Source organism: Chroicocephalus ridibundus, chromosome 3 (genome assembly GCF_963924245.1).
Source record: "Chroicocephalus ridibundus chromosome 3, bChrRid1.1, whole genome shotgun sequence".
NCBI classification, from domain to species: Eukaryota; Metazoa; Chordata; class Aves; order Charadriiformes; family Laridae; genus Chroicocephalus; species Chroicocephalus ridibundus.
In genome coordinates, this window is record NC_086286.1 from 67732673 (window position 1) to 67804761 (window position 72089).

Here is a 72089-nt window from a genome sequence, read left to right on the forward strand (position 1 = left end):
ATGCAAAAACCTAAAAAGGAAGCATTACTAATTTCCCTTAGGTACTAGTTCGATTGGTTTTCATGGAATTAAAGTATAATTTCTGTTCAGTGCCAGGCTTTTTTTTTTGTTTGTTTGTTTTTTTGTTTTGGTTTGGTTTGGTTTTTTTTTTTTGTTTTGTTTTGTTTTAACATGAACAAAGCACAATTCAAACAGCAGAACTTCATCTTAAAACTGATTTCATATTGTTTGGGTCTTTCAAGGGCCAATATGACTTCTGGTGGTCCACGACCTTCCTTATCCTTTTGGGTGCTATGCTATTTTTTTCTTTCCCTCCAGATTTGCAGGGGGCTGGGGGAACATGGCTGCAAAAACACCTTTCAGATCTCAACTTTCCCGCCGAAATGGCGGTGGGGTTGGCGGTGCGCGGGTGGGAAGCGGGTGCAGCTTCCCTTAGGGGAGCGTCGGGGACCGCATGGCCAGGCTGGTGGCACCGGGGACGGGTGCGGGGGTGTCAAGGGACACGGGTGGGGTTTCGAGCTGTGCTTTTGGAGCCGCCTCGGTGCAAATGACTCGGGGGGAGGGGGGCGTTTTCCACTTAAGAGAGTAAAAATAACTCTCCCGACAGGGGACCTCCTGCTTAGCCATCCCTCCGCGGCACCGCGCTCGCTCCCACACGAAGCGAAGAAGCGGCGGAGAGCTGGAAAGCGCTCGTTTGCCTCCGGGCTCCCTCCCGCCGGCTTCTCCCAGTGGAGCTAAACCTCCCGTGGGGCCGGGGTGGTGGTGTGGGGGGGTGGTCCCCAGCGAGCAGCGGGGCAGCCCCGTCCGCCGCCTCCTCTCCGCTTCCCCCCATCAGGAGGAGGATTTTCCCTCCTTAACGCCAACACCCGGGAAGCCTCGGCGGGAGCCCGGCAGCGGCGGCGAGCGCGGGGCAGGTGCCGCCGGCTCGGCGGGGGCTCGGCCCGGCCCCGACGGGCGTCGCAAGGCGGGGGGGCACCGGGGGGTCGGCCGCCAACGGCGGGACGGGGCGGGGAGCGAACAAAGCGTCCCCGACGGGGCCGGCCGGCACGGTGCCGCCCGCAGCGGGGGCGGGGTGACCGGGCCACCCGGCCCCCCCTTCTCCACACACACACAGAGACACGCACACGCAGAGACACAAGCGGCCGCCGGTGCGCGGCGGGAGGATGCGGAGGCTGCGCCCCTGGGCGCTGGTGCTGGGCGGGCTGCTGTGTGCCGCCGCCGCCGCCGGTCCGCCGCCGCGGAGCTACCCGCACAGCGCGGTGCTGGACGGCGCGGCCGCGTACCGCCTGCTCTGGGGCCGGCGCGGCAGCTCCCTCGCCTTCCGCCTGGAGGTGCGCACCCGCGGCTACGTGGGCTTCGGGCTCTCGGCCAGCGGCGGCATGGCCTCGGCCGACATCGTGGTGGGGGGCGTGGAGAGGGGACAGCCCTACCTGCAGGTAAGGCCCGGCGCTGCCGGCACCCCCCTCCTGCCCCGCGTCCCGGGGCCTCTTTGCCCCCCACCTTCCCCCCCTGCCGTCTCCTTCTCGGGACGCCCCTCTTTCCCTGCCCCTCTTTCGTTTGCAGACTCTTCGCCCCCCATCTCCGTACCTCTTTGCTTCTTCCTCACAGCTTTTTGGTTATCCCTATTGTTGTGCGTCCCTCTCCCCCCCAGAGGAGCTACTCCTTTTCCTACTCCTTTTCGGTCCGCTCCCTGCCAACCTTCCCTCTAAACTTCTACGTGGGTTTCGTCAAAGGTGTCAGGTTTCCTTCCTCTTTATCCAGAAAATGCAACAGCCCCTTTTCTCTCTCTTTGGGCACTCTCTCCCTGCCGGACCTCTTTGCCTGGACCCGAGGAGGAGAGGGGAGGGATGGCAGAGTCTCTCCCGCCGAGATGCGGCACCTTTTCCCTCACTCAGCCGTAGCGCATCGGTGCAACCAACAAGTGACGGAGCGCGGCCGTCCTGGTGCCGCCTGAGGTTCCTCTCTGTAATCCCACTGGCATGAGGGCACAATCCCACCAGCTTCCCAGCCTGCTGATGTCCTCATCCGCTGGGGCACAACCGGTGCTGCTCCTGCCCTTGGTGTTCCTTCTCTCCTCACCTGGAGCTGTTTTGACCCAGATATTGAAAAGGACTTACAGAGAAACCACTGGGGCCCCTGGTACTTGTCCTTGGTCTGGTAAAGCAACCTCAGAGGAGCCCAACTTTATTGCCATAATTCCCTAGGTATGTTTCTGTAATTGTATAGATAGTGCCAGGGCTACGGCTGGGAACAGGAGTGTGGGACGTAGGCTCCGCTGGTGCTTCCAGTGAAGCATCCCCTTCAGGAGGCACCAGTGGCTGGGGGGGTAGGAGCCATGAGAGGGGGAGGGACCCATACCTTCGGTTCCCTCTCAGTGACCTGAGATCCATCCTGGATGAATTGTTCCGGGGCTGGGGGAGCAGGGACAACTTGTCCCATGGGTGAGTGAAAGGGGATCAGGCCCAACATGACACCTTGTCGCCCCCAGTTGCCTGAATAATAACTTTTAGAAAGGCAATTTAAGAGCAGAGTAACTCCCAGTTGTTAGAGTACGGTCTAGGAGGAGTTGTCTGTCTTTTCTTCATTGTGTTAGAGCTAGTTGATCTTTAAAGCTGCTGCTTAAATGTTGATAGCTTTTTCTTTCAGAATATGGATTTTTATTATCATTTCTTCATAAGAAAACTAAGTGCTTAATATGCTTTCCCTACTACTTGTCAAGATTTTATAAAACGAAAACCTTTACAGAAAAAGGGAGCTTTTAGCATAAATATTTCCTTTTGTTTCTATTAGTTTGCTACATGAAGTTTTGGCAAATGGTTGTCTTATCTCAGTTCAGACTGATGATTTTCAGAATATTCTTCTCTCCATATTTCAAAATGAAGATCATTTTTCCAAAAACCTCAGTGTAAATAAAAAACTACTAATAAAAACGCCCTATTTTGGTCATGGAGCAATGAGCTCTTAGCTCACAGAATGTAAAGCTTTCTGGAGCCTTACACTTCAGAAGATACACCTATTAATCATTAAAAGAAACCCACACTTTGTGCTTGGTTAGTTCATAGATACTGTTAAAGCAAGCCTTTTAGAAAGGCATCCAAACCTAGTGTAAAGACATCCAGGATCCATCACTTCCCTTGATAGTTTCTGGCAATGGCGAGTCTGTGCTTTTCCTGATTTCCAGTATTAGTTTGGGTTCAGATTCCTGCTATGTATTTTCTCTACTATATTAAAAACTACACCCCCCAACCCCCTTCCCCCACATCCCACCTCCATATAGTTATTTATACGCTGTAATCAAGTCACTCATTTTTCTTTTGCATAAAATGAATAAATCGAGCTCTTTAAGCATCCCACTGCAGGACATTTTCCCCAGCGCTAAAAGCACTTTGTGGCTCTTCTCAGCACCCCTCGCCGCTTTCCAGCATCCTTTAAAAATGGCCCCATAAAAATTCCATTCTTCTTCAAAGATTTTATTCACTCGCACACCATGACAAATACAACCGAGACAGAAGAGGGGAGGACTTTAGCAATTGCCTCCTGTTACAGAACACATTTTTAGCACATAATTTAGCACATTTAGCACATAAACATCTGCTAAGCTAAGTGCTATGAGTTATTTTGTTGCACTTTTGAGTAGGTAAAGCAGAGAAGAAGCACTTCTGTTAAGCTTGCTTGTAACGTGAGGTTTTCTCCATCCCCATTCCTTCTTCAGTTCTAGGCAGCAAAGTTTCCTTTTAAACTGGACTGAGGTCTTTTAAAAAGTTGCTCGGTTAAAATATTTCTGTACTTGCACCAACAAGGAAAGGCCAGAAACAAAGACGATGAAGAAACAAAATTTTTCCAAAGGCTTTTTCTGGCCAGCGAGCAGGGATTGCTACAAAATGAATAACTTGTTCTAGAATGCTATTTCAATAATATCTAATTCTTCCCTTTACTGGACACACAACTACAGTTAATATTTTAAAAACACGTTCTGTATGAAGTGTATATCATCATAATTTACATTATTTACTGCTGAAAAAGAATTTTTCATAGATAGTAACCTTGAAAGTATGTGGTTTTATGCCTAGCTGCACTCTATTAAATATGTACACCCTATAATGAAAGAACTTACTTTTCTTTTTGGTTTTAGAAATATGTTTTTATTCCATGATCATCAGTCGGAAAATGTGCATCGTGGTCTAAACCCTTAGAAGGGTCATTTTTTGGTTTCTTTGAAAGTTTTGAGATGCTTGTTAGTGGCCTGATTTTCAGAAGATGTTCTGAAACACCTTTATAGCCTTTCAAGTGGGCATTGAAATTGCTAGCCTCTTGGGAGAATTTAGCCTCTTTTTCCCCCCTAAATTCTCTCTTCTCCTTTAAAAATAGAAAGTGTTCCCGGAGAATAGAGTCCTCTTGTGGGAGCAAATATGTAAATGTAGTTAGACTACAGCTGGTAAAGGTAAAAGCAGATACTCCTTATTCAGTGGAAGATCCATGTATCAAGGTAAAGGAAAACTTCCAGACAGTTTTCAGAGAAGAGAGAAAACGCTTCCTCTGGCATTTATTCTTCATCTTCTCAGAGCAAGCAGATGCTGTTCCCACCGTCAGCAGGCAATACTTGTCTTCAAAAAATCTGGTGACCCGAAGTTCTGGATACCTGAGATTGTGTTTTACTTTCTCAGTTTTTGGATGTCTCCTGAACTTGGGTGTAACGCGTTATTTGTTTTGGTGTGCTTTTCCGTTGCTTGAGCTGTATTTAAGCTAAAAGAGTGTCTGGCATAAGTAAAGGCTAAATTGATTTGAAAGTCTGAGGTTTAGTTCTCTGTAAATATATCAAGGTGAAAAGTGTTGTGATGTCGTGAGTGAAGAAGAACAAACTTTCATGGTGTACCAGAGTAGTTTTTTGGCAAGCATTTGAATGATCGGAGAATTATACATTTACTATCACAGAGTCACAGAATGACAGAATGGTTTGGGTTGGAAGGGACCTTAAAGATCATCTAGTTTCAACCCCCCTGTCCTGGGCAGGGACACCTCCCACCAGACCAGGCTGCTCAAAGCCCCATCCAGCCTGGCCTTGACTATCCTAACGTTTCAGAAGTTCGGGACTTGGAATGGGAACCTAGACATATTTTGGGAGGATGTAGAGGACATGGCATGAGCGCATATATACATACATGCGTAGCTTTATGTTGTTGTGAGGGAGGCACCTCTACCAAGCGAAGAAAAACAGGGAGATTGGGAAACAAATTATTCTTGCATGTTCCTGAGAGCCCTGTGTTGACTGAGGAGCAGATTATGTGAGGTGTGGGTGAGCGTGTTTGAGAACAAGAAGATAGCAATGGAGGCTGGTGTTGGAAAGCTGGGAGCTGCCTTTGTCTCTACAGGGAGGGGGTGGACTTGGAAGGAGAGTTCATATTTAGCAAAACGTTACCTTGAAATATTGCCATGGTCACTTGCAGCATGTGTTACTCTTCATAAAAGTGCTTGGGGCAGCCTTAGCGTTTGCATCTAATTTTCTTTTGTGTCATCCCCCCCCCCCCCCGCTTTTGTTTTTTTTTTTAAACGCATCTCTTTTGTGCTTATGAATTGACACAGCATGCATTTTCATGCTAGACCCATGCCTTTTCCTTGGTCTCCACCCCTGTCTGGAATTGTGCATCCCCACCCACAGCACGTAGCTGCTGAGAGCCCCATTTTGGGGAGAGTAATCCTCCTTGATGAATGCCTATTTTGTGCAAGTTATACAAGAGGGTTGCATTGTTAGAATCTTCTGTTGAACTTGCACAAAAATAGTCCCTACTCAGGGTGAATAGGGACTGTGTGTCACTAAAAAGTACTTTATTATTCATTACAGCCTTGCTTGTTAACTGTCACCCAAACTAAAGAATATCTGTTATCAAATGTATCCCATAGAGTTAGCTTAATTGCTCATAGGGAAGTACTTGGAAGAGATTTTAAAGGACAGAAAACAGTGAGCATTCTCTGTACTTAACGATATGCTGCTTTTAAGTGCACTCATGCCAACAGCAACAAAAGAAGTGTTTAGAAAACAACTTGAAAGGCACCAAGAGGGAGATGCAAAGTGAGTGCCACACTGACATATCTCAGTTGGTGCTTTGTTGGAGGTATTTCGTGCCTTCGGGTGTTGGGGCAAAATCTCCAGATGACTAATGAGTCCCTCTTGGCTTCCATGTGGGGCATAAAGAGACACTCCAGTGTACATCTCCACCAGCTGGGTGCTTTGTTGTTCCCTTTCAGAGGTACAATAGTTAGGACAAGGAAGCAACAGTTGGTGAACAAAAGATGAGAAGAATTCCGTAGCTCTTGTATTTTGCAGGCTCTTGGGGGCTGTTTTGCAAGGGGTTTTTTGTTCTTTATGGTATTTTTCTTGTCTTTTTCTTGATTTTGGAAACACCAAGAAAATGAAACTTTCTTAAACCTCCCCAAAAATAAGTACCTGGGGCAGGATGGAAATGTAGCCACCATGAGTGATGCAAAGGCTTAAAATAATGGGGGAATGTTTCAATTCTCAGTATAAACAAGTATTTTAGAAGTAGGAGAGGGAAGAGGGGAGATTTTCTAAGGCGCACACAGAAATTTTGGGAGCAAGTATCACTAATAGTTGTGCTTGAAAAATCCCTTAAGTGTTTTTAAAACTTCCTCATAATTGAGGTAATTAAAGTAATTAAAACAAGAAAACTTGTACTCGTTAAATGTGGCTCCTGTGTAAGGAATGCTCCTTGTGATAAAGTACAGTTGTGAGATTGGATCATGCAGTATCTCCTACTTCCAGCTTTTCCTTCCCTTAAAACACTTTGCTACATGTTTTGTCTAGTCTGTTTGTGTTAGGACAGCCTTTAATCTAGCTTTATAGCTTCTGATATAACTGGAGCATAACCTCTTAAATCAACATTTACTCTCGATGTAAAGACTTGGATAAGTCATTGGGACTCTGATGCAAAGTCAAATTATCCATGCTGATAAGGGACGTCTTATTTCACCTTCTAACTGCTCGTGCTTCTTACACCTCTGTGTTGGTAAGTTAGAGAGCTCTCCACACCTCAGTGTTTTCCGTTTGTGTGTGGAGAAAGCGGTATTTTTATATCTGCCAGGACTGCCACGGAAACCAAGGGGTGTCACAGCTGGCTGTAGGCTACCGGGGAGCTGCAGCAGGCAGCATTTAACTAGATATAAGAAATACACCGAAGTGTTTTTAAATGACTTACAGTTTGATGGGGAAAGACACATCTCTAAGTAAATAGATGTGTTTCATGTGTAAAAATTACACACTCTCTTTTTGCAAATATATGTACATGTCCACACGCACACGCATGCATTATCTGTTTCTGTAAATGAACAAGAGGAAGATGTGTGCCTTTGTGTATACGTTTAAAATACAGACACACCCACAATTATTCGCTACAGATGAAAATTTTCTGTCATTGTCAAAGTTAGTAGTAGACCTGGAGTAAATAAGCCACATTTACTCCAGTGTAATTCAGCTTAATTGGAATTGTACCAGGAATTGCACAGCTTCTCGGAACTCCCTGTGGGCGTGAGGTCCAGGTTTCCTAGCAAGGACTGAATCACTTCATACTAATCTGCTGCGTAGGTAAAAAATAAAATAAATAAATCAGTAAATTAATTGTGAACAGGCTACTCGGAGGGCAGCAGCTGAACTTAGTGATCTCGGTTACTTTAGGAGCTTCTTGCGACTTGATTGCTGTCGCTATACCCTTTCTGTGGATATTTTTATAATTTGGGGCCAATCCTAAGGCTGGATCAGTCAACTGGAATGCTCTCAAGGTGTTCTTATACAGAGCAGTGATGCTTTCAGGCCCCTGCTTCGTGTTAGGTTTCTGTGGGTGGGCTCTGCTTTTGCCTAACATAAGAGCGTAGTAAGATCTTTGCCTGAAACTCAAGCTGAAATTTATTTGAGGTTGCAAAAAAGTTTGGTTTGCTTATTTGTAAACTCATGCTCTGTTTGCTTCTTGCCAAATACAATGTAAAACCAGCTTCTTTTTGGTGGTAACATCCAGTGTGTGCTGGAACCATGAGCAGCAGGATTCCATCTAAATTAAATGCAACAATAAAAAAGAGAAACGTTAACCACAGTTATTTTTCTGGAAACCCAGAAAGGCAGAGCTTGGTGCTTATTTCAAACAAATGTTTTGGTCAGTTCTTTTGCATCCTGTAGCAATTTATCCATCCTATTTATACTCAAGATAGGTCCTCTCCTGTGCCAGCTTTCATCTTGGTTACAGTTTCCCGATTCCTTTGCCAAATTTTTTTTCAGCCCTGGTCTTACACATCAGTTTGGGTAGTCTGGGGATGTTCGGGACTCCATGGGTTGGCTAAACACCGTAGGTGAGGACTAGTTGCAACACGGCTTGGTTTTCCCTCATTTCCCGTCCCTGGCTTGTCCCCTTTACTGGCTTGTAAGTGTTAAATCACTGCTGAAGTGGCAGCATCTCCTGCTTAGGGAAGGGCAGGGTGTATAAATCCTGGCGGCAGAGCTGCTCCCAAGCCGAGCCCACAGAGCCATGGCTGGATGGGGCCGCAGTTTGAGACTTATGTTACGCTCCTTGAGGTTGAAAGGTGCTGTATATTATTTGGGATGGGAAATGGATATCATAAACAAAACAATCTTGTATATTGTGAAGATCTGGGGAGGGAGTCCCATAAACACCTGTTCAGGCCTGCGACGACAGCTGGTGGTGCTTTTGGGGTCAGGCTTCCCTCTGCAGCTGTGCTTACATTCTCCAAGGATAAAACAGCCTCTTCTCACATCCTTAAGAAATTACTCTCCCCGACTGTTTGTAGAGCAGCAATCAGAAACCGTATACGCTGCAGAACATTTTTTTTTTTTTAAGAAAGAGAGAGGTTAATGGGACCTGAAAAACATATAACATGATCGGCTTCACATCTGGAAAAGAACATCTTTTGTGCTGTCAGGAGGATTTTTCATTTTCCATATGTTGTTTCAACTTCTAGTTAACGCGAGGAAGGAGATACCTAATTATTTGATGGATTGCATAATTTAGTCCGGAGTTTAAAATGCCAGTTTATGCAATATAATCAAAGGGAGTGCAGAAACTTTAAATGTTTTGAATGTAAACAGTTTACATAAGCAAATTTTGAAATAAAAATAACATCTTTGTTATTATGCAGCATGACCAATAACACTTGTGGAAATTTGTTTTAAACCCTTACTATTTAAATAACAAAAATAAGATGTTCTTACTAGAAAAAATATAGTCATTTCACCCTTATTTTCTCTTACTGTAACTGCTTACACTTCTGTGAAATTGATGTGAAACTGTAAGAAAGCAAAGAACCTGGACGCACGTGTCAAATCAATACACAAATCCATGCTTTCAGGTTTCTGCTGTGAGTGTTTCAGAAATTCAATTTTAAGGGCTTGATAGTTATTGCAGATCACTGCTGGGATTCCATGAAATGCTGGGGGAATTGTGTCAGTATAATCTATCCTACAAAAGACACACGTTTTCTAGATAACTGTACAGGATGGCAAAACCAAATCTGTGTAAGAGAGGTTGCCACATTAGAGCCTTTTCCTCCCTGGTGGGAGGGATAAGCTGTTCTAATATGAGGCACATCTCAGACCATCTGCGATGGATATTGAAGCACTGTAATTCTGTTGAAAATGTTACACTCCCTTCTCTACAGAAATGAATGTGCGAAACTTGTGAATTTAGATGAGTTCTGTGTTATGGTGGTCTGGCCCTGAGAGAGTTTTGAACTGTATTTAGATGTCCTCAGTTCAGCTAGAGCCCAGACGCCGAGCGTCCCTTCTCTGGCTGCTGGTGGATCCATCCTCTGTGCTGTCCTTTGGCCTTATAAGTCACTTTTCAAAGGCCTTCAGAAGTACGCAGCTTTCTCCTTTAACTAGACACAAGGACTTAAATGGAGAGTAGGCTGTTCAAATGTGGTGGTTTTGATTGCATCTGTGCCATAGGAGCAGGACTTTCATTTATTCTTATTTTTCTACTCTGCACGGAAGCACAGGAGATGTATAAAGATACAGACATATATCTATAACTAACTTTTTCTTACTTTTCCAAGATGCTGCTGAAAAGAATATGGCATCACAGTTTGCCAGTGTGTCTTCACTTTTGATAACTTCCTTTTGTTCTTTACGTTGTGTACAGAAGCAAGTGTCTTAAAGGCCTTTAAGCTCTGGTTGGTAAATCGAGCAGTGTCCACGGAGTTTGACTTAAATCTTTGTGAACAGAAAGACATCAGTATGTTTCCTTGGCAATGTGGTCTTATTTTGTTTTCAAAGTGGTAAACAATCCTTTTTCATGTGAGACGTTGAGCAATCAAATTCTGAGACGTTCAGAAATTTTTTGATGTATTATTTTTGTATTTCATTTTTGTGATGAACGTTTGGATAATTTTCAACAAAGGAAATAAAAATAGTAATAGAAGCAGTTGGTTAACTCCTAAATAGCTCCTGGCAAGCGTACTCACACTGGATTCCTCTAGGGCAGTCCCACTGCACTCAGTGGAGTTGCAGGATTTTGGGAATAAATGGACATCTCTCCGTCTTCCTGGGTACTACATAAATTTGCTTCCCAGGTATTCTCAGCACCCCGATATTCAAAGACTGTTTCGAGGTGGCGTGTATCAGGCAGAGAAAGTAAGCAGAGGCGAGGAATTCATTACTTCGCAGAAATTTTCACATGGGAAAGATTAACGTTCGTCGGTCAGATTAGCATCTGCCCACAAAATAATTTAAGGTGAGTCACGGAACGAGGTGCTGTTCAGCGTCGACTGCAGGGGCAGGCAGCGAGCACCCAACGCAGCGCTCCCAACCCAGGTCTGCTCCCACAGGGAGCAGCGTGGTCTTCTCCTGGGGGACCTTACCACCCTGCCCAAAGCGTTCCCTGGCAGCCACAAAACGAGCCCCTCGCAGTGAGCCAGAGCTGTGACCTGTCTTTGACTGTCTTCCAGGCGAGTGAAATAATTGCACTGACAAACACGTTATCAAGGCACATCTGAGCTAATACCGTAATTACGCAACTTCTTTGAGTTATTTTTGCGTACTCCCCGCAGGCTCATGGAAGTCAGGGCTATATCACAAGAGGTTTTTTTTTTGGTTACAGCTGTGTCCTCTGGACTTGCTAAGAAATGGTGAAGTTCTTTCAAACCAGCAAAATACACCCCTAAATCCGCTTCACATTTCTGAGCTTTCCTTCACAGCAGTTTCAGGTAAAGACTTTCAACCTGTTCACATGAGGAGAAGCTGTTCTTGAATTTCTGTTCCTCAACAATTCAGTGCGTGAGTGCTTATTCTAATCCCCCAATTTAAAGTAACATTTCAGCAGAGATGTCACACTGTAATAAAAGCGGATGTTCACAAGGTTACATTTCTTGTCCAGACAAGCCCTTACTATTTTTAAGATGGAAGCGGAGATTCCATAGAGGAGTGTTTTCGGAGCAGGGATGGTATTGCGTATAGATTGTCAGTGTCTCTTTCCAAGCTCTGACAGAGGGTAAAAGTGGAGCTTTTTGATCCCATAAAGTACCCATCTTCAAGTACCATCCCAGAACAGGCCCATTATTTCCCTTTGGAAAAGCAAATCCAAAATTCTTTCTCTAAACAAACTTAACTCATCAGTTCCCTTTCTTTCAGCATACAAATTCAGGTCCCAGACCCCTCTTTTGCTCTTTTTGGTGGTTATTTTTCCATGTGTGTATTCTTTCAGTATGCGCTCATTCATTTGTAGTCATGAGAAGTGCTGACAGGAAAAGAAGGACTCTTTCTGGTACCTTTCAAAATTTTTGAAATTTAGATTTGTTCCAGAACTGAAAAAATCCAAACTGTTTCAGTAGTTTTGGCAAGATAGAATGAAATCTCAATATTGTCCTACTGATAAAAAAGGGTCAGCTTTCTACACTTGTCTTCATTGACACTGCGTTGTGACTGAGATAATTTTATACAAATTTTCATCGAAATTAATAAACCTTAATGAAATGTTTGGGCACGCAGTTATTTGTACATCTATAAAAGGCAGACCAGTGTGTGAACTCTGACTGGTGTGCTTGTGGTCTCTGGCACACACACACAGGTTTCTAGGCTGGGGTTAATTTTAAGATTACAGCTCCTGAATGATCCTTTAGTGAATTAATAAGGTATCAGCTACTTTTACCGGTATCAAGATACTTGGACAGAACATTTTATAATTTTTCAGCTTGGTTACCTCCACTTTAACAAAAGGGAAAAGCTAGAAATCTCTCTAAGAGTGAATGGTGGTCCAAATAGCTGCAGAACTGAACACCTTCAAGGAACAGCCAGCGCTGCACTATTCTGCAAGGATGCTGCACCATTAATGGTGTCTGCCTGGAGCCTGTTTGGCATGAGAAATACATCTGTTAGTTAAAAGCCCCCTTTCCCATCCCAAACCGGGCAGAAACAGCCTGCACCTCAAAGGAGGGTGACCGGAGGAGGTGCAGGGGAGGCGGTGGCCATCCCTTGCCAGGTGCCCGGGGTGGGAGCGGAGGGAGGGCCGGGTCCCAGCTGCTCGGGGCTGCAGGAATTTGGGGTGAGGAGGTTAATGACCCGGCATCGCCGCCGCCGCCGCTCCTCCATTGCACCGTGCCTCTGCTGAACCCCAGTCGGGGAGCGTCTTTCTTACAAACAGCTTGACACCCTCCCCCCCCAAATAATCCCCCCCAACCTAACCCCAACCCAGCACCTTTTGTGTGAACTGAGCACTTTCCGTGCTGGTTAAGCCGCAGGGTTTCTGGTGCTAGTGGGTGCGCGTTCAAGAGGTTTGCTTTCTGTGGGCAAGGAGAAAAGAAAGGAAAAGTTGTGCTGATGTGAATATTGAGTGAAATTCGCTCTCTCTGTAATTCCCCCCGAAGTTCACAACGCCCCGTCAGGATAAATTTGGCTTCTTGGTCGTTGACTACAGCTGATATTTCTGCAGTTATGTACAGGCAGCATGTTGTTAAAGTTGCTCAAGACATTCTTTGAGCTGCTTATCAAGGAGATTTGCTTTCCTGAAGACTTTTAATAAAAAAAAAGTTCAGTGACACCTCAAATTTATCATTTGATGCAAACCTATGATACCTCAATATTTTACATAAAGATATATTTTAGGAGGATTCAGTATTGTTCATAAATTTTTATTTTTTAATTTAATATTAGTTTTTAATAATGGCCCACCTTTTATTTTCGACAGGATTATTTTACAGATGAAAACAGAGTACTTAAAAAGGACCCTCAACAGGATTACCATCTGGAATATGCCATGGAAAACAGCACACATACCATATTGGCTTTTAGCAGAGAACTGCACACTTGTGATACAAATGACAAAAGCATAACGGTAAGATGCTCTGCCTCTATGTAGTGAGATGATGTAATTAATGCAGCCCAAATGTATACGTGGTTATGAAGTTGGTTATTGAAATCTCATTTTAGTAAAAGGACAGAATTAGAGAAATTCACTTTCCAAAACGTCTCTTAGGTCAACTTAAATTAACCATGTAGTTCTTGTGCTAGTTCTATTAAGCTCTTATATTTTAATTTCAGCTTTCTTTGTCCTTCTACTTTAATGCGTTCTGTTCTCTAGTTTCTAACACACCAAGTGAACACAGGATTGAAACAGGTACTTCTGGGCCATCAAGTCCCATATCCCATAGTTACAATCATTCGAGAGATGCCAACATGAGAAACATTTTTTAGGTCTTACACTAACTTGTAGTTGATCTTAAAGACAGACTTTTAAAAAACATTGGAGCATATATATTTATAGTATATTTTTGGTTTTATTTCTTTATTCAAAATAAAGAAGTTGAAGAGTTTTACGATAAAACTCTTTCCATGCTGAAATATACTTTTCATGGTAAATTCTCCTTTTGCCCTAGGGACTGCCGTGCTGTTTCCTAAGCATAATTTTAAATTATATGAAGTTGATGGCTTTTGTATTGGAAATGACAGATAGGTTAGAGAGGTTTGCAAAGCTTTCTATGCTCTGGTTTGTTTTGGAAGCATTACCGTAGCAGTTTAACACTATTTTCATTATTTGTGTTTTCACAATATACACAATAATAACAACATGAGGAGCTGAAAGATGCAGGAAGCAAACCACAGCTGTGCAAACCACGAGAGTTCCAGGCAGTCAATGGATCTATGGTTTTCGCACCTGCTCAAAATTGTCTCAGTATAATTTAACATTCTGGGACACTTCAGGATTTATTAGATTATTTTGTCTCAAGGGTGATTATTACAATTGAAGAATGGTTTACAGAGAATTGTTCTGTGCTGTGGCTGTACATTGATGTTTAAGATGCAAATCTGTTCTGTAATTGAATGTCTGTCTTCCCTAGCATGTGAGGACGGCAGTTCACAGAAGGTATTCACATCTTTGCAGAGCTGAGCCTGGGAACTGTTTTGGGAGGAAACCTGTTTGCGGGCCAAATGAGTGGCATCTCTAGAAGAAAACTGTTTGATGTGTTTAGTTGGTTACCTCTTTATGAGTCTGTTCTGCTATTTGCAGATGTGATTTAAATCTGGGGCGTTAATGAAGGAATCTATCAGAGAGAGATTAAACTTCTGCAGATCTGCAATGAACCCTATGAGTATAAAACGTTAATAATTTTAAAAGCAGTAGGTGACTGCTCCTCTGGTATACATTGTCATTGTTCAGATACAGCAGTACCTACATCATAGTGATCTTAGGAATTATGTGAATAATGCAAGGAAGATCTTGTTGCTATTCCTTATGGGTTTTTTGGTTGTTTTCTTTTTTTCAGGAGAGCACAGTGCGAGTTATATGGGCCTACCACCACAAAGACATGGGAGAAGCAGGTCAAAATTACCATGGGTCTAATCGTGGTACAAAAAGTCTACGTTTACTGAATCCTGAGAAAGAAGAAGTCTCATCTGCCTCTTTGCCATACTTTGACTTGAGAAACAAAGACGTAAGTTACTCCGGGTTTTGGGTGTATGTGGAGATGGGGATAAGGTGACAGCCAAGGCTGTGGGCTTACGCGACAGGGTAACGTGACTTTTATAATATCATATTCTTGCCCTTTTTATTAAGACAGGTGCCTGTACCAGACAAGGATACAACATATTGGTGCCAAATGTTTAAGATTCCTGTACAACATGAAAAGCATCATGTGACAAAGGTGAGCGATTCTAACTAAGCAAATTTAGAGGGGCTCAGTAACGATTACTCTTCACAGCAGTTCTTACACTTTCAAAATTTGCTTCACTGCTTACTGGAGTGAAAACAAGGCCTTGTGTCTGTCTTCACAAACGTGGGTCAAGTGTGTGTGTGCCCAGGACCTGACTCTGGTGTGCCCTGACAACCAGCACGTGCAGTGACAGGGTTCCTTTCTTCCTCTTCTCCTACATCCTCTCCTTCTCTTAAGAAAATTAAGTTGAAAATTATTTCTGTCCATAAAAATTTTTCGCAAAGACTAAATAAAATTGTCTAAACTTGATGTTCCGTCAAGTTTCTACTTTTATATAAGAATGTCATGAATTTCTTTTAACAGAGGGTAATTTTAGATTAAAAAATAATTAAATGTTGACGTTTGTTAAAATGATGAAGTTTGTTGTTCTTTGATTCCAATCACCTGTGATGACCACAGTGGAGTTCTGCCGCGTTACATCACGTGAGCACAGACTTCATTATCTTCAGCTGCCTAAAAGCCAAGTGTTATGAAAAAAGAGACGGATGTTGTAATTTAAAATAAATGAAAAAGTGTAAACATCTACACAAGGTTCGGCAAGATCCAAGGTGATTTCAAAACCCACGTGCATAAACATGTTTTTCTATAATACGTTCTCTAACTTTCAGTTTGGAACTGAAAGCTTAAGAGTGCTGGGAGAAAGACGGTTCTCATATTCCTTCCCAGCAGCAATATACTGAAGACCCCCTAAAAGAACAATTTTTTACTATTGTTTTAGACTGCTTAAGATAGCACTGTGAGATAGCTCTGGCTCTCATTTTTATAGTTCCTTTAACCCATTAGTGCTTTTAAGTATACAATTCTGTCCATTTTTTTTTTATTGTCAGTCATATTTCTCCAATGCATTCAGTAAGACTGAAATTTTAAATTAACTCAGAGAACTTAACGTGATTCCCAGTGTAAGTCTGAGAGATACATACAGTTATTGTGAAATATTGTGGGTTTCTGCACTTTATCAGAGTGAACAATCGCAAGGTCCAAATTTCTGCCTTCAGGTACTTGATCTTTAATCACATTTGAAATTTGTGACAGCTACTTGCACAAATCTGTATTACAAGCAGAATTTGCTTGTAATACCATAACATATGTTCAGGATTCCTAGCTTTCTGCTTTCAAGTGAGAGAGCTTCAAAATGGTACTATCAGAATCATGCTTTCCTTGTTAAATTTGGTGAAAGTTGTAGACACATGCTGTTCTGCTAAAAAACCCTCTTGCGCTATTTACTATTTATATTTTCTGAATTTATTTTTAAACTGCACATAAAGTTACCCGTTTTAAAAAAAATTGTGGTTGGCTGAAGCTCAAACATGATTTTCCCTCAGAAATACATGGACTAATTTTTCAGAATAGTTTTATAGTCTTTATTTTTATGATGATGTATAAAAATATCATAACGTCAGAAATCATATTACAAAGTCAGAAATGTATTTGTTTTTTATAAAGTTAAAAATTAGAGAAGACTCCTCAGTGATTTTCCACCTTCAGAAAAGCAAACAAATTTCATCTTGTCACTTAGAAAGTATTTAGAGAAAGGAGAGTGATTACAGAGAGAGAGAAGGATTATGTAGGAACACTTCCTTAGCATTTCTTTTCAGGGGCACAGCTTATATTTTTATATGGGTGACTTTTGTAGGTGACACACAGGGTTGTTGTGGAATTGTATCTCTGCACTCTTGCAAACTGATTAAACATTTCCTAAAGCCTACTGATGCACAAGGAATGGGGCTTACAGCTACTCAGGAGGACATTAGCTCTGCAAACAAAGATTGAATTTCACAAAGGGGAGGACGGATGAATTGTTTGGCCTGATCAAACTGTCTGTGTTAGTTAAATACTTATGTAGATGTTGATTCTGGATTGCTTCTCTAGCACCATTTTCATATAAACCTACATATCTCATTTTTACAGACAGAAAAAAAAGTAGTTTAGAAAATGGTACAAATTCATCTCTGGTATAATTCAGTCTACTTAAGTAGTGTACATGTGAGCTGACTTTGGCCATTTCTGTCCTCCTGTGTGATTTTGTGGCGCACTGAAGTGCAGTTGAGCTTTGAGCTCTTGTCGGACAATGTGTGCCATCACCTCCATGGAAGTGTGTGCTTAGCTGTGCGTATGTGTAAATCTGCTGGTGGGCTGGAGTCTCAAGTAAGTGCAACAGCCGCAGGAAGACATTTTTTCATACTGTTCAGCTGTTCTCTATCATTCCTGTCTTCCTGAAAATTGCCCTGAGCATTTTAAAATAATGTATTTTTTAAAACATCAGTTTCATCAGGGAAGCACAATATTTTAATGAAGGGAAGCGTGAAAAAATTAGACCTATCATTAAAGGTAGAGGCTAACACTTTCAGTCATCTCTGGTTAACGAATGCCAGATTCTGAATACAGATTCTGAATTAAACAGAATTTTTTAACTTCCATTGACCAGGCATTATTTTAAAAAAGAATATATGCTGTCACGCAGAACATCTTCAAAACACTTACAAATATATTTTGTAAATACAATCCAGTGGTGCAACAGCTGGGTGATTGATAACACTTGGTCTTAGGGTGCATCTGCAGTAGTGTTACAGTTTGGCTGAGAAGCATGCTTCTGAAGTGAATCTTCAAGTTATTCTTGGTTATTTCGGTGTGGTTACTGCCATGGAGCAGTCGTGGAGCTCGTGAACTGAATCCCTTTGGGTATAACTCAACAGGAGGGTGTGTGCCAGGAGCACAACAGAAGTTGCCTGGGTGGCAATGGGACGACATTTGTACAAATAAAACATTTCTGATGGCGGGTAGTGAGGATGTCCACAAGACATCCTTTTCCTCTTTTGCACTTTTTCTTCTCAAGGAAAAAAATGTCCCCCAAATTGAATGACTCTCTGGGCAAGGAGAAGCTTTTTTTGCAGATGTCCCAATATGCTGCCATTGCCTTCTGGGTAGCTCAGGCACGGTCCTCCACCTGATTGCCTGCATGAGCAAAGCTGTTGATTTGAAGTGAATTAAAGGGCTTGTTTGGGTAGCAGTTGTGAGGCCTGGGTTCTTCTGTTAGCACAAGATAAAGAAATAACAGCATAAGAGAGCTCAAAGTCAGTTGAAGGTATAATTATGTAAGGTCTTATGTCTTTTCTTTCTCTTTACATAATATTCATGCTACTTTCCAAGAACCTCAGGTAATGAGAAACAGCATATTTTCATTGACTGTTCTTGATCAAGCTGTGCTACATGACATGTAAATTGTGCAAGAGATAAGATTGTAATCTTGTGTTCATCTCATAGGTAGAATAAGGACATGGATAAGCAATTTCTCCTTATGCTGCATTTACTGATGGAGAACACCCAGCCAGGTTTAGGGCTTCTCGGTTTAATCTTCCTTTGTTTCATATCTCTTGCAACTTCTTCCCTAGAGAAGCGATTGTGTTTTCCTACGTGTCCCTACAATGCCTTCTGTTACGAGATCTTCTCTGATGCCTCTGGGAACTCCTGGAGAAATAATTCATAATAACATTGTGCCTGCTAAGAAATAAAACAAAATAAGATGATTTCTCGACAGCTGGGCATAACAGTGATAAGAGTTATCCAGATTACAACCAATACCAGGCACCGAGTTGTTTTTGTGACCCTCATGGAATACATCACTCTTCAGCTTCAGGCAGCGGGGACTGCTTGAAAATTTATTAAACTTCTACAGGTTTTCCTTCCCCTGTGTTTTTTTTTTGTCATCAGAACCAATTATCAGGGTAACAGATAAATTTTAAAAATAGCAGTATGCAGAAGAGACGAAAGGGGTTGCTTGGAGGCAACCATCTTTCTTCAAGTCAGCCGTTCGCAGGATGTCTCCGCAGTGGTCCTGGGGCCATGGGCCCTGGCTGCTCTTTGTGTGGGAGAGGGCACATCGCCGCCAGTCTGCAAAATCCTCCTGCAGCTACATGTGCATTGGCCTGTTTCGCTGCTTCGAGCTTCAGGCTGCCTCAGGCTTACTACCCTACAGGGGTTTTTACTTTTCTCACACACGGAAGTTAGCCGGGAGCTTTCTCAGAAGTAGCTTTCTTAGAAAAAAAGCATTCCACTTATTAGCCCAGACATTCCGGAGATGGGTTTAAGGTTATTTCTTGCTAGAATCTTTTGCAGTGCTCTGCAAATACCATTATTTTGACACAGTTTTGAATGTGCCTCTTACTTGCACCCTCAAAGGAAGTCCTCTGGTTTCACCGACTGCACCTGGGGTAGGATGTCCTCTCCAGCAGATCCTCTCAGAGGGAGGGAGGGAAGGAGCCGCCGGTGGAGCAGACACACAGCCATGACCTCTGCGAGAAAAGGTTTCTGTCTCCCTGCAGAAGGGCAGCTCCTGGGGTGTGGAGAGCCCTTGCAGGCAGAGTCCCTCTGCTCCAGGGCTGGGAGCGGGGGCTTTCAGGGGGAGAGGGAGGAGCAGGCACTGACAAGGGGAGTCCCTGCATCATCCTCCCTCTTGTAAACCACCCGTTTTAAAAGTCTCTTCCTTATTTCTCTTTCGGTTTATCAAAAAAAAGTTATTCAGTGGCAGCACACCGGAGCTTCTGAGATCCTTTAATTCTCCTACCATCCAGATGTCTGATTTTCATGATTTTCTATGTGTGTGCTGACACGTCTCGCTCTACTTTGACAGTTTTTAAGGCTATTTGTTGGTGATTGTTTTTTTCTGCCTATTTGCTGAATTTATTTTTTGCTTACTGTCAGTTGGCATCATGCATATGTTTACCAACAGCATGAAAGTGGAAATTCGTTTCACATTTGTGGGAAATACTTCCCTGTATTTTGGTAAATGCAGCTTTTGCTGTAATTTCAAAGCCTGTCTTTGCTTCTCTTTCTACTTGTGGTTCTACAGATACAACACTTTTATTACTGTCTTTAGCTTAGCTTTCAATACTTCCTGTCTTCTGTTTGTTTAATTTAATTGTATTGCTTATTAATATAACTGCGTCTGGTAAAGATTCATTACTTCGGCTTCACATTAACCGCAGGTCTCCCATGTGCTCCCCTGTTATTTTCCGCCACAATTAGAAAACCTTAAAATACGGTATTTCCTCTAGTGTCTCTAGATTTTCTGTGGATCCTTTATACCTGTGGTCTCCTGACAAATTGTTTAATGCTGTGTGTAAGCTTCTGAAAATTTACAGTATTTACTGGTGAAGGAATGGTGTGTATATTCTACATGCCAGACGTGCCATAATCGATTCGTGTGAAGCTTTTCAGCTTCAGTGTATAACATGTCTGTGCTAGTTTCAACGCTTCATAAATTTTCCCTCTTTATTTTCTTTATTTCTTTGAAATATATTGTGTTTTCCTCAGGGAAGGTAGTTCTCCAGGCTTCAGTTGTAATAATCCCATAGACAAAAACATGTCAGACATTGAATTTCACTCTTAAGAGAAGGAAAAAAATAATTATGTAAAATAACAAATACGGTTGGGTCGTAGGGTCATTTAGCTGTATCTACGTGTCTTTTTTCTAAGAATTACTCATTTTCCTATAGACCCTAACATTCTGGGGTTTTTTTGAAACTAGTATAGCCAGAGAAATACCGTCAGAAAGGCTGCGATGTGGCTGTGCTCAAGAGCATAAAATGCTTTAATTCTGTAAGAGAACTTTTTTAATGGGACACCCAGTTTTAGAGGGCAGAAAGGAGGATCGTAGGTTGCATTTTGTAAGCTTATGAGAATGGAGAAGCAGGTTTAGTGCTGCTGAAAAGGGGAAGAAGCCCCATGCTGGGGATTAGACTATGTGGTCAAAAATTCAGTGTCTCTTAAGTGCACCTCATGCATACGAAATTAAACTCAGGCAACATATTGAAGACAGTAAATTAAAAACGACAAAGATGGGCTTCCTCTCATCTAACTTGACTTATCTCCAGGTCTGAGACTGCTGTTTAAATGACCTTACAGTGGCAGAAGTACCCATTTGTATCATCCTGGAGGAGGTGTCTGAAATACATGAGCTCAGGCATCCCCTGTATGGTTCAATCTCTCCGTTGGCTGAAGAGAGAACCCAGATAACCAGCCTGTATTAGATATGTAGCTCTCAGCTGGATGAATCAGGGGACACGTGTCCCACCAAAATGGTCAGGGGACAGAAGAGATTGTGATAGGAGCAAAAATTGCAAATTAAAACTTTTTATTTTAAATTTGCCTTTAGGAAAAAATGTTTTTTCTCAACCATAAGCCTATGTAATTTTTTAGCACTCAATTTAGGATGCGACTAGGGAAAACAGGCCAAGCATATCACTAGAAAAAACCATAATTATTAAGCATTAACTGAGAAGCATTACACTGGGTATATTTTTATATAAGCACCAAAGTTTTCCATTGTTGATCTTAGAAAAGGGAGCCTCTTTTCAATTAAAGAAAGGCCTGTATTAGGGCACACCAGCAGCTGCTAGTTAATCTTCATGTTCAGTTTCAGAGTGATCTCTGATAAGGAAGTAAAACTCCAAAAAAACTTGTTGCCAAGGGTAACTCTGCTTTTTGACAGTGGAATGCTTTAGTAATACCAAAGACCCCAGTGTGAAAATACAAAGGAACTCCAGTTTAAGAGACTGATTGATTGAAAGCCAGAAGGGCAGCCTGTGGCCTCCAGTACCTAAATGAGGGCACTGATTTTTAACTTGAGTGATACCAGACAGTAACTGCTTGTTGTTCTCTGGCTCGAACTTTTACATTTTGCTAAATGTGGTAACTCTAGCAAATTGCATCATGCAGCCTGACATAAACAAATCTTCTGTGTTTTTCTGTGTGTTCCCCTGCAAAGCAATTTCAGCCTCGGTAAATTAGATTGGCAACCAAACGATCATCTTATGCTGCAGAGCTTGCAAGCTATCTGCCCTTTGATCTGGAGGGCTGTCTCTTCAGTGCAAGCCTGAATTGGCCCATTAGGCTTCGTAGTGTTAAAGAATGATATAACTGAACTGGCTGGAAATTAAAAGTTTCCCAAGCAACTGTCTCGGGAAACAACACAAATACTGTCTTGCATATTCTGCTAAATTATTTCATATGTAAAATCATTTCTTATGTTATTTCACTCTGTGATCAAAGATGAAACTACATATGACCACAGATTTTACTGTCACACCAAACTTCATATTTCTCATGGAACATATTCTTATTTTGCGGTAGTCTTATTTCACTTGCATACCTTTACAATAAGAATACTTAAACTATGCAGCTATTGCTGCATTATTTTTTTCGCACTGGTATGCAAAAATAATCTACTTCATTTCTGTCATCAGCAAACTTGCACATTTAGTGAATTTATTCCAGTTTCTTTGATTTTTCTTTTTTTTTTTTAATTAAAACAACATCCATCCATTACAGCAATGTATTGACTATGCCAGCACATGGTTGGAAAATATGTATTTTATGTGATTTTCTGGTTAAATGAAAGTCAGAAGTTATGTAATTTCTGGTTACATACAAGTGTTAGATGACAGGAGTCTTAGCTTAAAATATGACCAATGGTGAACATGGAGAAAGGGAGGGTACAATTTCTGTGAAGCGCTCTGAGTTTTACCTCCCAATTCTGAGACGATATGTTAGGTCGTCTTCAGGAGAGGACTGCTATTAGAATCATAGAATCATAGAATCATTTAGGCTGGAGAAGACCCTCGGAATCATCGAGTCCAACCATCAACCCCACTCTACAAAGTTCTCCCCTACAGCATATCCCCCAACACCACATCTAAACGAGTCTTAAATTTGATAAACCCCATTTTGTCTTGTACCGCGTCTTTGTTTCTTCTTCCTCGTCTTTAGCTTTGTGTATGGTTTTAGAGTAAGCCTGTGACTAGGTAGTGCACTGAAAAGAAAATTGTGCCTAGGAATTGTCTGCAGCCAACCAATCTACACTTCTTATCATAGCAGGCAACAAAATATTTCAGAGTAGAATTGTGCCTTAGATGAGCAATTATAAAGCATCTTCTGTGCAAATATCAGAACAGCAGGTTCATAGGTGGTAAAATCTGACTTGATGGAGTTTGCACAGTGTGAGGTGAGTGTCTGGGTGGATCACAAAACAGATCTACCTTGGTCCTACTAGCATTTTGGCATTGCTTCTTAAGATCAACTTTCTAATTCAGGCAAGTCACATATTGCAACATCTTAAGCAAATTTGCTATAGGACCACATTTAATTCCTCCAATGTCATTTAGATGGAGAAGAAATTTAATTTCCGATCTAACTATTCAAAGTGTTTCTCTTCAGTACCCACCTCTCACTCTGCAACCCTAGCATTAGCTACTGGGGTTAGTTTTCAGAGAATAATGTTAGGATACCTTCTCCATCTCTGCTTCTGCTTGTGATCCGCAGTAGTCACAGCTATGTCCAGAGCACAGATCCATTGACTCCTGGGGGCAAAATAGAAAGAACATTAATAACAGTGGGAAAATAGACAGACAACAGACAATACCACTCCACCACATCCACACATAGCATACATGACATCAAAATCCACACAGATGACAACTGAACTACAGGCAGATTGTGAATACTTTCGCTTTGCAACAAGACTGAAGTGAAGTTTTACCTGGTGTGAAAATAATTTACATCTTGGATCTAACTAAAATACACAAAAAAAAGTGCAAACCCAAAACACCATAACCTGAGAAAACAGAAGTATCTAATCATCAGTCTTCACTGGCAACCTCCCTCCCCACACCTTTTGAGTGGATGAACCACAAGGCAGGGACAGGGGGAGCAAAGTCCCTCCCACTCTAAGAGAAGATCAGGTTCGTGACCAACTGAGGAAACTGAACATACAGAAGTCTATGGGACTTGATGGGATGCATCCCAGAGTCCTGAAAGAATTGGCTCTTGTAGTTGCCAAGCCACTCTCCATGATATTTGAAAAGTTGTGGCAGTCAGGTGAAGACCCCAGTGACTGGAAAAAGGTAAACATTGCACACACTTTTAAAAAGGGTAGAAAGGAGGACCCTGGGATCTACAGACCTGTCAGCCTCACCTCTGTGCCTGGGAAGATCATGGAACAGATCTTCCTTGAAGCTATGCTAAGACACATGGAGGACAGGGAGGTGATTCGAGACAGCCAGCATGGCCTCACCAAGGGCAAGTCCTGCCTGACCAACCTAGTGGCCTTCTATGATGGAGTAACTACATCAGTGGGCAAGGGAAAAGCTATAGATATCATCTCTCTGGAGTTCTGTAAGGCCTTTGACGTGGTCCCCCACAACATGCTTCGCTCTAAATTGGTGAGATATGGATTTGATGCGTGGATGGTTGGATGGTTACATCCAGAGGGTGGTGGTCAATGGCTCAATGTCCAGATGGAGATTGGTGACAAGTGGTGTCCCTTGGGGGTCCGTATTGAGACCAGTACTGTTCAATATCTTCATCAATGACATAGACAGTGGGATCAAGTGCATCCAGCAAGTTTACAGACGACACCAAGCTGAGTGCTGCGGCTAACGCCTGAGGGACGGGATGCCACCCAGAGTGACCTGGACAGGCTGGAGAAGTGGGCCCATGTGAACCTCATGAGGTTCAACAAGGCCAAGTGCAAGGTCCTGCACTTGGGTTGGGGCAACCCTCGGTATCAGTACAGGCTGGGGGATGAAGGGTTTTAGAGCAGCACTGCCAAGGAGGACTTGGGGCTACTGGTCAATGAAAAGCTGGACATGAGCTGACAACATGTGCTCACAGCTCATAAGGCCAACCACATCCTGGGCTGCATCAAAAGAAGCATGGCCAGCAGGTCGAGGGAGTTCATTCTGCCCCTCTACTCGTGAGACCCCCGCTGGAGAACTGCATCCAGCTCTGGGACCCTCAGCACAAGAAGGAGATGGACCTAGAGCAGGTCCAGAGGAGGGCCACAAAAATGATCAGAGGGCTGGAGCACCTCTCCTATGAGGACAGGCTGAGGGAGTTGGGGTTGTTCAGCCTGGAGAAGAAAAGGCTCCAGAGGGACCTTATAGCAGCCTTCCTGTACTTAAAGGGGTCCTACAGGAAAGATGGGGACAAACTTTTTACCAGGGCCTGTTATGCTAAGACAAGGGATAATGCTTTTAAAGTAAAAGAGGGTAGAATTTGACTAGATATATGGAAGAAATTTTTTACGAGGGTGGTGAAACACTGTTACAGGTTGCCCAGAGAGGTGGTAGATGTGCCATCCCTGGAAACATTCAAGGTCAGGTTGGACGGGGCTCTGAGCAACCTGGTCTAGTTGAAGATGTCCCTGCTTATTGGAGAGGGGGTTGGACTAGATGACCTTTAAAAGTCCCTTCCAACCCAAACTATTTTATGAATGCCTAAGGTCTTTCTTGTTTGTGTTCCCTTTTGGTAGTCCTTCACAGAAGTCAGCATTTCCTTGTCAGAAAACACATTTCCTAACAGTTACCCCAGCGTGTGCAAAGCAAGAAGCAGACACCCTGTAAATTCTCACGCACTCTGTCTTCGGGCAAAGCTGCGTGTTCACTCCCAAGCAGAAGGAGAAAAATTATAATGTTATTATGCTACACGATCAAAGGGAACATTTTGCAGTTGTACAATAGAATTAAAACCTCTTCCATTGCCATCTCAAAGAAACAGATAGACTAGATAGACATCACTCTGCATGAATGGTTATTTCATGAACAAAAGGAAGTACCTGCATTGACTTTATACTATTCAAATTATATGTTCCTCTTGAATGTATATAAACTCTTTATAGACAGCCCTTTTTGGCTTTAGATCTGAAACATATTTGGTTACATATTACTTTATTATTATATTATTTTCACAAGAAAGTAATGATGTTGCTGATTAATTGCCGATTAATTCTGCTTGGTGTGTGTCAATTGTGCTGAGACTCTATGGCCGTACCGAATACCACAACCACTCTGTCGGTGTTTCTGCTACTTAGGAGTGCAATGAGTGTATTGCCAGGAAGCGTAACCAAATGAAACATGTTTTTTCTTGACCTGAGCTCTTTATCAGATTGCTCCTCAGGGTTATACTTTTTAACTGTTACTAAATGCCTTATCTTAAATCTTCAGACACACCTCAGGCAGAAACAATGTTTTATGAATATTTCTTTGAGGTACACTTCTTGTGGATTTAGTCTAAATTACTGCATGCCTTTAAAGTCTGAAACTCTTTATGAAGGGTAGATTAATTAGGAATAACAATTTAGGAATGGACATGATGGCAGAGAGAACAAGAAGCCTTAAACCTATCGCCAGTTCTCATTTTTAACCTTTGGTGTTATTGGTTATTTTGTCGTTTGGTTCCTCTTTCCTAATTAAAATATTCAAGTTGTTCTGCACACTGAACTATAGAAATTCCGGACGTGCAATGTAATCATTAGCAGTAGTTTGTGGAGATGGAAAAATTTGTGTGAATTTAGAGATACGTCCTGCCCTCCAAGCCAACAGCATTGCAAGAGTAGCTTTTACCTGAAAGTACGTGTTCTTTTCCAGTAAAAATTCTACAGCCTAAAGTGGAGGTGTGGTAATTACTTCTTAATGCGGTATACTAATAAAACTTTAATAAGAGCCTTCATTGAACAACGCAGTCACTGAGTAAACAAATACTTTCTTCTTTAGGCCAAGAACAGGAAATATCTGTGCTTTGAATAAGGGTTTCCATTCATGTGGTAAGGACTTTTTCTCCACAGTGATGTTAGAATTTTGGTTTTGCATTTTAAAGTATACCCAAAACCAGTTAAACCCAAATGCCAACCATATATCTTAAATAAATAAATAAATAAATGTCAGCACTGTTACTTCAATTTGGGATTATGTCCTGTATTTGAATCTCACTTTGAAAAAAAAAGTCCTCCACGCACATTAAGGACAAATCATGCAAATTTAAATGCCTGAAGTTGTATGGAACCTCTATTTTTGGTCTGGAAAATTTCCATCCTAGAAGGAAACCTTACCTAATCGTATTATGAGATCGGGGGTGGGGATGGTTGCTGTGTCCTGGACCTTTTTCTCATCTCCATCTCTTTTGTATTAAAATATGAGAAGCAAGATATGTCACTAACTACACAGGTTATATTTTCCTGGAAGATGTGGAAAATGTGTATGAAAATGTGTATGTTTTCTTGGAAGATGTGGAAAATGTGTATGAAAATAATTTGGATGAACATTTGTATGTTTGAAGGACAATTCAAGTTAAGCAGTAATGCTCCCTGTTGTACATAGGTGACTATCAGTGAACCAGAAACAGCGGCTTTGCTCTGCCTCCTGCAATTCGCCCACCCAAATACACACCTTTCTAAGTAAGCAGCGCAGTACAAACTCAGGCGCACTTGGGACAGAGGGCGATTTAAAGGGCTTTGTTAGTGATGAAGACTGAATTTAGGATCTGGACTGTACAGTGAGAGAACCAGAAATGGGCACTTAGCTGTGTACATGCAACTGATACGGCCGATCTCAGGCAAGATTATGGCAGCTAGTCCATGCTAGACTGCAGCCGGCTGAGCATTGGAGGTGTCTCTTTCAGCCCTAACTATCCTGTGGCATTAATTTAATGCTTTCTGACAGAAGGGGTGGGGTGGGGGCGCTGGGAGGGTGGTCCCTGCCTGACCCCGGGATGCCTGAACTCCGGGCTCAAAGTCTGCAGCAGATTAGTGTCCCAGACGTGACGCTGGCCTAGGCAGGCTTTTCTCCTGACATGAGATAGCCGTTAGGTTGTTAGGGTTAAAATCCTGCTCTGCCCTGGAGTCATGGACTTAAACACCTACCCCAGCTCAGAGGCGCCTTTACAGCTCTTGGGTTTTCGCTCAGCACACCTCTGGGTTGTGTGGAAGAAGCAGTGTTAGGCAGAAAGCAACTAGTGCTTTTCTTTCAGAACATTTATATGACGATAAAACCATATTATTATTGAGGTTTGTTTTTTTTTTTTTCTGGAATACCTGGAGGTTTTTTGCTGAAAAAGACCCAGCTTTATTAAGCCAAGTATTCTAAGTATTTGCTTTTCTGAAGAAAAATCTAAAACCTTAAAAGAGGCGTTTTAGACAAATATTTGTTCATTCCAAAACTACACTTTTGAAAAGCAAAAAAAAAAAAAAATCAGGAAAAAATCTTGATGATTCCTAATAAGAAGACATTGTGTCTTTGAAGAACTGAGAATAAGTTACAGAAATATTTCAATGTAGGTGTGTGGTACACATTTGTGAACGAAGTACAAAGATCAGAGTAATCAGTAAGAAGGTAATAGTTCTTCCTGAGGATGAATATAGAAAGCAGAGACCCTGCAACTTGGTCTTCTGCTACAAAAAGTCTCTCGACTAAACTCAGCTAGTACTCAGTTTCACAACCATCATTTTTTGGTCTGAGTTAATCAGGGACATGGCAAACTCATATAAATAAAATAACCAACCACAGGCTGGAAACTCTCTTAGATGCAGCAGTGCCAGAACAAAATCTTGTGTCAAATTTTTGCTCTCAATTTTAAGATTACAGAATAATGTTTTTTTCCCTTGTATTACTGCCAGCTACATACACAAGGTGTTGTGTAAGGATGTGGCCTTATTCAGTCATTTATATGGGAATATGCCATCCCATAGAATCTTTAAAATGTAAGATTAAGTTGAAGCTACCTTTCAAGCCAGAAAAAAAATAAATCATATTTTTCACTGTCATTTCAATGTAGAAGCATCACTGCAACAAGACAAAAAACTCGTCATCATTTTCATATATCAAATGAAATTCAGCATTTTGTTTTCTGAAGTTCAGTGGGCAATATTTTGTAACAGGGACACTATGAGGAGACTATGGATGTAGTTTACTAACCTTCATCATTCGCACAAGCAGGCACGAAGAAGAAACCACAGCTGTTAACATCAAAGAAAGCAAAGCAAATAAGAAGGGAGAAAAACAGGAATAAGCAAGAAAGACTTCCAAGGTTTCTGGAGATATTTTTCCCTTGTAGGGACTCTAACTTCTTGGACCATTTGAGCTGTTTTCATTTTCATCCTGTTTAATACATTGTACATTAGTATCTTGACCCTGCTTGTCTTTGGCTTTTGAGATGCAGGGCTCTATTATGTTACAATTTTGGCTTGTTTTTTTAAGAAACACAGACATGTGGTGCATTCGGTTTGTGGGTTGGTAAAGAGATATTTGGAAATACAGAAAAGAGCAAGAAAAATTGAAGCTGAGTAACCCAGCACTGGCAGATACAAGCATTTTCTTTGTTCATGTGGTGTCAGCCTTTTGACCAGAATAGAGCTTCTGTTAAATTTACAGGTGGAAAGCACATGTCTTATCTGTATCAACTAACTTGATAATAAATTAAAAATGTGTTTGTTATATACTTTGAAAGTCATTATTTCGAGAAGTGCTAAGAGATACAGTACAGGAGCTCTGTAAAAATTCTCAACCTGCCTGGTGTGTACAGGTCATGCTAATCCCACACCATCACCGTAACCCATACTTTTGGTTGCAGAGGGCAGTGTCTTCATTTTGCATTTGAATGCGGTGTATTTTAAATCCCTCCACCTTTGGAAACCTTGATTTGATGTGATGGTGAATTATAGTGCATCTGTTATTTTTTATCTCTGTTAGTGGGAGTCAGAGAGGTTCATATATGTCAGTGTGGAGAGAGAGAAAGAACTTTTGCCCAAGCTTTCAAGAAAGGTAGTGAGGATGCAGTAATTAAGTCATCATGAATAATAAAACAGGAGCTTCTTTTTGTGGGTTTCATGAAAAGCAGGGGAGATCGTGTCTTGTTGCACGCACTTATTTTTTGCAGTCCCGAACGCCTTCGGCATTTCGATGTAGGGTGGATATAGGGCTTTTGTTATCTGAGCCTCTGGCAGTTGGGAAATGTCAAGCAGAAAATGCACTTTGCCTGCAGGGGAAGAAGTCACCAAGGCGCCTCGGTGGTGCAGTATCTCCGCAGGCTTATTCACGACATGGCAAAGAGATGAACCCTGACAGCTGGGTCTTCCTTGCCTGTCAGCAGCAGGGAAAGCACCACAGATGAGCCTCAAAGAATGAGGCAAAATGGGTAAAACAGGTAGTTATATGCATATTCCCTTTCAGTCTCCTTTCAGCCTCTTTCTTGACTCCCTTGGCTAACAAGAGGTGGGTAGGAATTAGCAAGGAAAGAGGAAGGAACTACGTTTCAAAGTCAGAGGTTTCCTCATAATTATTGAAAGTGAAAGGATTCCCATTTTCACTGCAACTCATCTAAATTATTCAAGTTATTGGTGGCAGGAACTGTCATTTGAGAGCCCCCTTGCACTACAAGAACAGAGTAAACGAGGCTATGTATAAATAAGAATACAAATAAAAATTAATCGTTTGCTTATATCTGCAGAGTTTATTGACTATTACATATTATGCCTATTATGCCACACTTTTTTCTGTATTTCCACAGTAAATTATTATCTTTTCATAAGTATTCTAAAAGTTGCACTATTTCCCGAGTCAAATTAACAAGACAGTCATGGTGACCTTTCAGGGTTCATCCTGTAGTATTGTGACCGGAGACCTGCAAAAGTAGACCTTAGTTTAGCTTAGTTTTCAGTTGTGTGATTTGGGAATTAAAGACTATCAAAGAACGAAAAACTTTATGCTTAAAAACTTCAAATAACTGGAAACATTGAATGTGTGCATTAAACAGTCCGTCTTTTAAAAATGAATGCTTATAGCTGGGGATCAAGGCTGATAAAGAGCTGTTAAAATAGGAATAACCTGGTAGGAGATGAGCCCTTTCAAACTGTGTTATCATTCATTGGGGCTGCAAGTACTCTGGAAACCAGGCCATCCTGATGTAGATATTTAATTGTAGATACCTGCTCTAGCAACTAATTTTACACCTGAGCCTACTTGTGTGCACATTTAAATGCATTAGTGATTTGCTGAATTTGGCCCCAAATTTGAAGAACTCGGTCGTTGTTCATCATTGTTTGTAAGGCTGGCCAGAAAACAAGAATTTTGTTTATTTGGAAGAAAAAGGAGGTTTTGGAATTTCTCTTCAGCTTGTAGCAAACTGAGCTGTACAGATGCTCTTTGTGGAAAGTGAGGGAGGAAGAGGGAGGCAGCCTAAGCAACCGACTTGTTCTATAAGCTAAAATAACGAATGGCTGAGTAACTAGGGCAGCACTCACCTGGGATGTAGAATGGCATGTTTAAATCCCTGCCTCAGTTGATCACTACAATAGAGAATCAAATACTTTTTCTTATTTTTTTTTCTTGTTGAACTTATTCTAGTAAGTAAATACAGCTAGCTATTCTTTGGATCAGAGAAAGGGAACCCAATGTGTCTAGGGGGTCTGCATCTCTTCCTGCTCTCATTTCAATCAGAAATGATGCTGTGATCCTTAGGGAGCTGGCCATTAAAATATTTCCACACATTTCTGGGAAATGAAAAATTTGTGATTAATGAGATTTTCCTAAGATTCTTCTTAATAGATTTCTGACCACTCCTAATAGTTTCTTTTTTTTTTCTCCATTTGTTTAAAAGGGGAAAGAGAAAGGTGGCACCTTCCTAACAAAGTTGTAATAAAAATTGTGTAAAAAGTCTAACTAACTTCACTGCTGCTTTTCATTATTTAGTTGTGTATCTGAAGAATATAAATTGTCCTACAAGAGGCATTGGAAAGATGCTGAAGGGTTTGTTCTAGTTTTTTTCTTTTCTTCAGTAAAGAAAGCTGAAAAAACCTACTTTTTGAAGTGCTGTTATTGTTTAGGTAACTGACACTAAGAAAGCGATGACAGGATGTGAGTTTCTAATTTTGGTGACGTCCTATTGTTTTGAGGGGAAGTTGGTTTTGAAGCAGTGCTTGTAAGCACAGCAGGTGCTGGAATCTTGTAGAGGCAGGCAGAACTATCACATGTTGGGACAAAAATACTCTTTTTTTCTTTGTAGATACAGGGATAATATTTCCATAACCATTTCCCTGACTAACCTATACGTTATGTGGAGCTTCTGAATTCTTGGGATATATACTGCTTTTTATTGTATAAGCTGCCATGATATGAGTGGGTTTTCGTTGTGCAGTGTTTGGATAAATGTGCAGGTATATGACGGAGCAGAGGGAAGAAAGAACATCAAGCTGAAATGGATTTCTGAATCTTTGTCAGTCAGTCTGATATATTGGGGAATAAATTCTTATCTGATGAGAAAACTGACTCTTATCTCCCTCAAACATACCTTTTACTTCCATAGTACAGTAATTCATGATGATGGTAATGCGAACTGAAATAGGGATTACTGGGAACAGTACAGAAGATCTCTTGTGAAGTACTTCATTCTTGCCATCAGAACAAAACTTTGGTGCATCCGTGTAAATTGGCATCCTTCCATTGACTTCTAAGTGCAGTGGAGTGGGTGGTTTTGGGTTGTGCACTTCTTGGACAGACATGCAGGTACTCAGCAGCAGCTGGACTCCCCAAGAGCCCAACTTCAATGGTATTTTGCAGACTCATATCAACGAGGGTGGTCTTGATATGCACAGGCTCTGGTTGCGTCTTCCTGCCCTTCCTCTTTTGTAATTGGTTTAGTGGTTTGAACGAAGTGCAGAGAGCTAAATTTCTGGTAACAATATTGTGCTGACAATATTTTACTAACGAAATAAACTTCTTGCTTACCCTGTTCTGATCCTCTGGTAGCTGGGCTTCATGTGCTTGCAAAGCAAATGGATGCAAAGTTAGGATGTATATACATTTTTTGCCTGCTTAAAATACCTCCTCTTTCCTAATATTAAAAGTCAATACTGCATGTCACCCTATGTCTTAAGAGTTACGTTGCCAAAGCTTTGCTTTTCTTCTGAAAACATTAATATTTATCTTACTCAACTTGAAGGTAGGTATGATAGAATGGAATGCAATCTTTGAAAGCAAAAGCAAGGGGAAAACTTCCATTTTAATACTATTTTCTATATGCTGATATTTGTGGAATATGATCTTTCTGAAAAGCAAAACAATTTTTTAAAGAAGTATTCATGTTTGCCCTGGGGATGTCATCTCTGACAGAGATGATTTAATATCATCCATCCAAACAGAGAGTGAACACTATTAAATGGGAATGAAATTATTTCAGCCTACCCTGAAGTTCGATGGTCAAATTATAGTGGGGGCACCCGGGCACCCCTGAGAGCCCTCCAGCTCACCACTGTCATAAACAGGCTGGAGCACCCAACCTCTCAGGAATGACTTCGTGTTAATAAATTCTTTACAACTGAGCAGATTGTAAAATAATTCTAAGTTCTTGTAGATGTCAAAAAAATTTGAAAGTCCATCTTGAGCTGCTGAGGAGTGTGGGGTATACCTCCAGGCTCACCGTACATGTACAGAATCTATGGGCAGCTCTAGTTTGAAATAGTACAAAAGAGGCAGAAACAGGGATGGAAAGTTCTGAGTAGTTCAGATACCAAGCTGGTTTAGCTGAACAGACTTTCAGCTGGTTTATATCCCCTTCATGCTGGAATGTGGCTAAACAAGATTGTGCAGGGAGAAAGACAAGTGACTGTGCAAGACTGGAGCGGGAGAAGGGAGAACAAGACAAATGGCAACAGAGGTTTTGTCCAGACGCATAATTTTCCTCCTGCCCCCTGTTGATGCGCTTGGGCAATGCTTGGGGTTGCAGAGCGCTGAAGTCACATTTCAACCTAACTACAATCGAACATCAAGTCTCCTCTTTTAAAATAAATGCACTATATAATTTTTAGTTCTGTCTGCATACCTGGATTGAAATAGTCACATCTGAGATGTGTTTTCTTTCTTTTTCGTTCTAAAATTGACAGGTTGAGCCATTGATCCAGAAAGGCCATGAGAATCTGGTGCACCATATCCTGCTCTACCAGTGCAGCAGCAATTTGAATGACAGTGTGCTGGACTACGGGCACGAGTGCTACCACCCCAACATGCCAGACTCTTTTCTTACATGCGAGACGGTCATTTTTGCTTGGGCCATTGGAGGAGAGGTAGGATGAATGTCTGTCTAGCATGGTTCATCAATGGGGCTTTAGGATGGTGTGTATCGTAATCAAGCTTCTTCCTAGTATATTAATGATTCCTTCATCTGTGTGGTTTTAAGCGTATACAGTCACAATCCCTAAATGCCTCACCAGTAAGTCCTCAGCTCTTGTTGACTTAAGAAAGTATGAAATGCAATGAACATTCCAAGTGACAAGCCAAAATCAATGAATATAGTATAGAGAGAATTGATGCCTTAGGGGAAGAAAGATGACTTGGGAGCATGGAAATCTGTCTGTGTATCAGCTTGGCCCATCTGATACGGAAATATGCTGCCTCCAGTGATGACCAATATCTGTTACCTGTGGAGAGCGGCAGAAAGAAAAGCAAATCTCTGTAGGTAACTGCATAAAAGACATGGAGGCAATATTTTCCAAATAAAGTTAGACATAGATTTAATTCCTTTTGTGCCTTGCCAGGACCTGGTTACGATAGTTTCAGGCATATCATTCTGAAGTTTCCTACCCAGCCTAAAGAGAAATCACTTCAGTGTAGGAGCGATTCTGTGTGCAGACGACCACCTTACTCATGGCAATGGGACATATCTACAGAAAAGAGTCTCTGATGCCATGTTGACCCCAGGCTGCATTTTCAGCTTATTTCATCTGTTAATTTAGGCTGCAGTAAATGCTTTCAGCTGACATAAGGCAGCATCACTGCCAAAAGAATCCCATCCCTTCTTTACCCCCTTGATTCACTGTGTGCCCACACAAATGATGGTGTGGGCACAAAGAGGGACTGGGATGATGATAGTTTCTGGACCCTTCGTTTGCCAGCCTGCAGTCCAAAACTGTCAAAGAGTGCTGAAGTGCAAGGAAGCCAGAGGTGCTACACAGACCCATCAGCAGAAGTTTAATCCACTGTGAGCATTATCCCTGATGTATGCTTTGTGCATTTTCGCCATCAGCTATGCTCTGACCTAGTATTTGTACTTTCAACTGTCTTAATCTAAGTTATATAAAAAAACACATATAAATAAATTATAATTTGACAAGCACTACGAAGGCTTTTGCAAGGATGATCCTGTTGTTAAAGATCTGTAGGGAGGAATCTGGCAGATCTGGGTTAAATTCAGGTTTACTAGAGTATTCACTACACTCACTTCAGTTTACCCTTATGCAGAATGGAGGTGATATTTGTTGCTATATACTACGATTAATTCATTAATGTCCATGAAGCATAAGAAAGTTGGGATTGCAAATTGCATATTTCAGAAAATTAGAATCTCCAATTGCATATTAAAATATTAGCTATATCCCCACTTACCAAGCTCTGTTTATCATCATGAGTGGTTTCAGAACTTGTACAGCCCGCTTTGGGATGAAGTTAAACTGAACGTGCAGGGGTGAACCCAGCACCTCCCAGCAGTAAACGGGGTTCCGTGCATTGGGTCTGACCAGAACTTGTCCAAAGTAGCATCGTTGTTAGAGGACAGTGGGTTCAGCCCAGCACAAGCTGTTGCACTGTACAGAGCTATTTCTTTTGCACTACATGGCTTCCTGGTGCAAATGTAGCCATGAAGATCATCTTTATTGTTCACATCCTTTTACTTAGAATGCAGTGATTTGGGCAGGAAAAGCCACCTAATTATGTACAACCTCAGTATTCCCTGGAAAATACTGCTTATAGAAACTGGGGACATTTAAAATGTAGATTCACCTTTTCATAAGGGTTTCATTGACAGACTAACTGCTTGATGATGCAGTGTTTGTACATTTAAAATGGAATTTTCCTTTTCCGCTCAAGCAATAAATACAGGATAAATAATCATAAGATCACAGGATAATGCAGTTGGTTGCGACCTCAGGAAATCTCTAGTCCAGCCTCCTACTCAAAGCAGGGTCGGCAGCGAGGTCAGACCAGTTTCCTCAGACCTTTATCCTCTAACAAGCATAGGATCTACTGTTTTGTATTGACATAGCTATTATTTAGTGCGTTGAGTATATAATAAATATATTACACCACAGTGCTATGTTCAGAAAGTTCTAAAAGGTCACCTTTGTAAATTTTATCATTAATATGCTTGTATCATTGCAAAAAAAGAGTAGATGCATTTATAAAAAGAAATTAACTCTTAACCGTGGCAAAACCACGTCTCACTCTGTATACGTTGGTTTCCAGGGCTTCACCTACCCTCCTCATGTTGGCTTATCCATTGGCACAGCAGCTGACCCTCAGTTCGTTCTTATGGAGGTGCATTATGACAATCCATCATACACAGAAGGTTTGTGCCCTCACACTCTTTACAACATGCGAGACTGGAAAATGCACTAGACACAAGTGCTTCTCATTGCATTACATGGCAAATAGAGCAAATACAAAGCTGAGGTTTATTTTTCCCTGCTCAGTAGTTCCTGGTTCCCGTTGTTTCTCTCACTGCACTCAAAAGCTTAACCTGAAGTCAGTGGGAGATTCAGATAGACAAAGAATTGTGGACCGGGTGAATACATCTCCTCCTATCACTATGTTCTTTGTGTTATCTCTCTCTCCTTTCCTTTTGCTGGGAAATCCAATCAGATTGAGAGAGAGCAGCAGAGCACCCAGACTGTGAGGCAGCAACACAAGGAATGAGCCTTTTATTAATTTTTTTTAGCATTTTTTTTAGGTCAGTTTCTGAAGGTGAGGTGTAGACTCAGGTTGCTAGATCATTCACTGGGTAAAAGCAGTTTATCTTAAAAGATAAGCTTTTCATTTACAACAGTGTTTTTTAATTGTCTTTCTAAAATTGATTTATATTTAGAAGAAACAAAAGGAAGAAACTAGGGAGCCCCAGAAAATCTAGGGAACTTTGAAGCTGACTTTTGGAAAGATACTTTTTTGTTCTTAAGCAAAAGTTTATTGAGCCACTGTACCTGAGAATATTCTGGTGATTGGTGTATATGAACTGAGTGAAATCCAATGCAGCACAGTGCACTGGCCTTTCTTCACACTCCCGTGTGTTTAAATAACATCCTCTGTGTGGGTTATAGTGTTCTGTTTTACTCTTATTCCTCCTCTTTTTTGTTGTTCTAGATGAACTACCTTAAAACTGTTTTATTTAATGCCGGACACTAGCCCTTCAGCATGCACATTTGTGCAGAATACAGTAAACTTCATTTGCATCCTTGACGTTGCATGCTTTTCTATCAAATATTACCAAAAACCCGAGAAGTCGCACGCAGAAAAACTGTTTTCATATTGGCTGTGTCCCCAAATTCATTATTTCATTTTAATCGACTGTACTGCACGATACTGTTGTTTTAGTTCAAGTGGCACATACAAAAACTGGGAATCAATAATGTTTTGTTTCCTTTTTAAGCAACAGGGACGATTTTGTCTTTTTGGGACAGTCCCAGGTGAACACAGGGTCTCGCCAAAGACCTTGGGAAAATTCAGAGAGCACGGGCCGAGCGGGGTGTCTGTAATCCCGGTCACGTTTCTCTCCTACCTGACAAAATGCACAGGATAAGATCACGCCAGGAGTGGGAGAGGGCAGACCTGGGTTCTCCCACTGCTTCGGGTGGGAGCACACGAGTCCCCCTGACACAGCCCCCAACCTGCCGCTGGGTCGGCTTCATTTTCCCGTTTCAGGATCTGCATTTTCCCAGCTTGGGTCTGGCGGTTAAAGGCTGCACTGTTAGCCTCACTTTGTGATCTGGGGTGATGTTTTCCTAAGTGACTCAGATCGGTAGTCAGCGTTGGCCCCCAGTTAGACTCAAAAATGTTTGAATTGCTTCTAACTTGGCTGGTTTTGAATGTGTCTGTTTATGAAATCCCTAACATTCACTTTTAGTTGGAAAGGTGTTCTCTTTTGAGATTGTTTATCAAAAAACTCTTACATAGCTTAAAAATTTCTGGCATTTCGATGTTAGCAACAAGCTTGAAGGGGAAATACCACAAAGGAGAAATTCAGGTTGATGAGATTGTACAAATAGCTTCAGAAAGGGAATGAGTATGGATTCCCAGACACAGTAAAATTGGGATGTTGTGGGACAGTATATTTCACCTGAAAAGTCACGATTTGTATACTGGAGAATGTCTCATAGTTAATTACCACTCTTAATTTGCTATGCCTAGTTCATAGCCTTTGTTCCTTAATAATTATATAAAACTCTTTCTTAGGTACTTTAGTAACTGGTTAACTTAGTCCCTGCTGTGCTTCTCTGTCATTTGCCTATCTTAAAACAGCCTGCTGATTTCATGTTGATGTAAAATTTAGTTTCAGGCACTGCTATGTCTGTTATGTTTTCTAGAAGACCAATATAGGTCACTAGGAACCCTGTTACCTTCTTTGAGACACTTGGTATGTTTTTTGCATTTTTAATTTTCAAAACTGAAATTTGAAAAGGACCAACAAAGAAGAGGGTAAGAGAAGAGTTAACAGAATGCAGAGCTTGTGCAACACAAATTAATTGTTGTTTTTTGCTTGTATCTTTCCTAACAAAAATGGCTGATAGAAGAGAAATAATTACAAGCAGGTAGATGGTAGAGGCAACATAAATTCTGTGTAGATACACAAACAAATGCATATGGCTAAACATTTAGATGAATGAAATAGATTCACAACATTTTAGCTCTTAAAAACCACAACATTTTTAAATCAGGTTTTGGTTCCTTAGACTACTTTTTAAAATCAAGAGAGGTCCTTGAGTGAGTGCAGCATTAAAATCCTGTGCAGTTCTCCTGTCTGCTTTACTCAAGGTGCTGGTGTTATCTTCAAGTTTGAGATTTAGGAAGACAATTTTCATATGTTTAATCGATGCTCTTTTAATAGAAGAGATTGCAAAAACGACGTATTTGGTCATCTGGGGTATGCTGTAACGTGACAAGCAATCCAAAACAAAGAAAGAATATAATTAATGCTAGGGCTCAAGGTGAAAGAATAGGTAAGCTGACAGGTAGAAGACAACACATGGCTTGAAAATTTTAAAGAAAAAAAACACAACAACTTTAAGCTCGGCTTTAAATATTTGATTTGAAAATCATACATGGCACCTTTTGAGGTCTTATTATCTCTTTTTATTGTTTGCTCTGCCTGTGGTCTGCCTTCTTTTCTCTGAGGTCCATGTTGGATAACTTAGTGGAAGGGACACAGGGGCTACGGGCAGCACATATTTTTCATTCACATCTGAGCACGACAGATATTAACATACCATGTTTAACAACCCTCCTGTGGCCTGCCTCTCTTTATTACTTCCTGCATATGGTCTGACTCATTTCCAGGTTATTGAGGTTGATTCTTCGATTTTCATGAAAACACTTAGGACAAGCCTTGAAAAATGTGAAACAATCGGATTTTTTTTTTTTTTTTAATACTGATTTGCAGCCATGGCTGACTGTGTTCTTTTGTTGCAGGTTTGATAGATAACTCTGGTCTGAGGTTAATTTATACTCCAGTTATAAGGAAATATGATGCTGGGGTAATTGAAGCCGGTCTTTGGGTCAGCCTCTTCCACAATATCCCACCGGGCATGCCTGAATTTGTGTCAGAGGGTCACTGCACACTGGAATGTCTGGAAGAGGTATGTCTCCTGTCTGAATCCATTGGTTTTCATTCCTAGAAATAGTTTTGGACAGCCTCTTTAACTTCTTGGGAAGATTGATAGTTACCGTTTAAGATGTGTGAAGAAAGGCATCTGCTACATGCTGCCCTCCAGAATGTTGAGTCTTTTTGATCTGGGTATTTGGGGTGCTCAGTATTCAGGCTGCTTTACTGGTATGAGTAATCCTGGGTGACACAGTGCTTGTGATGATTTAATTGTGTGTTCCATATACAAGCATACATCGCTTTCCATGGCAAAGCTATAAATAGCCTAGAATAGCTAGCCCAGAAAAATTGTTGAGAGAGACTAATTAAGACCTATGCATTAACAAAAGGCTCATAATAGTGAAGTGAAAGCCTGAAGGGTATTCTTAGACCAACCACAGAAACTAAAGACCTGAAATGTTTTGTTGTATGGCCCAAAGTACAAAATTATGCATTCATTAAACACTTGGTTTCATTAGGATAATCTAAATATCTCTACAGATAATTGAAGTATTGTCTAAAATCTGTGATTAATGTGATCACGGGAGATTCTCATATACTTTTTCGTTACAGAGAAAAGTTGAATGGATGCTTGTTATGATGTGGTTTGGAGTGAAGTGCAAATTAGACAGGGGATTTAGATTTGTTCTTGGAAGTGTTAAATGTTGCATATTGTCCTAGCATTTTTCAGCCTAAAACCACTTGAGTAATCTGTTATTGTGAGGTTTCTGACCTTAAGGCTTAAGGTATTTGAAAGGTATTGTAATAACAGGTTATTTCTAGTTTGAGCTCTGCACAAGAATCAAAGTTTAGCATGCTAAAAGTTTGGATCCATAGATCTCAGCTAGAATGGGAGTGATGTCAGATTTGTGTCAGTTTGGAAAAGTAAATTTTAAACTGTTTTTTTGACCCGGAAAAAAGTTTCAGGTGTAAACCTATGGTATTTCACTACCAGTTGACTTGAAGATGGGAAGTTGAGCATATTATAATTACATTCTCTTAATTTAAAGTGTTTCTCTTGGCATGATATTGATGATAATGTCTTTCAAAATGGCATAGAAATTCCTTTTCACAATAAACATCCACGTTCAGCAGTAGCAGCCACTAGCAGTAAAATAACGTCCAAGTTTTAGTATAATACCCTTGAAAGTCTTAATCTATTGAGAATTATTGGCAGTCCAGTTGATTTTCATAAAAACTGCGTGTGTTAGGAGTCAAAACTTTTTTTTTTAAAGAAAAAAATTGCCCAAAACCCCCAAGTTTTTTTGTATATAAAATCTTAATTTCACACACAGATACATTTGTTTTTGCTCCAGACTGCATTTTGCTGTAAACCGAGGGAATGCAAAATGCATTTATTAATATATTTTCACTCTGTTTGTACGTTGCATTATATTACATTGCATCTGGGCACGCTGATGATGTTGGTTTCCCCTTGCCAGGCTCTAGGTGCTGAGAGACCTGCTGGGATTCATGTGTTTGCGGTACTTCTTCATGCTCATCTTGCTGGCAGAGCTATCAGGATGCGTCACTTCCACAACGGCGAGGAGCAGAAGCTGCTTGCTTATGACGATGAGTTTGACTTCAACTTCCAGGAGTTTCAGTATCTGAAAGAAGAAAGAACCATCTTGCCAGTATGACACTCTTTATTCTTTCCCTGAAAGTGTTTAAGAGGTCGTGTGCCTAACATTTACTGACATTTAGGATTAATTTTGCTATAGAATTCGTGAATGTTTTGTTTATTTTTTCACTTGTTGCAGAGTGACTAATGCAGTGAATTTGCAGTATCTCAGGAGACACTGCGGAACTGGCTGGCCCATGAACTCAAGCTGTTCTTTGGGTGCATTTGGTGTCCACAACTACTTGATTTGAACTTTACTGTTACAGTAGACTGGACTTCAGTAAGGCCTTTGACACCGTTTCCCACAGCATTCTCCTGGAGAAACTGGCTGCTCATGGTTTGGACGGGCATACGCTTCGCGGGGTAAAAAACTGGCTGGATGGCCAGGCCCAAAGAGTTGTGGTGAATCCAGTTGGCAGCCAATCACAAGTGGTGTTCCCCAGGGCTCAGTATTTGGGCAAGTTCTGTTTAATATCTTTATCAACGATCTGGATGAGGGGACTGAGTGCACCCTCAGTAAGTTTGCAGACGACACCAAGTTAGGTGGGAGTGTTGATCTGCTCGAGGGTAGGAAGGGTCTACAGAGGGATCTGCACAGTCTGGATCGATGGGCCAAGGCCAATGGTACGAAGTTCAGCAAGACCTAGTGCTGGGTCCTGCACTTGTGTCACAACAACCCCATGCAGCAACAGGCTTGGGGAAGGGTGGCTGGAAAGCTGCCTGGTGGAAAAGGACCTGGGGGTGTTGGTTGACAGCTGTGGTTCTTAGGAACATGGTTCAGTAGTGGACTTCTCCGTGTTGGGTTAACGGTTGGACGTGGTGATCTTAAAGGTCTTTTCCAACCTAAACGATTCTATGATTCTATGAAATACTTGAGCAAAGTAGACTATAAAATCACACATGTGCCTGGTTATGCCATCTTCGTGCATCCAGCCAGCTGAAGAATGGAAACACCACTGTGTGGCCTTATGGAACCCTTGGAGCCAAGTAGCCCATCCTGAGTATTTGCACACAGCAAGTATCCAGCCTTGCAAACATGTGTCTACAAATCAGCCAAATCTTACTTGTTTCACATTTTTATTTGTTGTTGGGAGTAAAACTCTATGCTCACGTTCCACATGAGGTTTCACTGAGTAAACAAAACCCTTCAGAAGAAGAAATAATGCAATTCTATCTGCTCTTCTTGTGAGAAAAATGTAATATATCTTTTAAAAAACTCCCAACCACAATTACATTATAAAGCAGTAGCTGTCCATAGATATTGCATGAAAAGAATCTAGATTTTTTTGGTTGAGTCACTCATTTAAAAATCATTCACTCAACCTTTGTTAGTTCCAGCTGGCATCTATTTTTGAAGATTTGGCCTGAGGACAGAATGTTAGTGTTGCAAAAATTGGGTGCTCCAGATATGACCAGCAGCAGATGGAGATGTACCTGTCTGGGTGCATATGAACAAGCCCATTATTGGTGGAATTGGCCAGATTTAAAATATCAAACAACTGGATTTTTTTTTTTATGATTGAAGCCAGTAGGGGAAGGGGAAGACCTTTGGAATGACTGAACTTCAAGTATGGTCAGGAGCCCCATGGTTTAAACTTCCAGGCTTCTCTTCAAGTCCCTTCCTCTCTTAAGTCTCTTCTCCCACAGTCGTATACTTTAATATTTGTCCTTTAAAGGCAAGACACTAAAATGCTAACTTTCTAATTTTATTTCTACAGCAAAACATGGATGTTCAGGTGTAGCATTTACTCTTTGAAGTCCAACTGCTTGTACTCCACAGGGACTTCAAAGACAAACTGGTGTTACCTCCTCCAGGAAAGAAGTGTTGAAGGGTTTAGGAAGGGGGCTGGCAGAAGATGACAGGTTTGCAGAGAAAGCCTGTAATATTTTTAGGAAAATCCACGCAGATTATAGAGAAAGACCTCTTAAAATTCAAGAACAAAAGGGAGTAGGCTGCAGAAAGACTAAAAGAAGTATTTGATAGTATCAGCAACTTAAAAAAGACAGCTTGAGTAGAAACAGGAATTCTTTCTCTGAAGTGAGCCTTTTTCATGCCTTCTGTTGTTTTCATCTTATGCAAAAATACCAGTACAGCTTTACATACATCATTCTGGTGTAATTCGGACCACAGCCTAATCAATTAATTATTAATATTAAAAATTTTCATAGAAGTTCTTGTTATTCTGTCCTTCTGCCAGCTCTTCCAAGGGTGTATCCTTCTTTCAGCTCGAGGAGTCGGGGTTATTTGTTTTCTTCACGTACTAGCACTGTCTTCCAAATTTGGAAGCAAAAGATTTAATCTCACAGAAGGAACACTTCTAGTGAATGTTATCCAGTCCGTAAGCCACGAGAGCCAGAGACCTCATTGGTGGGAACCAGCATATTCCCACTGGGGGCAGCGAAGCTGTGCCAGTTCATGCTGCTTCAGAGAGCTCTGTCTCCATCTGTCCGACAGGAGGCTGACACAGCTTCTTCCAGCAGCCCGGAGTAGTTAGTGCTAGCATTGATCTGGCAATGAGACAGCCCACGGGAAAGGAGAAATTATCGGCCTTTGAAGGGTCATCTGATTTTTGCAGGGAAGACTAGTACAATGGGTGATAGGGTAAGATGCTGATACAAAAAAAACCCAACAAATTAACCAAAACGAATAAACCTCTGGCATCCTTGTGATGTGAAGTTGTCCAAAAATATCACAATTTGGACATCTGGCTACGTTCTTCAACATTTTCATTTCCACTTGATTATCATGGTGGTTTTGAGATTTGTATTTGATTAGGTGCAGGGAATAGAGGTACTACCAAACTGTAGATCAGTTTGTCAAGACAGCAAAAAGTTAATTTGTATGTACTTGAGAAGGTAAGTATTCAGCCTTTCCCATACATATCTGTCAATATACTTAAGTCTTTGTCTGCCACTCCTCTACTCGCAGGCTTGGCAGATAAACAGTTGTTATTGTGATGTGGAAAGCCTTCTTTTCCTCATTTGGCAAGTATTTCTATTCAAGTTGGCAGGATAAATTAGCCTGGGGAAAGCTCTCCAAACTAGAACTGGATGAGTTTTGGAGCAATACTCATGTGTATACATCACAGAATCATAGACTTTTCATGGTTGGAAAGGACCTTCGAGATCATCGAGTCCAACCATACACACAAAAAACCCAACCCTACGATCTCTGCCACTAGAGCACGCCCTGAAGTGCCAAGTCTATATACATAATTTTCCTGAAAATAGGATTATAACTGGGCTCCTCCATTGCTATTTTAGAAAAACAGACCAGACTATTAGTAAGGCTCTGTTTAAATCCATGGGGGATCCCTGAGGATCAGACATAATATGAATGCTAAGTGCCAAAGCCTTACCATATGCTTATTACCTAATCCTTTGCTCTTTCAAAAAGTCCTGTCCACTGCTCTGATCTTTATTTCTTAAGTGTTTTCTGTCATCTGTGGTTACCTGAAGCTGGTGTTGATGAACTTCAGAACTCTGAACTTCCTAAATCTTGTGTTTCAGGGGGATAATTTAATCACAGAATGTCACTACAGTACTGTGGACCGAATTCGCATGACATGGGTAAGCCAAGTTTTAACGGATCAAAATAAGTACACAGATAATATTGGGGACTAAAATCTTTTTCATAAAATGTTATTGAAAAGTGTGAACTTACTTGCTAACGCCTGTGTGCACGTAATTATGTATTATCTTTCCTTTCATAGATTCTTAGGTTTTAAAGTCATCAGGGCTATTATGAGAATAGTCTGATCTCTTGCATAAGGCATTCAAATGGCTAGTTTAGAAAATTAAACAAGCCAGTTCATAAAAGATCTTTAAAAATCAGACTTAGCTAGTGTAGGGAGTGCTTTCTTCATAACATGTATTGACATGCAAATTCTGCATATTCTAATGAATTATTTTTATGAACTTGCTACCCACCATTTTTCCACAAAGTTGTAATTGCTAGTTCTTACATACTGATTTTTACTTACGCTGTGGTTAAGATGGGACCACTTGCTTTTGTGCCTAATGTAGAATCCAGGCAGGTCCTTTGGGCTGGGAGGAGGAGGCTGGGCTCAGTGAGCCTCTGTGCGTTACCGTTCTCATGCGGTGGGTTTTCCAGCATCAGGGACCCTCCTGCAGAGCTGCTGCCCCCAGGACAGTGCAGGAGGAGCCTTTGCCGTAGCCTTGCACCCTTGCAGCCGAGGCATGAGGGGCGGCTGTGCCACAGCACTGGGTGCATGTCCACGGCAGCAGACAAGGCAGGGCTGTGGCCAGGGGGAGAGCATCCCCTTTGGGGTCGAGAGGGTCTGGCTCAGGCTTGGCACATGGCAGCACATGGTCTCCCAGACGCAGCTTTTTAGGTTAGCAGAGGCCATTGCGATCTGGCCACTTGGTTTTAGAGGTGAAGCAAATTCGGTTGTTGGGAAATGAGCTGGACTGTGCCAGCTGGCTGTGAAACCAGAGAGTGATGCCAGACCCAGTATGCTTATGGGAGGGACGTAGCTGCCAGCACCCAGCCTTCACCAGGGGCTGATCCTGCTTCCTTGCGAGGTGCTGGATCCAGACCTCCAGAGGTGAGACCGGAGGGGTTTCTGTTGGCCAAGGAAGACCTAGTCCTGGCATCCAGAGAGCACAGGGATACCTCTCCCTGTGATGATACCTCTCCCTCTCCTACATGGCTGGCATGTAGGCACATGCAGTAGGTATATAAAGAAAAGCAAAAGAGCGAGAACAAAGGCTTTTGAGTTTTTGTCCTATTGTCCTGTGTGGCGACCACACTAGCTCTTGGCCTTTAGTTCATGTATTTTGTGTTCTCCATTCCTGTTCCTGTGGTTCTGTGAGATTTGTGTAACCGTTCTCACATGGGTTTTAGGAACACGCAACTCATTATCTTGTCCATATTTACCGAGATTGATTTTAAATTAGTTGTTTGCCCCATTGCTCTCAATGGAAGACTGTTTAAGAGTCTATGTCTTCTGCTAGCTAAAAGTCTTACTGTAATTAATTAATTATTTTATAGTTAGTGCTCATTTGTTCTTGAGTCAACATTATCTGTTAACTTAAGTAACTCTTTTCTTTTCATACTCTGCATATGTATTTCCAAGGAGAGTCCTTAGAGATACATTTTTCCATCCTGGCCTCCATTTTGCTAGGCAAAGCTCATTTAATTTCTTATTAAACAGACTAATTATCCTACCAGATTTTTTCTCCATCAGCTCCACTTTGAAGGCCTTTTTCTGAAACACCGTAGATAAAAGTAACTTGGAGACAGCTGAAATGAAAATAAGCCTGAAGTCAGATAGTACTCTCCAACATAATAGGAGTCTTATTTTATTGATAGTTGTTCTTTCTGTCATCTTTTAAGCTCAGGAGTTATTGCTTGAGCTTGCAGTGTATTTTGTAATTAATTAAGTAATAACTTCTTGCTACTTGATAGCCTCATGTGCAAAATATACCTGTTGAATTGGGCCTCCTGATACAAATTTCATCAGCATATAAATGCTAATTGGTGTTTTTATCTGCGGGATTCCAATGCTATCTTGATTTAAAGAAAAATCCCATTTTCAGGGTGGTCTGAGCACCAGGAATGAAATGTGTCTGTCGTATCTGCTTTACTACCCGAGAATCAACCTCACCCGATGTGCAAGTATTCCAGATATAATGGAACAACTCCAGTTCATTGGTGTTAAGGAAATCTATAGACCAGTCAGGCAAGTAAAATGTTTATGGATATGTGTAGCACCTCTATTTCTGTCTGTGGGATTACAGGGACATTTTTATTAGACCTTTATTTCTTTCTGGTAGTGCAACATATTGCAGGGTCACTCATGTGACTCGTTTTTGGTCAATACATTGTGCTGCTACTTATTTTTCCTGCCAAATTATTTCGCATCTTTTTTTATTTTTAATAAAAGAGCAGTTTCTTCTGTTGAAGAAATAGTATTTCTCACTGCAGTTTTTTTTTCACCACACTAAAAGTTTACAAGTTTACTTCACATGTAAAAAGACCACGTATCAATGTCATATTGATGTTTCAAATCTCTCAATTTATCAAAACATATCAGTGTTTCACATATATGGAGATAATTTTGAAAGTTTAGAGTTTGGGAGCATGGGTATTGAATTACCTTGGGTAGATTTGTTGACAGTAATTCTTCAGATCCTGGAAAAGTTGCTCGCATATAGAGCTTAATGCTATCTTGGTGACACTCACAAAAATACACAAAAGGCGAAGAAGTTGTAAATTAGAAAAGAAATGGAGAGATTGAGAGAATATGAAGTTGTTCGTAGTAAAAGATAAATGGTAGCACCATGGATAAGCACCATGGTGGAGAGAAACGAGATAATGGAGGCATTGGAAGAATGACAAGTCAGATGATGCAAGGTGAGTAGAGAGAAAAACATGGAAGCAGTGGTAGAAATCTAGCCAGGAGGAAGAATAGAGCTTTTTAAGTGAAGTGTTGGATGCAGGGGCTTGCAGTTCTGTGCAAAGACACTGTGTCCCGAGCTTCGGACTCCTACCATTCAGGAAAGCAGGACGCTGCATATTTTTGAGATGTAAATCCATGTTAGGAAAAAAACACCCTAGCTCATTCATCAGCTTTTCTTCGTAATAAAAATAACCCATAAGAATCTGAATATTGGCCCACTGTTCAGCCCAAATGGGGTAATATCATTTTGTTGTAAGATCTGCCTACTTCAGTGCTCCACAAATATTAAATATCCCCTCTGTGAATGGCAAGGGGTGGGGGTTGTTACCATTTAGGCAACTCAGGATCTATAATAACCACCATGAAGGGCCATGCAATTCAGCTGGCATCTCACCGGGAAAACTGGCATCTTCACTGGGAAAACCACAGGCTGGTGAATTTTAAACAAGGTGTTGCAGTTTCTACAGTAAGTTAGCAGAAGTCTTGCTGTCCTTCATCATGAGAGTCCTCGGCAAGAACAAAATGCTTCCCGTTGTGTTGTTGGATCTGGCTTTTCTGCCCTTGAATGTCAGTGGGATGACCTGCGCAACGATATTGCTCACTAAGAGCAAGAGTGATTTCCAGAATCTAGTATAAAATTCAAATTTTGGTAGGAGATGGGAGGAAGCCCGCTACAGAGAGGATAAATGTGTGTGAATATATAAAAATCAATAAATAGCATATTTCCGTTTTTAAGCCTTCCGTACAGTGCCTAAAATTAAAGCATCTCAATAGCAGATCAGCAGTGGAAGTGATTGTAAACAGAGTGAGAACAGTCTAAAGAGGAAAGTTCCCAAATGAATGAAATGCAGAAAAATAATCAAACAATGGAAAACAGAATGCACTATTAGTGGTGAAAGGTGAATTACATTTGTATTGTTAGTTGCACTAAACTAAGGTAGTAGTAAGAATTCAAAATGAAATTGATAGACTAATAGTGTGTCATCACATTTAAATTCTTAAAGTTCTCTTTCCTTATACAGTTTATCTTAACAAAAACATGTAAAACTATTATTGCAAAGTAATTTGATGTACAGGCTTACTGGTCTTAGTTCTGAAATTCATATTCAAGACAGAAGAGTCTGAAGAATGTCACAATGCAATCAATGTCTACTTCATTTTCCGCACTATTTCTATTCAAAATCTCTTAATACAGGGAGAACACAGTTTCTAAATTAGTCCTAGCTAAAAGAGTCTTTCTGAGCTTAGAAAGAAAATATTCTAACAAATGTATGCTCTCTTGAGTGTTCATTCATGATAACTGTACTTAAGGAAAAAATGCACATTTGGCCTGGGGAAATAAAGATGTTTTGAATAGAGTAAGTATGCAGACTGTCTGCCGCAAATGGAATAGTAATTAGAAGAAGAGATTATTAATGCCTCTAGTATTTATGACCTAATCCACAATTCTTGTTTCATTAAGCTCTGTCAGCCTAAGGATATGTGACCTGATACTCATCTCTCTTGTGTCAGTCTTACACAGGAATTGCTTCACTGACTCCTCCAAAGTCTGTCTTGACTTAGAGACGAAGGCAAACTGGAAGCAGGATCAAGGCACTGTGGCTCACTTTAAAACTTTTTTCCCTCAGTCTGGTGGCCCAGACAGTGGTATAAATCATGAGGAGCTGAGATGAAAGTGATTGGGCCACAATAGCGTAAAATAGGTGCTTGATTAAAATTATGTTTTCCGTGCCCAAGTGTTGAGTAGAGCAGAACTTTGGCACAGGCAGCACTTTACCCAAAGCAAGTGGGAGACAGCCCGCTGCAAGATAACACAGTTCTGTCTAAAGGGCTTTGAAAAGTAACTCATGCTCCAACCAAAGTATTAATCAGGCTACTTCGATAAAGTTTTAGCTGCTTTCATTCTTCCACTAGCTGTATTGGACTTTCTGTTTTTAAAAACTTGACCCATCCACCACGCTTTCATTCATCCCAGTAGTCAAACAAGGAGAAAGCAAGAACAATGGAAAAGGTTTTCTTTAGCTGGTTTTTTTTTTCTCTCCTTTGTTATTATTTTTGAGTTTTCTTTACTAAATGAAAGATGAGAAATCTCTTTCCTTCCCTTTCCACGTCTTTGGCTGGCGAGAAGTGGGTTTGGCCCCACTTTTTCGTGGGGAGGATTCCCACGTGTGGGCAAATTGCCGGCTCTCTCACAGCAGCGCAGCGCGTCTCTATCCAGCCCCTGGCAAAAAGTCCCGTTGCAGCCAGCATGTAGGGACATGCCAAAACGCAATGTCCACAGCACCAGTTACTCCCATTTGATCTTTTGGCACCAGTGCCAACCAATGCATGCTAGAGCAACTCCTGTGCTAGGCTGAGTTTTGACCTGTTATCTGAGTTATGACCAGAGCTTGGCAGAGCCATCTGGAAGCAGCTTTCTGAAGGCAAACGTTTCTTTACAACGCTCTCTGCCAAGCCTAACAGAGGGTGTGGTGCTTTTTTTTGTTTTGTTGGGGTTTTTTTTTTGAGAAGTTACAACAGAAGATCTGTTTTGTATTGCCTGTGTATTCAGTTTGTAGATCAGAGAAGAGCAACGTTAATTCTTTTTCTTAAGTTGAAGTCTTTCATTTCTAAAAGCATCTGGAGGCAAGTCCTAAACTGCTGACAAAGTTTTGTAGTTCTGTTAAAATCAATGAAACTGCGTTAGTTTTCAGTAGCAGAGAACTTAGCAGAGAATGTGATATATGTGACATAATATTCATACTAATAGTACATTTGTTTTTCTGAATAAATTCTCCAAAAGCTTTTCCTCATCAGTTCCAACTTAATGGCATTTATCTATTTTTTAAAACCTACTTATTTATTTTTCTTTAGGACTTGGCCTTTCATTATCAAGAGTCCTAAGCAATATAAAAACCTGTCTTTTATGGATGCAATGAACAAATTCAAATGGTCCAGATCGGAGGGTCTCTCCTATAATGAACTTGTGCTTAAACTACCAGTGAATGTGAGATGTTCAAAAACAGATAATGCAGAATGGTCGGTAAGTCTAAGTGTTGAAAAGGGGGCAACAATGCCATGAAACAAATGTGGTTTACTCTGCTTCATTGTATATGAATAAGTACCCGGTTATATGTCTTTAGACTGTTTACACGGCCATATTACATTTACATGCAATAACAAATGATGAGAATGTTTTATCAATGCTTTCGCCTAACTCGAGCATTATTTTAGAAGTATTGAAGAAGAATAGAAAAGTCGGAACTTCAATTAGCACTTGGGATGAGTAGTAGGAGTGTGGAGTCTTCCCGTGTGTCTGGGACTGATCAGAGGGTAACCGTATGTGTTCAGATTAGGTGACCAAGTTAAAAAGCTGTTTTCCCTTGGTGGCCTCCATTGTCAGGGACTTATGTTAGGGTCTTGTGATGGATGATTCAAAATCCCTAAATCAAGTTTCTTGTCTACGTCACTCTGTAGGGGGAAGCTCATTGACTGCATAAGGAAGCCTCAAGAATCTGACTTCTTAACTCAGGCATTTAGACTACCTAAAGTTATATGAATACTCTTCCAATATCTCTTGCTTTTTTGCTGGTCTTGTGTCTTAGAGATGGCTATAGTATTGGGCCAAAAAAGGTACATTTGGATTATCCGTTTCCTTTGTGCACCTTTGGAAGATTTTATTATAGTTTTCCTTTCCCAATTCTCTTGATGAAAAGAACTCCAAGATAAAAAATAATTCCCCAGTAAGTTATTATTTATTCTAAATGTCTCCTGGTATTTTAACAGGACTGCTGGGAAAAGCTGTCATCTTTAGTGCTGATGTGTGTTTGTAAAGAACTACTAGTGCATATAGTATTATCCCTGAAGGAGATGCTGAAAAATACATATTGCTCCTTGAACTCCTTTACAGAGTCCAAAACCAAGACTCCATTTTACTTTTTTGAGCTTTTCTGCTCAGAAGAGGAGATTGTCTCATTGTACTGGCTTATCTCCTACTGCGATTTTAGGCTAGACTAACAGAGACCATGACTAAAAGATGTGAGATACTACTGATGAAATACTTCCTAGGAAAGGACCTTTGCCTCATTGTCCTCACCCTGCAAAACAGCCCACGCTGTCACACGGGGCTTTCAGGTGGTGGAGAAATTGCCCTTCCTGCAGTAGTGTTCTCGGGTCTTCCCAACATTGATCAGACTGTTCTGCTCATGGGTTGTCAATGAAATACCATGTGCTACAAGTAATCAAAGAGGTTCTCTTTTTTTCTAATATTTGTCCCACTGCAGACCTTCTGTGAAAAGTAGTTATTGACAGTACCTGCCACTATTCACCAGTTTTGGTTAAACTTCTTGACCTTTGCAACTGCTGCCCAGTAGCAGCTGCGTAGCCACTCTTTCACTGATTATTTGTCAGAGGACAAGTTAAGATGATGAAAAGCACACAGAATTTTTATCAAGAGGGGATAGGTTTTTTTGTTTTGTTTTGTTTTGTTTTTTAAATGGTATGCTGTTCCCCTTTATCTTACAGGAATAAGGAACAGTACTTACAATTTAAAGAACATAGTCAAGGAGTGAGCTCACTGGAACTGGGAGTGCTTAGGCCTTCCTTTTAATCATAGTTTCCTGTATCAAATGACTTGGGCACATTCATCAAAGCTAAGATTAGGACTCTTTCCTTTCCCTTCCCTTATTAGTGATATTACATTAAAATGGCCATCCTCATCAAAATCAAGAACAGATTTAACCTGAATGGCCAAACAATCGGTGAGTTGTTACAAGAAGGAAAAAACTTGAAGTAGAGAAAGTGAGTTGAAAATACCTTTATCCTTCTGTAGGGATGGTCCCTTGATGAGTTTTAGCTTTCTGTTGTGTTTGCTAAGATTAAGTGAATATTTAGATTTTTTTTTTCCTGCAGCGCAGGATAATTGCAACATGGAAAAAACCCAAAGCGAGCACATGCTGTGCAGGTGGGCATTCAAATCTTCAAAAATGTTTGTGTCCAGGGTCTCGCTTTTTGCGTAGCTTCTTTTCTTGAATGTGTAGGGAGCACATTTAGGAAAACCCTAGCCAAGCAGTGTACCCAAATCTCTCCAATTTCATGTCAAAACCAGGACAGGCAGGTAGTTATGTCTAATTCCATAAAAATTGCACTGAGTTCTACAGGAAGACTAAAAAGTGCTCAATATATAGAAATATGACACTGCTGTAGGTGGCCCTGCTTGAGCCGGAACATCGGACCAAATGAGCCCTAGAGGTCCCTTCCAACCTCAGCCATTCTGTGATTCTGTGAAATAAATAGGAATAACTGGAAAACAGGAACAACTGCCTTGTACATACAAGTATCAAATATGATCCAATGTCCCTATCACACTGTAACACTATAAACTTCCATTTTTATCTGCCAGAAAGATGAAAACAAAACCCAAAACAACCGACCAGTCCCACAAAGCAAAATAAGGTCATACAACTCAAGCAACAAAAGCCTAACCTTGCTTTACTGGAGAGGATGCCAGTGTGTACAGCTGTTCCCAAGCTGAGAACAATGGATGTGCACACTGGATGATCATTTGGCGTGCAATATATTAATATTTTTACTGAGCTCGATGTCTCCACAGTAAGAGTCAAAACCCCACTACAGAACTAACAATAGATTCTTATGAAAGCTGCCAAGTAGTTAGCAAAATACAGATTTCTAATCTTATGTGATGAAGCTCTGACCAATTTTTATTATTTTAATTGCAGATCCAAGGCATGACAGCTTTACCTCCTGAAATAGAGAGACCGTACAAGACAGAACCAGTAATATGCAACTCATCTTCCTGTTTACGTTGCAGTTTATTCCTCACCCTGTTGTTTGTTGTACACATCGCAGCCAGCACCATAGGAAACACTGGGCCCCTTGTATAATAATTTTTATTCAGTTGTGTTCTGTATGCCATGCAAGTTCTCATGTGTTTGCACTGTTGCTATTGTAGATTTATTTTTTTACATATTAATAAACTGAATTTGCCAGTTCCAAATAAAATACGTACTTCCTTGGAAAAATGTGGGTTTTTTGGTTTCCAGTGTAAAGTATGTATAAAACACAGTAGGTACACTGGCACGTTGCATATTGAAATCTTTTCCTGCACCATTTTGTTACACTTTGTCCTGGCTCTTTCACACGGTGTTTTCAAAACCAACTCTGTATATGGGTAAACTTAATAAACTAAAAGCAACTTAGTTAACCATATTCAACGTGGTGTGTGCTGTATTATTTTGTCTTGGTTTCTTGACATCTGCAGGTTATGAAATTATTTCTGCATGGACAGGTCTTGCAAACATGTATTTGGCCATGTCTGACTGACACCTGCCGTAAAGCTACAGGAAGGATTCATTCAGGGAGGACATTTCTGGGAGCAACACATCGCAAACCATCTCTCACCTTAAGAGAAACGAGCGCTATGGCTGTGAAAGGGATGAACCCCAAATCTCCCCGTAGGAGTCCTTCAGCTTGGCAGGGATTTCTCTCCCCCTTTTCTGTTCTTTATCTCTTGCCCAGCCCCTGGCAATTCAGTGTGTTTCTTTTGTCTTTAAGGTATTTGTACGGCGAGTAAGGCTTTGGCGAGGGGTAGGCACACCTTTGCTGGATTTGATCCGGATAGCAGTAGCAATGAAAGATCTATCTCGCAGCCAGGCTCTGGCACGCACAGGGAACCGGAGTACGAGCCTGCCAGGAGCTATTGTTAGCACATGCCGAGCATCACGATAGGCCACAGCGTTGATGAACAGGTTAGTTTTGTGTAAAATTTTTTATTTGTTTGTTTATTTATTTGGAAATCCTCAACTTTTTTACTCAGATGGTGTTGGGCAGGGAAGATTCCCAAAAGATACCTGACTTACTTGCAGCCCAATGAAAGTATGCAACACAGTAGAAAAGGGCTTTGAAGATCCACAAACCCCCTTATTTTCGTAGCCACACTGCAGTTACAGTAAACTATAATTTTTCCACAGCGCTGCGTAAACTTTGCTGGAGCGTGGCTATAAAAGTAAGTTGTTTTGGATGTTGAGAGTGCTTCCCTGACCCCTGCAACACCTGCACTACAACTAACCTCTGAGGACTTAGTTACATACAGACTTTGTTACATATATTTTATGACATTGAGCACTCTTGTGCAGTATGGCGAGTCCCGATCAGATCGAGAACCTGACCGAGCTGAGATAAACTGGTTTTCTGAACGTTTTTGTTCATTGACTGTTAATGACTGATACCTATCTGTGCAATTGTACCTCTTAACGAGGGCAGGCTGTCCTAATGCAAAGAAATAGCACATAGGAAGGAAAATTAGGAGAGGATTTGGGAACTCTCTCCTCTCTATTGAGAAGTGGGAAGGAAAGCATCACAAAGCTGGTAAGGCTCCTTTGTGGGTAGCCAAAATGGCAATGTGTGTGATACTCGACACAGAAGAGAGGCGCTGAAGCAGCTAATGCCTCAAGTAGAGATGAGTATTAATGACGTATAGATTAATTTTCTAGGAGCTATTACAATCTCAGTAGAAAATATATGCACGAAGGGAGTTTAAAATGAGCTATGAAGGTCGAGGTTCACAGGGCCTACTAAATATTCCTGGTGTTGCAGTCTGCACTTGGGGTAACTCCCCCAAATCCTGGGAAACTTCCTCACTGTTGTTGGGCTGCTGCTTGCTCTAAATATACCTGGACAGTGGTACATTCTGTCATCCTTCCTATTGGTGCTGGATAAGGTAAGGAAAGCGTGTATGCTAAATAGCATATGGATATTTGGGGGGTCAAAACCCTGAAGTTTTAATAAAGAAATATAACGATTTAGGTGTTTCCTTCCTGCCAGCAGGAGAGCTATGCTTTTCTGTTTTGTATTCCTGAATAGACTTGGTTGGAAAATGAAAAACAAACAATGGTCATGGTGAATTGCAGGCAGAAAAATCTTCCAAGTGATTATTTGTACAGATCTGTTCTGAACGTGAAAAGCTAGGGCACCCTCCAGCTCAGGTATCCCAGAGTCCGGGGTGCATCTGATTGTAAAAGCAGTCAGCGGGAGCCTGGGCCTTTCTTACACTTAAAACCATTCCTGAAGTGAGCATGTTTGAGCAGCTTTTTGACAGGGAGTGAGGGGTAAAGTAATAGGGAATGAAATGAGAAAAAGCGCATTTGCGTTGGACAGGGGAGCCCTTTCACATGCAACACGGTCTCATTTGCTAATAGACGTGGGCTACTGGCATCAGTCCTATGTTGGCTTGGTTTGCAACCAAAATAAAGAAGATCTAGGGTTATTTTCCATTCGCTTGGCTGTTCTCTGGTTTGATGCAGTTTCTTATCTACAGGGATGTCCTTTCCATGGGCACTCATCCTAGGAACACGTGAACAGATGGGTGTTTGTTGTTGCCGTCCAGTAGGCCGCGACATGATGTAAAGCAAAGCTGGCTCAGAAAGGATGTCTGTGTGAGATAACTGCCAGTATATCAGGAAGACCTGCTGTATACACTAGAAGTTCATTTTTGTTTAACTTCCAACTGTTTTATGACTTCTGGAGGAATGGAAAGGAAAATTTTGCTTCACAGGTAAATAAAAACAGACACTGGTGATATAGTTCTGGGATACTTCCAACTAAAAGGATCCAAAGCAAATGTGAGCACGTTACATTATTAAACATAAAATAAGAAAACAAATAAAAGGTGAATGTCTGAAATTGTCACAAATTCAAAGCAATGATAGAGGTGAGAAATGCCACGAAATAACTCTATGACACTGAAGAAAAAAACAGATGGGGCAAAGAGATGCCTAGTCACAATGCACATGAAAAGCTCTCAGGCACAGATTTCTCTGGTTTTCTTTCAATATTGTGCTGTGGTAAAGCACATACTCTTGCACTGTATTGCTACTCAAAGCTTTCATAATAGTTATAGTTAAAAGTATGTACAGTAAATACTGTTTTCAAGGAAACCGTAGGAGAGGAGAAGATGTTGAGTATACACTGGAAAATAAATGAGTTAGGGACAACAAGCACAAAATGATTAAACATAGTACCTCCTTTTAACAATTTTGCCATTCAAAGTTTTTCTGTGTGAAGAAATATGTTACGAGCTTCTCGTGAGAAGCTAAATACATAAATAATTTAGTGGGATAAGGAGTTGCATTCTGGAATACCAACTGAAAATCCCATTCTCCTTAAATCAGATTTCCTACACATTGGTCCAGCTGCCTGTCAACCTGTAGACTACCTATAGATATATTATTAATACTATTTAATCCCTTTTAGTTTTGTTATTTATTCATTATGAAGCTTCCATTTAATGAACACATGGCTCTCCTCAAATATTCACATTATCTGAATCAACAACCATTTGGGATTTTGCCTGTGTGTTGTAAAACCAGGATGCAGGAAGATTGAGAAGGGAGCATTGGAGCTTGTGTAGCCCTTAAATCTGCCCCTATAGGGGAAGGTGCCATTCTCTGCTCACATATCACATCCAAGAGGTGCATCGTAGGGCCCCCGTGTCAGCCCATCTGTGCCTGCATCGCAGTGACGTCTAGGCTGGGTGCAAGGGTGGACCAACACAAGAGCGAGAAGCGGAGCTGCAGCCGGGGGGAGTGCAACTGTGCTGGGATTAATCTCTTTCACTGAGGAGGTCTGGCTTGGTAACCAGACTGGCTGGTTAGAAAGAGGGACTGTATGGCCATATTATCCCAGAGGCTGAGGCGGCACAAATTTAATAAATAAAACCTAGCAGAAACACTGGCCTCATTCTCCTCTTTCCTCCCTTCCATGCAGAAAATGACTATTTTTAGACCAATTATTACCTATGGAGTGTTACAGAATTTCCACTCCTTCCGCCCTCTGCCTCTTATTTCTGAGTTTTGGTACATCCCTTTCTTTGCATGAGAGAGAGAGATAGCAAACGTATCCAAAACCTGTTAGCAGAGGGGAAAGCTGGGAGAAGAAAAGGACGGCTGTAACACAGAGAGCTCTTCCAGGCTGCTTCCTCCTTCCCAACGGAGGTTTCCCCAGGCCGTGGGTACCACCGGGAGCATCAGTAACCCAGAGACCAGTGTCCTGTGATCACACCGAGCCTGGCACAGGCTGAACAAAGGGTTGAGGACAGCCATGAAGTTTCTCTTCTTCAGCCCCTGCAAAGTGCTTGCCATGCAGGTGCCTGCTCCTGGCTGCTGAAACCTAAAGACTGGTGCTTAATGCACTCACCCAGGGTAAAGGCATGAACATAATTTAGGTTTGTACATCAAAACTAGCACAGTAGAATATTTTCCCAGACTGAATGTTTAGTTTTGTGGTAACTGTAGTTTGCAGGAAAACTGTAAGATATCAGGCAAACATAAGATGATTTAAGATGTCCAAAACCACGACTTATAGTCTGCTTCTGAGAGCTGACCATTTTAGGATGAGTTATTGCATCCTGTTCAAAAGAAGACATGTTAAAATTCAGTACAAGCCCTTCCAAACCACTGAGCAAGAATCACGCCTATCACCACTTGAACGATCCCGCATAATCAGATGTGGCTCTCCCTGTTACCCACTTTGTTTGCATGGTATCCCCAGACCTCAATGTTAAAAGCATTTTCAACAAGTACATTTACACTGCAGTTTTTTTACAGGTACAAATGTGTCTCTCTGCTAAATACGTGATTGTTTCTCCTACTCCTTCCACTCTTCTTCAAGGTAAGATGAGTATTACCTATATGAGGTAAAGCTCATGGAGGAGCTTATTGTTCTGCATAGTGTGTGAGTGCCAACATTAAATGGTGCAAAATGATTGTTAAATGCTGTCATTAACATAATTGTTCTAAAATCTACTTTGCCCTGGTTTATGTAACTGCAGAAGGCAGAGGAGAATAGCAACTCCTGCTTCCAGTACCTACGCTAAGTCTGACTACCTTCAAGACAACCTGTAAAAACTTTCACGACTACATGTGCCACAGCTGTAAAAATATGCAGAGAGCTTGAAGCTTTTCCCAGACAGCTGTGGTGAGTGAACCATTGACTCCCAGCAACATTTGTTTGCTCCATGTCCTGCCTGTCCAGTCCTTGTAGCCCTGGTGGTGACCTGTCATCGTTTATGACTTCAGGGGTGACTTCTGTGCTGGCTGCGCACGGGGAAGTTCAAGGGCTCTGCTTTGCCCCTTGGCCATGGTGAGGACGGCTGGAACTGGCTGTGGCCACTGGCTTTTTCATGGCTGCCCTGCAAATTGCCTTGGGCCTCCATGAAATTGATAAGGAGTGGGTGAAATACGTTGCCTTGTTTTTAAAATGCACTCACAAAATTGGGTAGAGCTGTATTTTAATATGTGACGGGAACTCTGAACTGAAGAAACTGTGTAGTTGGATTGTAATATATACTACATGGATTTTAAATATGCATGGCTGCTGAATGCAAAGGTGTAAAGAAAGTGGGACTTTTTAACAGTGCAAAGGAGGATAGTTGCTCTGATATACAGGGAGAATGTTCAGTACCCTGTGAATACCTGTCTTAGAAGCAAAATCTTCGTCATAACATATAACCATCATGCACGGCTAGGAAGGTTGATGAGCGGTATAGAGGTGGCTGATTAAATACTTGTTGGAGTGTCCTTTTAAAATTATTGAAGTTTAAACTGTATTGTTAAGATTTTTAAGAAGGTCTTTTGAATTGAATATCCACCTTTTTAGTTAAATGCAAACAAACCCTAAATAAAAGACTTCTGAAGGAGGAAGGGCGGTATGCTGGCAGCGTGCAACTGATAATGCTACAGGCTCAGATGGTAGCAACTACCTTATCACCACTTGCTTGGAATAAAATCATGGTGTGATTCTTTGCTTGCTCTCCTGACTGGAAGAGTCCAGGATGGACAGAACACGGCTTGTGTTAGCTGGGACAGGCAAAAGTTTTACTCTTACCGACTTACTAAGATTAAACTATTTCTATTTAATTTTATTTTAGTTAAACTCTTTCTATTATGTCTTTAATTATTAAGATCTTGTCCAGATCATACTGCAGGAATCAACTTTTATTATACCATAGGCAGCATAGAGACAACTAACTAAATAGATATATATTACAGCAGTTCTCAGCTTGCAGAGCATGTTTTTTGGGAGAGGGTTGACCATCTATCTTTTAATATCACAACCTTTTAATCACTGAAAAGATACAGAATATGCAGTGGGACATATTTGTATTTTAAGCCTCAGATGCTTAAAAGCATATGTGGGTTGTTTGTTTTTTTTGTACTTACTGCACAAAAGGCAGTCTTTTAGTTTTATAAGCCTGAGCAACCATTTCTTCAGCACATTGTCATTATTTAATCATGATTTAAATTCCCTATTTGCAGTGATTTTTAAGAAAGATAATGGTAATTTTTCACTGGAAATATCTGATCTCTTGAAAGGAAACCTGGCAAAATCCAAGGTGCTGACTCCTTCCTCTGCTCTAACCTAAGGACCAGGTAATAAAAGGTTCTTACAGCTTGACACAGTACCGCGAAGAGCCCTGCTTTGTGACTGAGCAAAAATAATCTGAGAATCACAAATGGCTCTCATCTCAGGTTTATTTAAGCATAGATTATCAGTAGCATAGAAAATACCTATTTCATCAAAGCGAATAGCATTTCTGTGGGTGTCCTGTTGGTTTTACCGAAAATTTCTGCTCTCCGGACTAAAAGAGGATGTTGTGTAGTATATTTTCCTTTTTCACTGCTTGTCTTAAGGTTGTATGGCTGGCTTGTCATCAGTGGATGTCTTAAGATTTTTAAGGGGATAGGGTTTGAAAGCTTCGTCACAACTTGTACAAAACCTTGCAAGACATTTCTGAGGAATACAGCAAACTTCTATAAATATCTATGTCTTTAGACATCAAGTTACAAGTCCGCAATATGCTGTGAAAGCCATAAAAGCTGCTCAAGTGTTGGCCATTATTTGTGGCATCATGTAGTAAATCTGGCAGAAGCTATTCCCAGATTGTGCCTCTCTGGGGAGACTGTAATTGAAATACTGAACCTGGACACATTTTTAGACTTGACAGGTTGGATTCAGTGCTGATGGAAGCTGACACAAATCCATTATAGGGCTATATGAGCCTACCTCATCCTTCAGCAGCAGAGGATTTGGTCCTTCAAGGCTGGCAAGATTTAGAAAAGCAGGTCAGAAAGCTGAGAAATGCACGACAGGAAGCAGATAGCAGGGAAAAAAAATTAAAGATAAATATGTCCAGCTGAACATACCTCCAGAGGTCAGTGCTTTCAGCTAGGGTGCGGAAGAACTAAGCTGTAGAAAGAAGAGATCCTGTATATGAAATCTGTGGGTATTTTTGAAAGGCATGATGGAAAGAACAACTGGCTTTGTACCTAATGCACTGAACCAAGCCTAGGGCTCCCGGGTTCAGTAGCCTACCAATCCCATCGCCAGAAATATGTGTGCAGTTAAACCAATACACACTCCAAACACCTCCAGACAGGGCGATGGTGGATAAGTCTGAAAATGTGCATGTGGGAACTGGATACCGCAGAGATAAGAAAGGTGTAGGGTGTGTACTGGTACAGAAGAGGAGAAGGAATTATTAAAGGGAAATTGGGACAATTAGGCAAACTAAAATGGTGAAAGGCTGGAAAAGACTGTTAGCCAAGACTTCCTGATGATGAAATCTGTCCAATTGTTTGTTCATTTCCTATGTGAAGTCCCAGGGCTTTATTGTCTGGGAAAGGGAATCTTAGATTTGACAAAAACTGTCTACTTTATTGAACATTCCTGTATTGGCAGGGGATAGTCCAGTAACCAGATAAGAACCTTCCCTTGTAAGTAGAAAGATAAAACGTGCCTTTTCCAAGAACCTCTTTTTTTTCGGTAGGTATATTTTTGCATGCATCATGTTCATAACCAAAACCATGTTAAAGTACTAGTATCTGTTTGCCAAAATTGATACTCAGAATGGTTTTTTCCTGTTTGTATGTTTGTTTGTTAATACAGGTTCAAAAATTGTGTCTTTATATATTTGTTTTTAAAAAGTGTTTGTATCACATTGGAACAGGTTAGAAATCTTGGAAATTGCAAGTTGGCCAAAAGATTTCATATTGGAAAAATTTATGTATTAAATTCACTAGTCAACCTCAACCTCAGCACAGACAATAGAATAGATCCTTCTATACGGTGTCCTCTCTAGAGTTTAATTTTCACTAAAACCTCTCAGTTTTCAGATTCTGCACTAACAGGAAAAGTAGGGCTGTTCCCTTTCAATCCATACTTGCTGGACTAGGGATTATCTTCGTTTATTTGGTTTTAGTTCCCGGCTGTTTTGCTACTATAATTGCCTTTCTCTGGCTTCCTTCCGTTCCTTTCCCTGTTCTGTGGCCCTGGCTAGAATTTTCCTATTCCTCCACCACCTCATCACATATAACACCAGATCCTTGCTGATCTTGCTTTTACTGCTAAAGCTTTCATTTCTATTTTGTCTCCTAAGAGGAAAAGCCACTTACTTCCTGCTGACTGGCATAAAGAAATAGTTATTTTGCCCGTTCAGCCCTGATGACTACCAGAAGGAGGATGCTGCTCCTGCCTGCAGAGTGGGGTAACGGCAGAGAAGGAATTTTAAAGGGCTTAATTCTGGACTTGGTAGCAAGTAGTTGTCACCTTCCCCATGCTATGCTGTGGATCTGCCCCTCTATGCCCACCCACTAGCCTTTTATCAATGTGCTGTTGAGATACCCAGGCAGGTAAAATGGACTTGCCAAGCACAAAGCAAGATGTAGGGCTTGTACAAGACAAGCTGTTCACTTCTTTTTATGGTCCCATACTAGCTGGTATGACTACTTAATTTGTAGCGGATGGAGGACTCTTTCCTATAAGCAGGCAAGTACTTCTTTTTTTTTTTTTTTTGTCCTTTTGCGTTTTCCTCCTCAATTTTGCATTAAAACTTGAAAAAAAAAACTTGAAAAGACTGAAAAAATAACTGCTTATTGAACAGCACTCTCTGCTGCCTCCTGAGAGATTTGCATGTGATATCTGCTTTAAGCTTTTCAAGGGTGAAACAGACACTTCATAGGATGGGGGAAATGCTCTTTTCTGACAGGGAGCTAGAGGGGATGGTGTTAATGGTCTTTGATGCCAGTCCTAAAGCCTGCTGTTTGCTCTCCCAAGCACGGGGGAGAGCTCAATAGTAATGAAGGAAAGGAAGGGGGGGGGGTCTGCATTAAAACCCATCCTCAGTCCCCACCTGGATAATCTCCTACTGAAGTAGCATCCTGTGCAGGAGTCGGAGGGGAGGAGCTGACATCAGGCAACACCAGCAATGGGCTCTGTCAGCACACTTGAGAAAATACCTTTACAACAGCAAAAAAAATACCCCACCCAAACATCTGCCTTCTTCAAATAAAAATCTTTTTTACTAAGGTCTTGTCCAGGGACAAAAGCTGAGGCATTTTATGTGTAAACTATTACATCTTCTTTAATCCATACCAGTATAAAAATATTTGCAGTGGCTGGCCTACTCCCATAAGGAAAAGGAAACAAATGGTACTAAAAAGGTGCACTGGCACCAAGTGGTAAAGTGTTTTCTTAAAGTGTTTAACCCACTCAGAGCTAAAGCAAAACTGCTATGCAGGCCAAAACTCATCACTAAAAAAGCATCATTTAAACTCCGCGTTTAAGCTCAATCACATAAATAGCAGTAGCTGAGAGCGTCGGACAGCCCCCACACGAAAGGAAATTTTAAAAAGCAGAATAAGTAAAACAGAAATAGGAAAGAGAGATTTCGAATTGAGGCCCTGCCATCTTGTGGTACCACGGGAGAATAACTCCGGCGCCGGGGCGGCCACTGCCGGCCCCGACACCCCGCAGCGCGGGGCGGCTTTTCAGCTCCGGCTCTTGAGCAGAGCATCGCCGCTGGGACGGGGGTCCGCATCACCGCCCCTGCCCGGAGCCGCCCGGCAGAGAGGGACGTTTTCTCGGGGCGCTGCTCCTGCTACGGCAAGATCCCCATCAGCCCCCACTGCTGGGTTTGAAAGTACCACATAACAGGTGTTTAAAGAAATGGCCGGCCGCGGGATGGGAGAGGCAGGGATTTAAATACTGTAGCATTTCAGTACTCACCTAATGGGACCTATAAAAAGATTTTTATCAGTTTTATCTGCCTATTATTTTATTTGTCTGTTTCATCTCTATCTTTCCACCGGCACACAAGGTGCTTACTTGTGTAAGCTTACTTACACAAGCTTACTTATGTTTAGAAATATCATACGTGTTTGGGGTTGCCTAATCATTCTTGGGGTGGGTGTCTCCCCCCATCACTCCCCGTGGGGCTGATCACTCACCCTGGGATGCACAGGGATGCCCCCTGGGATGCCCAGGCAGTGCCCCTTCTCTCTGATGGATTATTGGCATTCCCCACAGGCATCACACCTCTGTGCTCCCCCTGTGTATGGAGATGAGGAGTCACGTAGCAATGTACCTTTTCCTAGGCTGAATAAGCAGCTGCTGTATTACTTAAAACCTTCCAGTCAGTTCTTAACACTATTCACTATTTCCCACTGTTTATTCTCTACAACTGATGAGGCAGAGATCTTGTATGAACCACAGCACACGATGAAAAGGCACACATGGGGCAGAGCCAATCTCCCACTGCCTGACTTTGCAACCTTGGGAGATGTTCTTCAAGAACATTTTTTTCCCCCCCTGCATTTTCATCTTTAAAAATAACAAGGAAAGATGATCAGAGAGATGCCACTGGGTGCTACCCATGGAAATGCCGACTGATCTTCCCAGATGTCAACAATTCAGCAGCCAAATGCCTACAGTTCAGTTCCTTCTGGACAAAGAGACAGAAGCATCTGCAATTTTTGGCCACACCGGTTTGAGCAGCCAGGGAGCAGTGTGGGAGACAGCCCAAAGCTCCCCGGTTCATGCAGGTTGCTGCAGCTGGGGGCTGGACCAGCAGGTGGGTCAGGACACATGGCACCCTGCAGCGGGGGCAGGCGCGGGTTCGTGCTGTGCTCGCGTGCTCTGAGATTGAATTTCCAAAACATGAGCTTGAGAAAGAGCGGGGCGCTCGTTGTGGCTGGAGGCTGGCGGCTCCTGCAGGGGTTTGCACAGCAGCGGCAGGTAGATGCCAGGGGAAAAAGATGCATCACCCAACAACAGGTTTGACAGACATCTGCTGGCAGCAGCCCAGTGAGGAGAGGCTGCTGGACTTGCTGGTTTACCACATAGACATGAGAGCATGCTCTAAGCCCACCGGTACCACCTGAGCACCCCAGCCTTTGTGCCAAGACCCATTTCTACTCCAGGTTTCAAGTGAGAGGGGTTGCTTCAGTGCCTCCAGGGAAAAGCCACCAGAACATTGTTACTGTGTGAAAAACAATGTATTTTTAACTAACCTCTTACTTGAAAAGCCGTGAATCATTTTGGCTGAGTTTTTCCGCAAATAAAGCAGCTTGAAGCAGACACTAGACATGGAAAATGTTGTCCAAATAAAGAGTTCAGAAAAATTACATGGAACTGAGAACAGGACCTGCAAAAGGGAAATGGTGGGGAAACTTTAGTAGTAACTGATGCTGTTAAGCAGTTTTACAATAAACCTACAGGAAACCTGAATAATTCAACAAAGACCTTTTTTTGTTCTTTTTCACCTTTTTTCTTCAATGCTGATTTTTTACCTCCTGCCTAACTCATCTCCTGTGGAGATATATAGCAGTACCTGAGACAGATTAGTGTACTTTTACAACTCCCTTCATAAGCTAATATAAAATATTACCACTCATTATGATCATCCTTTTCTCCAGCGTTTTTATTACCCGGGGAAGAATTGGCAAGTTTTTTCTAAATTGTGATTATTAGAAGTGAGAATAACTAAGAACTTGAAATTCAATATTTTTCTTGGGTATCTTACAGACTTTACCACACAGGTTTATTCTTAATTCTGTTGTGAGTTTTCCAGTCAACAAGTCTCATGCTGGTTTTGTGTTATGAAAAAGCAGACTCTGAAATATAAATCACCTGGAAAATGATGTATCATTAGAAGTTATAGTTTGCCTACCTTTCGTTCCTGCTCTTTTCTCAAGTAATTTTGTTATAAAAGAGGGTCAATGCCGATAATATTTTATCTTCTTTTTTAATATAGTAGGTGAAGGAAAAGTTACTTGGAAAATACTGCATATTGTTTATATTATATCACCGCTTCCTTGGAAAAGGCTCCTGCTTGCTCAAATAACATCGAAGTAGTGGAAAATGAAGACTTTTGGAGATGTGCACGATATGCCTAAATCCACCTCCTCACTGCCTGTCCTGGAGAGAGCGTCCCCCAGCCCCCTGCCAGCACGGGACAAGGGCAGCTGGCTGCCTGCCTTCTTCCACAAACCAGAGCCTGGGTCACAAAAACAAAGCCAGCTTGTTATTGCCTCCGGAGCTGAGACAGCAGGACTGAAGGTGAGAGGGACTCTTTTATCCAGTTCTGTAACTTTATTCAGCTCGTTCGGACTGGGATTTGGACTGCTTTCTATTCATCTTCCTTTTCTGTTCCCAGCCCCGTGCCCCGGGGGGTAGGTGACTGGACACACAGGCTCCCTCATCTCCCTCTGCCTGTTCCCGTGCTGCAGGCAGCCAGGGAAAAAGTATGAGTGGGCATTGCATCAAGGGAAAAGTCGAGCTCATGACATCAGAGGTATGATCATAGGAACAAAATCCCTATTCAAGGTGAAAAACAGGGTCAATGTGTAGCCTTGACTTCCACACAGAGCCCAGCTGAGAACTATTTTAATCAAATACAATAAAACTAATAAAGATTTATGCTGCAGCTGTCAGCAGTGAAAGGACTCCATTCTCCTTCCTCCCCTAACAGATCTCTGGTGGTAACTGGAGTTCACCGACGAGCACCCAACAAACCAGCTCTCCTCTTCCAGGGCTTGTTTGGCAGTGCTTTAATACTCCCACACAGAGAAGCTGGGAAAGCATCTAGCCAGTTGTATCGTTTAAAACAAAAAGGTAAATTAGAAAATGCAAGACAGAGTACTTCAGCGCAGCCACAGACAGTTAAACAGTAGACAGGCTGGACGACAGCACATCATCGTTTTGCTCACTGTTTTGACTCACTGATTCTCAATATTTTCTTTTGGTTAATGGGAGGTTAACGTACCCCTGCCCACTGCAGGGTTGCTGCAGATGAGGAGCATCACTACAGTGGCAAGGGGCTGCCAGGACGCTCGCTTCCCTGCAGCAGCTTTCCCAGATGCCAGTATCAGCCGCTGGCACCCATCCTTTCTGTGGCTGCAGCCCTGACGGAGACATCCTTGCATCTTTAAGCTGAAAGCAGAACTGACAAGTGTGGCAAAAGTTACGCTCAAGGGAATTTGTTATGAACTGGTCTAAGGTGCTCACTAAACATTTATACATCACCTTTCAGACCATGTAATTCTCAGGCAATTAATCACCCTCCCTGAAGATAATTATGCCCTTTTCGCTGTAATATTTTCCCCTCTTTAAACTCACATTCTTTCCTTTCTTTGGGCGGGCCAAGAAATGTCATTTTCCATTGGAACCAGTGGATTAATTAAGCTGGTGTCTGTTAATTCATGCTTTCTTCAGTCAACTTGGAAAAGGTTGTTTCCTAGGAGTTGCAGAGGCTCACAGGGCTTGTTTTGGAGTCTTCTGTTTGCGCACTCCTTGCGTCTTACTGACACTGCATCCTTCTCCAGAGGTCTGCGGAGGTAGTCACCCTCCAAGTCAATAACGCAGTTGCGCTCCAGGACTATACAGTTTGTCAGGAAAAATAGCTGAGTAAGGTACACTGGCTGCTGCCGATCAGCTGTGTTTATCTAGACTGAGTTAATAAATATGACCGAGTCAAGATGGTGAGTCTACTGTCTGTGGCAGCTGGCCAGGAGCTCCTGGGCAAAGAGAAGCTCAGTGACACAGGAAGGCAAAAGGGGAATGTTTGCGGTTGGTACACAACTGCTAAAATAACTTACGCAGATCACAGTGGGCTGAACAATCACCAAGGCTGATATGATGACCTAGGAAAAGGCTGGCATCCTGGTAGGATATCTGGAAAAATAGGGGGATTTTTTTTTCTTCCTGTTTTCTTCAAGCTGCAATTTGGAAAAAAACTGGAAAAGCAGTCTGATGGGGAAAATATTTTCTCTGTACCGGGGCTGTCCTGATAGTAAATAATCGGTAGCAAATGCTACCTTTCTTCTCTGCCTCTCTTTCTCTTTTCCCCTCTCTTCGTAACACCCATGCTCTATTTTTCTCTATGTACACACACACAGAGGCGTTGTTGAAGAACCAGTAATCTTTGTTATCTGTAGGATGCTGTTTCTCTCACCATGTATCTATCACAACGCAGTACCGACTGACTGGCTTACTGTAAGCAGGACTGCAGCACACAAATAATGCTGCCGGCTAAGGCCCTGGGCTGGAAACCGGAGTTGTGCTAAGAGATGGAGAAAAGAGAGAACTGGATATCTGGCAGCCTCTGACTAGCAGTCAGCCTGAATCACTCACTGCTTCCTTGAAGTTTCTTGGACTTTTCTCGTGCACCTGGATGCAGACCGAGTCAAGATGTTCTGTCTGCGTCTGAGCTTACCCAGACAGTCTGTGATCTTCAAGTTGGTTTAAACCAATTTTAAATTAGAGCTTTAGCCACCCTCTTCTCTTTGTCTGTATGAGTTTCTCTTTTAATCACAAGTATTGCAGAACAATTTATTTTAAAACATGTGAAAATACACTTCATTTAACCTCACTGAAATTAATATATGACCACTACTGCAGCTAGACGTAGAAGTTTTGCAAAGAGCAAGCTTAAAACTGTACAAGAAACATTTATAATATCTTATACTATGTCTCAGGAGCGTATTTAGAAGGTAAATTTTGATCCTTTTCAAGACAGATAATCTGAGGCATCCACATTGACAACAACAACAAAACCAATTAAAAACAGCAAGAAAAACATCCAAAGAATTTGGCTTCCTGAAATTTCACATGACAATTTCAGGTCATCTTCCTACTGATTGTCTAACGAAGTAACTGGTCACTTATTCACTCCGTTTCCTCAAAGGGAATTTTCATGCCCTGGACTTCTGACAGGCATGCGTTACTTGTCCCAAACTGGATGCTCTAAAGCACTGGCAAGGAGAACTGGTAATAATTTTTGAAAAATATATGTATACCTACACCTTTGTATATATTCAGAAACAATTCTGATTCAGTCTCATGAGGACTACTAGCACATATAACCTTTAAGAAACAGCCTGCAGGCTCTACATATAATTTCTTATTCACATTTACTGCACCATTCATGACTTTGTAAATCTCTGTTACTCTCTCACTCAACCTATCTAGCCTGTCTACTCACTCACTTCTCATTTGGAAGCCCCTGTATATCTCTGATCACCTATAACAGCTTGATGATGCTCAGTTCTTCACAAGATTCTCATGTATTTTGAAGCATGTTGTCTCCTGTGATTGTATCACATTTGTGCATGAGTTTACTACATCCGTTCTCTACCATAGCTCCTACCAGTTCATGTCAACTGGACATCTTGGCCTGTACTCCCTGGCCTGCTCGTGGAAACTTTTAAAATTTCTGATTTTAAAGATTCAGAGAAACCTATTTTAAAACCCTCTTTCCATTCTTCTGGTTGTGAGGCTTTTTTTAAATGATACGTGATATACTGTAGGCATCACAATAATAATTCAGTAAGTCCACAGTTGAATTCCCTTTGACTACTATCATTTGGTCTGGACTTTGTAGTGAAGGGAGAAGTAATAACCCTGAAACTTAAAACAGAGCACAGGCTGCAGAGTGAAAATATTTGGGGCAATCACCAGAAAATGACTGTGCATATATTTATGTTGCATATTAGATGCAACTGTACCATTTTAGTAGTTAGATTTTTAATAAACAGCAAGTTTTCCTTTTAAGGACACAAAATCCCCCTGTTTTGTATCCCATTGCCCAGTTGATAGACCTTGTAAAGTGCCTGGGCAGGCCTGTAGGAAATGCTGGCAATGACTCTACAACTGTGGTTATTTTGTGTACCATTCCTATGGCAAAGGACAGGAGAGATTACAGACGCAAAGGTTTAGGCTGTTGAAAGCAAGGACTTCTACAGTAGCATCCTTTGAACTACCTCCTGGGTGAAGAAAAGAGGTGCAAAACAGGAGGCAGGGGGATTAGCAGAACGATGATGGTTTCCAGTTAATCAGGTGTTTGATACAGTCTAAGTACAAGGGGAACGTCTACAGAAGGAAAGAAGTTTGTCTGAACCAAGCTGCTTGCTCTGAAAAACAAGGTTGTAGGTGAGGTTTTAAGTTGATGAGCATGGGAAAGCCATCAGGTATGGGAGAGCAAGTGGTTCAGGATGGTGTTTCCCTTGCCATAGACACATGAATTCCCTGTTCTCAATGAAGGATCTGTAAGAGGATGAAACCCATCAAAAGTGAGAGGAAAGCACAGTGCTGTTGAAACAGGGTGACAAAAAAGATGACCAGGGCAATAATATTCATACTTCTACACAAGTGTAAGAAGACTAGGAAATGGGATAGAGCATTTGTTATGTTTAGCCCTCAATGAAGACACTGTTTTAATGGGAGCTCTGCAGTAGGAAGACAATTTATTAGACACTGTAAAACAAGTACAGAATGCACAGAAAACACAGAACAAAACATGCTAGTACTAGAGTAGTGCCGTTTTTCATGGACAATCTAGAATCAGCTCAAATGGACAAACTAATCCCATCAGTGAATACCAAATAAATCAGCTGATCTGTGTGGTATGGATTGAAATTCAGGCCCAAGAGGAAGAATATAGTCCGAGGCCTATATTACTGCCCTCCTGACCTGGGTGGTAGTGGGAAATCAGAGACACAGCGAGGGCACAGCACACAATTGCAGGAGGATAATCCACTTACCATAAAAACCAGACAAATATTGCACTGGGACATGAACTGGGACACACATTTTTAGATATTATTGGTGATTATTTCATGGCAGGGCGGCATAACTGCTGGTACGAGCCACAGCTGTGTACTTAGCTTCAACATCTCTACAGGTCAAAAAAGGTTATAATACCCAGGGAGCTGTGCCAACTTTTCACAGCAGAATATGTCATTAAAGGAGTTCTGCAAGCATCTGTGCTCAGCCCTGTGCTCAGCGTATCCAGGAATGTTCTGGAAAGGAGCTGTGAAGAGAAGTGCCAAAATTTGCTGATAATACCAAGTTATTTAAGGTAGTAAAGATGAGAGTGGACAGTAAAGAACTGCAGAAGTCTGTCAGATTTCCTCTATAGTCAATAGGAAGAGGGTATCCAAAAGGTTACTCAGATTCCCAGATATGCCAGCTGGTCTTCTGATCTTACTACCTCCCTTTATCGCTGGGAGTCTGAGGGAGCCACCTCCTGACTCATCCTTATATTAATGGGCATTAGTCCAAGTTTTAATACTGATGTTTCATAGAAGACCTCTCCTCCCCTCCCCTCCTCTCCCCTCCCCTCCCCTCCCCTCCCCTCCCCTCCCCTCCCCTCTCCTCTCCTCTCCTCTCCTCTCCTCTCCTCTCCTCTCCTCTCCTCTCCTCTCCTCTCCTCTCCTCTCCTCTCCTCTCCTCTCCTCTCCTCTCCTCTCCTCTCCTCTCCTCTCCTCCCCTTCCCCTCTCACTGTGCTGTTCCTCTCATCAAGGAACAACACCGGGTTCTTTTTATTCTGTCAGTCCACAGGGGCTCAGGGGTGTAAGCAATGGGTAGGATTTTGATGAATTCCTTCTTTGGCCTTTCATCACCATTGGGCGAATAGAGAGCCAGGGTCTGCTCCTCAGTCAAGGCTTCCCAGATGCCTGCATAAACACCAATAGTCTTCAGCTTCCCCCAGATATTCCCTCTGGGGGTTTCCCACATGCATTATAAAGTGAGCACAACTGGTCTTTTAACACTGTACTTTACCTCTCCTGAGATTCACAACGTGGAGATGAGAAAGGGTGGTTTGTTCCTGGCCAATTCTAGGTAATAGAAAAGTTTAGTATTGTGAGTGGGAGACTGCAAGTTAGAGCAGCTCATAAATTTGCCCTAATTTGTGCTCTGGGTACCACCACTGCAGCTAAGAACGAAAATGGCTCACAAATAGGGTTGAGCCAGAGATAGTGACCTGATGAGCTACGACAGACCATGAAAAACTGCAAAATTTGTGCATGGCTGGTTCAGAAGAGGTGAGGGGAACGGGAACTTGATCTGTGGAAAACAAAATCATAAACAGTTCCTCTATTATGTTGTATCGTAACACAAAGAGCGATTTGTAGCTATTCCTGTGCAATAATTTAAGAACAAACATTGCTGATTTTTTTTTTTGTAGTCAGTTTATGCAATTTATGCCATACATTTTTAAAGAGTTCAATGCATACTTTGGTTTAAAGTGGGTTGAATAACATTTTTTTAA

At 41.5% G+C, this 72089-nt stretch overlaps 1 protein-coding gene across 1 annotated transcript; it reads left to right on the forward strand.

Annotated features, from left to right (window-relative positions):
- Positions 1-654: 654 nt before the first annotated feature.
- On the forward strand, positions 655-53901 carry MOXD1 (monooxygenase DBH like 1). The gene is made up of 12 exons (XM_063329574.1): positions 655-1436; positions 13197-13343; positions 14773-14940; positions 15067-15150; positions 33923-34102; positions 36276-36378; positions 39489-39655; positions 41103-41294; positions 44792-44851; positions 46844-46986; positions 50560-50728; positions 53424-53901. Exons 1-12 carry the CDS (start codon positions 1164-1166, stop codon positions 53586-53588), a joined length of 1851 nt encoding a protein of 616 aa, XP_063185644.1. The 5' UTR covers positions 655-1163; the 3' UTR covers positions 53589-53901.
- Positions 53902-72089: the final 18188 nt, after the last annotated feature.

Bases quoted from the DNA above. Each gene is read 5' to 3' on its own strand.
- MOXD1 (XM_063329574.1), top strand. From the start codon at position 1,164: ATGCGGAGGCTGCGCCCCTGGGCGCTGGTGCTGGGCGGGCTGCTGTGT. The intron at 14,941-15,066 runs GTAAGTTACTCC...TTATTAAGACAG, and splicing joins TTGACTTGAGAAACAAAGAC to GTGCCTGTACCAGACAAGGA. The intron at 44,852-46,843 runs GTAAGCCAAGTT...TCCCATTTTCAG, and splicing joins ACCGAATTCGCATGACATGG to GGTGGTCTGAGCACCAGGAA.